A 69,098-nucleotide genomic window follows, 5' to 3' on the forward strand; every position below is an offset into this window, starting at 1 on the left:
ATCAATCCTTGAGTTCCAAGCTCGTGGTGCTTGCTTGAGGCCATACAAAGCCTTCTTCAAACGATACATCTTTTCTTATTCTCCTTGTACTTGGAAGCCTTCTGGTTGTTCCACGTACACTTCTTCCTCAAGAACTCCATTAAGGAAGGCTGACTTGACATCTAATTGATAAATTTTCCATTTATGCTGAGCGGCAAGAGAGATTAGTAATCTTACCGTGTCAAGTCTTGCAACTGGAGCATAGACTTCATCATAGTCTATTCCATACTTCTGTTTGTAGCCCTTTGCTACAAGCCTTGATTTGTATCAATCCACACTTCCATCTGCAATGCGTTTGATCTTGTAAACCCACTTGACACCAATAGCCTTCTGATTTGGTGGGAGCTTTGTTAACTCCCAAATGTCATTCTTCTCGATGGCATGGATTTCTTCTTCCATGGCTTTCTTCCAACAATCTTCTTCCACAGCTTCATTGAATGAGAGAGGCTCATGGTCTGCATAGAAGCAGAAAAAATTGGTTTCTTCTTCTTCTTGTTCATAAATCTCTGTGAGACTCCTTAACCTCACTGGAGTTGAGGAGCTGCTTTCCTCACTAGATGTCGGACCACTCCTTGCAGTTCTGTGCAATGGAGTTGTTGTGGTTGTTTGAGCAGGTTGTTGCTTAACAGGTGGTACAACTTCTGGTTCTTCAAAATCAGTGGAGACGATCTTCTCTTTACTGACTTCTTTGTTGTTCCACTTCCATGTCTCTTCCTCACTGAAGATGACATCTCTACTAACCACTAGTTTGCCAGTTAGTGGGTTGTAGAGCTTGTATGCCTTGGACTCTTCATTATATCCCACAAACACACACTTTTCACCTCGATCATCGAGCTTTCTCCTCTTGGCTTCTGGAACCTGAGCATATGCAACACACCCAAAAACTCTTAGGTGTGCAACATTCGTCTTGTACCCACTCCAAGCCTCTTGTGGTGTCATCCTCTTGACACTCTTTGTTGGACATCGATTCAACAAATAAATCGAACAGGCTACAGCTTCTGCCCATAACTCTTTTGGCAAATTCTTCTCCTTAAGCATGAACCTTGTCATGTCAAGGATGGTTCGATTCTTTCTTTCGGCTATCCCATTTTGCTGTGGGGTATAGGCAGCAGTAAGTTGATGCCTAATTCCTTGCTCCTTGCAGTATGCTTGGAAAGCATTGGAGGTGTATTCTCCACCTCTATCTGATCTCACAGCCACAAGCTTGTGGTTACTTTCAGCCTCTGTGAGTGCCTTGAACTCCTTGAAAATTTTTAGGGCAGCTGACTTCTCCTTGAGAAAATAGACCTAAGTCTTTCTACTGAAATCATCAATGAAGGTAATAAAATACCTATTACCTCCATAAGACATGAGATCCAATGGACCACATATATCTGTGTGCACCAACTGCAGTGGTGCCTTTGCTCTCCATGTATCACCAACAGGGAACAATAGTCGTGCTTGCTTGCCAAGCACACAACCTTCACATACTTGGCGTGTGGCTTCAATTTGGGGTAGACCACGAACCATTCCTCCACTTGACAACAACTTTAGGCCATTTAAATGAAGATGGCCAAATCGAAGATACCATTTCCATGACTCATCTTCCATTACACCGATGTTGCAGCTTCCAATCTTTGTGTTCAAATTCAACGGAAACATCCGGTTCTTTGACATTCGAACACGTGCAATAAGCTTTCTCCTTGCATTCCTGAGAGTGAGAAGCATGTTCTCCATATGTATAATGTACCCTTTCTGGAGCAGTTGACCAATGCTCAGAATGTTGCTCTTCATACCTGGTATGTAGTAGGTATCGGAGATGTATTCTTCTCTACCATCCTTCTGGATGATCTTGATCTTCCCTTTGCCTTCAACTGGCAACTTTGAGGAGTCACCAAGACTTACAGATCCACAGGCCCCATCTTTGAGTTCGGCAAAAAACTCATTCTTTCCACACATGTGATTGCTTGCACCAGAGTCCAAATACCAAACATCTTGTTGGCTACTGGAATCATGGTGTGCTAGCAAGACTGTAAGTTCTTCATCAGTATTTCCACTTGATTCTGCCATGTTAACATGCTCACCATTTTTATGTGAACATTCATTGGCATAATGTCCATATTGCTTACAGTTGTGACACTGGATATGCGCCTTTCCTCGAGTAGATCTCCACTCCTGAGACTGACCTTGATTTTGTGCATAGCCTCGACCTCTTCCTCGGGCTCGTCCTCTGCTACGGTTGGATGAACTCCCACGACGTGAGTTCCACTGCCCACGACCTCCATTTGGTTTGTCAATATTCAACTTTGACTCCAAAGCTTGCTCTAGCGTTGTGGGGCTTGCATTCTTCTGAATGCGTTGCTCGTGAACTAGGAAGGATCCTAGCAATTCCTCTGTGCTCATTGTCTCCAAATCCTTGGATTCCTCAATGGCAGTCACCACATGCTTAAACTTAGATGTGAGTAACCGGAGTATCTTCTCCACAACTCGTACTTCATCGAGTCTCTCGCCATTTCTCCTCATCTGATTTACTATCGCAATGAGCCTTGTGTGATAGTCGGAGATGCTCTCTCTTTCATTCATGTGAGCAGTTTCAAAATCTGCTCGAAGTGACTGTAATCTCACTTTCTTGACTCGATCTACTCCTTTGTAGATTGTACTGAGTGTATCCCATACTTGCTTGCTCGTTGTTGCTTCTGCAACCTTCTCGAACATTGAATCTTCCAAACCCTGGTATAGAAGATACAACGCCTTTTGGTCCTTCTTTCGTAAGTCCTTGAGAGTGTTCCTTTGATCCACAGTATATACGGCTTCTTGCTCGGCAGTGGGTACAACATACCCACTACTAACAACTTCCCATAGCTCCTGTGATCCAAACAATGCTTTGAATTGGATGCACCATCTTTCATAATTTTCTTTCTTCAATGTAGGAACTTGGAGTTACACTAAGTTGGACGCCATAACTGCTGCACCTGCCAGAATGGTATTCTGGCTCTGATACCAATTGTTGGTATTCTAAAGTTTACTAACTCAATACCAAAATATGTGGGTGATAAGTTTACAAACTCTATCACACCTCTCACTTTCACTCTCAATAAAATTGGACAAAGAAATAGAGAAAGGAGGGAAGCAACAAGCTTTGAAAAAAAAACACTTGGACTTTGATATATGAAAAGAAAAGAGAGTTTACAACTCTTAAAGCTTACAAGCTGAAAAATGAGAATGGGAAATGGGATTCGGATGATATGCTCTAAGGCTTAGCAAGATAGCCTATTTATACAAAACTGAAAAAATAAACAATCCAACAATACATATAATGAATGATGGTGTTCCACATCTTTACACCCTTTCAAACACATGCAGCAACTTTGATAGTTGGCATACACATGCATTGCATCATGGCAGGTTGTAATAACCACCTTTCGGCTTGCACACAGCAGCACACTGCTGTCTTCCTGCTAGCACATCACATGGCAGCACACTTGCTGTCTTTCATCACCATTCGGCTGAACATGGAAGGAGCAATGATGATTATATTTTGCTGGAAACAATCTGTAAAGAAAGGTTAGCATCACATGGACAGATCACATGACTTTTAATTTGAATTTCCAACACTAGTCTAGTTGTTAGGGAGAAATGTTCTCAGTTTTGCGATGCATGGATGAGGAGCACAGTTAAATCACAAATCCATACACCACAAAACAGCGTACAGTTATTATTACCAAAACTACAATAACTTAACTTGCAGGGATATGAAAGCTTACCTCCCAGATGCACCGATCTGGGCTCTTGGAAGCTTTTGCTGTTTTTGTCCATTAAAGCTGGTATAGGCCTCTTCTTTCCCTTGGGTTTCACATAGGTCCGAGTGACCTGCACAAGTAACACATCAATAAGACTACATGCCGAAAAAAATGAAGTAACTTTCTCACATATTGGGGTCCCTCATTAGCCGAGAACAAGATTTTACCTTTGTAGGGTTCGGATCTGCAATGTAACTGGTGCTCCTTTCCCTTGTCATTGTTCCGCTTCCCAATCGTCTACCTTTGCACACAAACGAGATGCACAGATTATACACTTGTAGGGTGAAGTTTATATGAGACATACAGTGAGAGATCAGTTATAGAAGCTAGGGATTTTACTTTTTTTTGTTTCGGATCTGAACTGTTCGAGTGTTTTCAGCCTTCTTCCATTATTTCTTCCGCGAATCCACATTCTCGTACATACAACAGACAAGCATGCGTTAGTCTTCTCATTTTTCTGTCTCAAATCATCAAATGGACAGATACTTCAACCATGGAACATGATAATAGTCACAGAGGCAACAACACAGACAATTTAGATGCATTCCACCGTCTAGGTCTTGTAAGAGTATGAGTATGAGACAAACATTTAGAGCCAGATTGTATAACTCTTTGATTGGAAAAGTCCTGTTGATAAGCTTTTGGTAAATCCTATTTGTTATAGAATTATGAGAGAGTATACCAATTCTATATGGGATTTGACTCAATATCAGGAATCTAGTCGATTCATATTGTGATATGGTTTAGCTGTTTGAGTTCCATACGAATTCTAATAGGAGAATACTTGGAACACTGCTATATATATGTTTAGCCACTGCTCTTGCAAAGGTTAGCTCAATTTTGATTATTGATCCGAATACCTATTGTTCGGTGAGTACTTGTGCTTTGTTAAAGAGGAGAAGGTTAAGCCTATTCGAAGTGCTGCAATGGCACTGTCTTCGATCTCGGGTTCTGCAGGTTAGTTATCATGCAAACTTTTAGTGTTTTCTCATGAGCATGTTTGGTCTAGATGTACATCTTGTTCTTAGTTCTTGATAATTCAATTGGTTAACTTATGATTTATGGTATTAAGACATACATGTGTTTATATATGTCTTACATGTGGTATCAGAGCCAAAGTATTTCGACCATTGAATTAAGAAAATCCAAGTTGAAGAACAAAAGCTTAAATCTGCCATATTTTCAAAGTCTTGCGAGCCCAGAATATTTTTTTTTTTTTTTTTTAGGGGACACTTAAACGACGACGTATTTCGGTTTTAAAAAAAAAAAAATATGGCTTTTCGGATTCTTCTTTTTCTGGGTTATCACTTCTGGGTTTTCGGGTTTTTCCTTCTTTCAAAGAATGGTGATGACAAAGGAATATTGTTTCCTTTCTTTCTTCATCTTTGCCATCTTGATTTTGTTCATTCATGCATTCATATATGAATCTTGGAAGGTATGAATGATTATTTTCCTACTCGTCTACGTTCTTACTGATCAATTGAATATGTTTAAATATAGATAAAATAAATTCTTGTCTTGTTGTAAGTAATTCCGTAAGTAAATATTGCAGTATGTTTAAAGTGCTTCCGTTGCTATAGAAATTGATAACTGCAAATGTCTTACCAAACATTAAAATTGCTAAATACATCTGCAGAGTGATATTTGATTTTCACTCTCTTAAACATGAATCTGTATTGAAATTCCTTGTGAATTGTTTATTCTATATGTGTCATTTCTTGGGAGATTGAGAATACATATATGATTAAATTGATTCATATTTGGATTAAGGTGAAAGAATTGATGGAAATCAGGAATCTTATTGGATTCATAGAGTTGATTTCATTGTTGTCATTCTGCAGCTTCACTCAAAACAATTAATTTGGCTGCTGTGCCTATACTCACTGGTGGAAGCAATTATAGAAAGTGGAGAAGAGAAATTAAATTGCTCTTGACACTAAATGAGTATGACATAGCACTTGACATGCCACAGCCTGCAGCTCTTAATGATAAGAGTACTAAATCTGAAAAAATGGAATTTGAAAGATGGACAAGAGCAAATAAGGTTGCATTGTCTATATTGGAAAGTGGTATGACAGATACTGTGCGAGGAGGAATAAAGAAGTGTTGTCTGGCAAAAGACTATCTCATTGCTATTGAGAACAAGTTTAAAGAATCACAGAAGGCTAAAATCGCTCAGTATATGACACTTCTCACAACCTACAAGTTTGAGGGAGGCGGCTCAATTAGAGACCATATCATGAAGATGACTGATGCAGCTGAGAAGTTGAATTCATTAGACATTAATATATGTGAAAAACAACTTGTTTTCATGATTTTACAAGCCTTGCCTTTGAAGTTCAGTCAACTGAAGGTTTCTTATAACACTCAAGACAAAACCTGGACAGTGGATGAATTGATTGCACAGTGTGTGCAAGAAGAAAATAGACAGAAGCATGACAAAGGAAAGGAAGTGGAGATTGTCAACTTTGTACAAACATCCAAGGGGAAGAAGGAGTTCAATGCCAATTCTGGAAGTTCGAATGCTGGTAAAACTTCTAAATCCAATTACTCTGATAAATCTGCCTTATCTGCTAAAATATCCAATTCCTCTAAATCTAACAATTTTAAAAGGAAAGCTAAGAATATTGAGAAAATAAGATGCCATCACTGTAAAACAAAAGGTCACTATAGAAAAGATTGTGAAATATTCAAGGATTGGCTTAGGGCAAAAGGTAGAACTGATATTTATGTCTGTGAAGAGTCAAATCTCATTGAAATTCCTGCAAACTCTTGGTGGTTTGATACTGGTGCGTCTGTTCACATAACTAACTCGTTACAAGGTTTTAAACAACAAAAACAATCAAATTCTTATAATGTCTTTGTTGGTGAAGGAACCAAAGTTTTAGTTGAAGCTGTTGGCATTGTTAAACTCAAGTTTGAAACTGGTTTTGTGTTGCAATTAGAAAATGTCCTCTATGTTCCTTTAATGAGGAGAAGCTTACTTTCTGCATCAAAACTAGTCCAGCAAGGCATCGTTTTCATTGGGGATGTTGAATGCACAAAATTTTTCAAAAGAGGGTCCTTGATTGGAAAAGCCTTTTTGCACGACAATTTGTGGAAGTTGCATTGTTCAATAGTTAATGATAATCAGCATGTTTTGAACACTACGACCAAAAGAATGCATATTGATGACACTTACATGTTGTGGCATAAAAGGTTAGGACATATTTCAAAAGAAAGAGTTATGCAGCTATCAAAGTTAAATTTTATACCCGTCATTGATTTCAAAAATACATCTGATTGTATTAATTGCATGAAGGGTAAAACAACCAATGTTAGGAAGTTAGATGCTAAGAGGAGCCAAGCTTTACTTGAACTCATACATACAGATGTTTGTGGACCTTTTTCAATTAAAACTATTTGTGGGAATTCATATTTTGTGAGCTTTATTGATGACTTTTCCAGACACAGTTACATCTTCCTTATAAAAGAAAAGTCTGCAGTCCTTGAATGTTTCAAAATCTTTAAAAGTGAAGTGGAAAAACAGTTGAACTTAGTAATTAAAATTGTTAGATCAGATAGGGGAGGGGAATATTTTGGCAGGTATACAGAAGCTGGGCAACAGAAGGGCCCTTTTGCTTATTATCTTGAGCAACAAGGGATTATGGCTCAGTACACTACTCCGGGAACACCTCAACAGAATGGGGTTGCAGAGAGAAGAAACAGGACATTGATGGGCATGGTCAGAAGTTTAATTTCAAGATCTAAGCTACCTGGTTTTCTTTGGGGAGAAGCCTTGAAGACTGCCAATTACATCTTAAATAGGGTACCTACAAAGTCAGTATCAAAGACGCCATTTGAATTGTGGACTAGTAGAGCACCAACCTTCAATCACTTTCATGTGTGGGGGTGTAAAGCAGAAGCAAGGTTCTATAACCCTCATGAAAGAAAACTCGATCCAAGAACCAGTTCATGTTATTTCATTGGATACCCTGAGAAATCAAAAGGGTTTAAATTTTATTGTCCTCAATCACATACAAGAATACAAGAGACTCACAATGCAATTTTTCTAGAAGATGAAGATGTATCAGACTTGGTCCTAGACAATTTCGAATTTGAAGAATTGGAACAACAGTTTAATAGTTCATCTTGCATGGATTATAATCATGTTTCTGTGTTACCAAGACCTCCTGCATCAATCACTGATTTAGATGAAGAAATGCCTGGAACTGAAACTACTGAAGTGATAGGAGCATATTTAGGCGACTTACTTAGCTTGTTTTCGTGCATCTATGTTGTTAATTCATAGTTGTTTTAGTAGTTTAAGCCATTTTCGTGTGTTTTTAGGTTCATATGGCTAAGGAAGCAAAAAGATGCATTTTGGAGCATTTTGGAGCAAAATTGGGCTTGGAATGGATAGCATATGCTTGGAGCCAAAGTGTTGGACGAATTTGAAAGCCTTGTATGCACTTTGGACATAAAACAAAGGGCCTAGCCCAATCAAACAATCCTTTGAGCCATGCAAAACCTCTAGCCCAATCAACAACCCTTAGCCACATGCATTCACATGCATCACAACCCCAAAACCATCAAGAAACACCATTCACACACCAATTCAACACATGCATTCACACACCAACAACCTAGCTCTTTTTCCATCATTATTTCATCCACATGCACTCTCAATCATAACATCCACATTCACTCTTAAACAATCACCCACATATTCTCCCATTCCCCCTATAAATACCCTTGCATTCATTCATTTAAGATCATCTCATTTTCATACACAACACACCACAAACACTTCCATTCCTTCTTTTTGCCGTGAGTTCCCTTATAATCCAAACACCATTTTTCCATTCCCCTTCCACTTCTACACCACTCCTCATCCATTTCCATAATCCCCCAAACCTCACCTTAGACCTTGTGCTACAACAACGAGGAAGATAAGAGGGCCTAAACGTTCATACAATTCAAGTTTGAGTTGTTGGAATGTTTAGGTGTTTCTTTGATTTCAAAGTTTAAATTCAATTCTCTTTGTTTTGTGCGTATGAGGAATGGAAGAGAAGAGTGCCTAAACGTTCATACAATTCAAGTTTGAGTTGTTGGAATGTTTAGGTGTTTCTTTGATTTCAAAGTTTAAATTCAATTCTCTTTGTTTTGTGCGTATGAGGAATGGAAGAGAAGAGTGCCTAAACGTTCATACAATTCAAGTTTGAGTTGTTGGAATGTTTAGGTGTTTCTTTGATTTCAAAGTTATGAGGAACTAAAAACCCCCTTTAGCTAGGGGGTGATTCGAAACTATGTTTATATTTGCAATATGAATTGATTAACTTTCGTTGGAATTTCATAAGTTGTGAATTCAATTTGTTTAACCGTTTGATTGATAACTTATTTATGAATGTTTATTAAGAATGCGCGCTTAATTTTCATGCATAAATATGACGCTAGAATATAAGTGAATTTCACCTAATCGTTATGAACTTATATTCACAAGTAGTGGAGGTTGCTTATAAACAATCGTGTTAAACGAATTCTTGGCATAAGTTTCATGCGTATTCCATAGTAACGAATGCCTCGTCAATACTTATAGTTTTCATATTGCTTAATGATCTTTGATTGTATCTTTATTGTGCTTTTCACGTAAAGGACTTTTGGAGAATGTGGTGAATTGCGTTGCGCTAACCCATCCAATTCATTAACTTAAGGAGAACTTGACGGTTAATTTAAGCGGACCTAATTAACCCGGGGTGTTAAGTTTCATAATTTATCGAAAGACCAACTGAGATTCAATCTTGTATGCAAGTGTAACATGTGTGGAGAAGAACCCCTTGGCTATTCCATCATCCATATTTTCATCACATTCATATTTACGTTGTGCCTTAAATTACAATTTGTGCAGTTTAGTTAATTTCGTCAAATCAAACCCCCCCTTTACTTTCTTGTTCTTTAGTGCTTAGAATCTGTTTAGTTTATGTTTTAAAGTATTTTTGAATTCTTTGAGTCTAGTATAGTGTTTTAAACTTTATTTTACGTTTTTGAATCAGTTCCAAGTGATTAACAATCCCTCCTAATCCCCGGTCCAGAACGATCCCTACTTATACTTATACTACAATTGTCAAAAAGAGGGTTTAATTTGTGTGCGTATAAATCACGCATCAAATTTTGGCGCCGTTGCCGGGGATTAGCAAATTTGCTAATCTCTTGGATTGTTCGTTTCTGTTATGTATTTTAGTTTTAGTTTTTGATTTGTGTTTTGTTTGATTTTAGGTACTAGAGAAGTAAGATATGGATTTTGCTAGCATTCAAGCTCAATTGGCAAATCTTACTTCTCAATTGTCGCCGTATGCCGAAAGGACCACAATGCAGAGTGTCCCTACATTTGGTGCTTCATATAGGCAAGGATTTCAAGCCAATCAATGTCCACAAAGAGATTGGAGGGATCATTCAAACTTTATGTGGTGGGAAGATCAACAAGTTCAACGTGAAGCATATTGGCAACCATATGAGGAGTTCTATTCAAGACCTATGCAGCCACCACAACTTCATATGCAATATGCTCAATTAAATTCAAGTTCGCCAATAGATTATAATCAAATTCTTAATGAATTAAATTCTTTGGCGCAGGGGTCACAAAATCAAGCCAAGGAGGCTCAACAAGAAGGATATTGGCAGCCATATGAGGAGTTCTATTCAAGACCTATGCACCCACCACAACCTCATATTCAATATGCCCAACCAAATTTAAGTTCGTCAATAGATTATAATCAAAAGCTTAACGAATTAATTTGTTTGGTGCAGGGCTCACAAAATCAAGACAATGAGGCTCGACAAGAAGACAAAAGGTTGGACCACATGGAAAAGCAAATTGGGCAGATAGCGGAGTTCGTAGGACAATTTTGCGACCAAGGCAAACTCCCTAGTTCAACCATTGTAAATCCGAAGGGAGGATTTGAAGCACCTTTGTCGGAAGCACTTATTGCTCCTACGCCATCTAATTCCAGTAAGGTTGTTCCAATTTGTTCTAACCCCATTCCACCTAATATCCCTATTCCTTGCAGGTTCATGAATTCCAAGGAAGAAGAAAGTGAAAAAGACATCTTGGAAGACCTTCCAAAGGTGCAAAGTAGGGAATTTCATGAATTCATCAAAGAGGATATACTTGAGACAACAATGCCCAAAGAAGTTGAATTTGATGACATTGGACAAGTCATAACCATCACATGCAATCTGGCCAAGTCCAATGTCCCTGAAACTTTCAAAGGAGTGGTGTTTGTCATTGAGTTCTTGTCAGACAAAACAAGTAAGTCATTTTTTCCAAATTCCATTACATTTTATACTAACTTGTTGTTTTTTATGAATCAGGCACCTACATTAGAATTCAAACCAATGCCGGTTCACTTCAAGTATCACCTTCCATTCAAGGACCAATTCCATGCCGTTTGATTTTATCGTTGAAAAAAAAAAATAAAAAAATAAAAAAAATAAATAAAAAAAAAAAAGATACTAAACATGGAGAAAGGTGGAGCTTCACAAAGGATGTTTGCGTGAAGCCCCACTACGAGGCGTCGGAGCAGATGGCGTCGGAGCGGAAGGCATCGGAGCGGAAGGCATCGGAGCGGAAGGCATCGGAGTGGAAGGCATCGAAGCAGGAGGCATCGGAGCGGAAGGCATCGGAGCTAGAGCATTCCAGGCCTCAATACTTGGCCAAGCGCTGGATGACCCAGGAAAAAGGTGCTTCTGGAGATAAGTCGCAAGCCTTTGACGGTCACTGTGAATTCGACCCTCAGATTCTTGCAGCTCATCAAGCTTCCTCTTCATGCCCGACGAATAGTTATTTGCAAGCACATGCAAACTTCTATTCTCGTACTTAAGCTGCTGGATCTCTTGCTTAAGACTCTCCACCTCTGCCATCAATGATTCCACCTGACGGGAGCGGGCAAGCAGGCGTTGGCCCATGTTGGACACAGAACTCGCACACTGAACACTAAGTGCGAGGGACTCTTGAACGGCCAACTCATCGGACCGTCTTGACAGCAGCCTACTATCTTTCGGAGTGAGGAGGTTCCTAGCTACTATTGTAGCTGTTGTGGCGTCCTGCATCACGGAGTCTTCACCTGTGAGAGGACCGTTAGAAGAAAAGAAAGAAGGGTGCCATACGTTACCTTGACGCGGCGCGCCCGTATCACTGCTAAGGCTCAATTCCAAGCTAAGGTTCGATGAGTTTGCCATTTTTCAAAAGTGTTCAAAGAGAAGGGATGGAGTTAAATTTCAAAGGGCCGGAGTCGATTTTCAAGAATGGGAATTCTTCAGAGTGTGTTTGTTGTGGTGATCGATAGCTCTATAAAAAGCCAAGGCGACGCGTCCACCGATTCAAGAAGCCGGAATTTTCGGCGTAATTTAGGCGACGCTCGGCTTTTCAGAAGGTGCGTTCAACTTTGTCAAAAGATTTCTTCTTTTCAGACAACACGTGGAGGCCATCATCGCAACTACACATCTTTAGCCGACAAGCGCAAAGTTCGGCGACGCTTTCTCTGCTTTTCAGAAAACGCGTGCAGCTTTGTCAAAAGGAGCCGCATCCGCACTACTACGTGTCGTTCAGAAAGCAAAGGGGCGTCGTTCAGAAATCGAAAGGGCGCCTGCTCAGAAATCGAAGAGGCGTCGTTCTGATATCGAAGAGACATTTGTCGACAAGGGTAAAAGAATAGTACCACCACTTGATATTATCTCTATATATGTCGACCTTCGTCTTTTATGGCAAGGCAAACCTGAAGAAAATGCCCAACTCTCCCTCACCTCTGAGGGCGCACTCCCAGCAAAGCCTCTTGAAATACTCAATTTTTTCTCCCCCAAAGAAGATACCAGAAACCTGGAGTACAAATGAGGCAGAAGGAAACGGTCGATCGAAGCATGTGGAGACAACCACAACAAATACATGTGCTGCTTCATTCGCCGTTTCTTCAAAAGCAAAGGTATCTCATATCATCAAGGTCTAAAGCAAAAGTATCTCATATCATGCTCTTTCCCTGTCCTTTTCTTTGTCCTTGTTCTTACTCGCATGGCAAAGTAAAAGAAGCAATCAGCCGGCACTTGGAGTCAGTCTTCCGATCTGGAGCCAACTGCCTGGAATCTGTTCCTGATTGCTTACCTAGCGTTGCTCTCGAGTAGTCATCTTCAACGGTTGATACACTTCCAGAGAAGGGACCACTTCTGCAAAGGGGAGCGAGTAAGGCAAGTGAAAATGATACATTGAAGCATGTGGAGACAAACTTAGGCTGAGTTATCCTCCAACCCTTTTCAATACGAATTGGAAAGATTGAACAAAGAAACAGACCAAAGGAGGAAGCTCAGACCTTCGGGGGAGACCAAAAGAATCCTGCTGCCCAGATCAAGAGTAGCACAAAGGAAAATCAACGATGGGCGGCAACCAGTTCGAGAGTAAGCCTGTGGAATCACAAAGATCAATGCCTCAATGCAATTACCAAGGAGAAGATGGAATTTACACTCTATAACCAGATTTGCGTCCCTAAACTCTTCTCTTTGTTAGTTACATTCTGCCATGTTTAGTATGTTTAAGTGCTTTTTGTGTGTTTACTTATGTTTTGTGTGAATCTATGCTTAAAACATTGAGGACAATGTTTGATTTAAGTGTGGGGGGGGTAACTAATGTTGTTAATGCAAATTCGTGGGATTTTATCACCCATAACTTCAAATGTTGTTCCTTGCTGTTTTAAGGTGTTTTTAAATTGTTTTAGAGTGTTTTAGTGTGTGTTGTTTTATAACTCCGAAAAACACATAAAAATTTGAAAAAAAAATGTTTTGAAAAGCCTAAAAAGAGTGTTTTGAGTCGTTTTTGTGTCGTAGGTCACCTTCCAACACAATGATAAGGATTTGGTTTCTAATTGCATGACTGTTAAAAAGAGTTATTAACATAGAGAAAAGTTTGATTTACTCTTGGTATATGCTTGGTTATGGTTATAATGTATGACTTCACATGCAATCATAAAAGAAAAAAATTCGTTTTTGTAACATGCTTGAAGGAAGGAACTCAAACAAACGCTACAACCCTGAGAGACTTGAGCCTATAACGTTCTTTGGAGAGTATAATCTGTGATTTCTTGTTTTCTAAAGTCGTTGGATGATCTCATTATTCTTTGTTTGGTTACTACTTAGAAGGCGTTTCATCATATAGTTCCAAATGCTAGAACTCATGCCCATTTCATTCAAAGCATGTTATTGATTTGCATAACACATATTCAAGAAGAAGTTGTGTAGTGACCACCACCATAGCCAAATAGCCTTACTTCCCATACTTCGTATATGTTGTAAGTTTTAACCCCGTTGAGCCTTGTTTAGCCTTTATTCTTTGTTTACCCACATTTTCCTCACCTAGCCTAGTTTAGGACAATCCCAACCCTTATTCTTAAAAGATAGTGAGCATGACTTAATTGAATTCCTTTTGAGTTACATTATGAAAGAAAATAAGTGTGGGGGAGAGAATGTTTAAGTGTTTATGTTTTGAGATTCAAAAGAAAAAAAAAAAAAAAAAAAATGAAAGAATAAGTGATTGAAGAAAGGTTCCAAAACACCAATTCTGGGCGTAAATTGTCTAAATTCTTCCTTTTTGTTCAAAAGTTGAGTTTTCATTCAAAAGTGAATTCTAAGTTGATTCAAATGCTTTGCTCACTATTTCTTTAAGAACCTTTGTTTTCCATATCCCTTCTTTGTTATCCACATACCCCAAGCCCCGTTACAACCCTTGACTTCTATCTTGAGTGTTATGTGTTTCAATTTGTGGAGTTTGAACTTGGTATGAGCATATGGTGTCACTGGTTCTCGCATCTAAGTAGTAGCATTCCATTCATGAGATCATACCTAAACATGCTTATTAACTCCAGAAATTGCTTTCTTTATGATACATATATGTGAGTATTCGTTTTCATGTTTACATCAATCTTCTCACATGTAACTAGTTTAGGGTGTGTAGTCAGAAAGTTTGAGTGAAAATTGAGTGCATATCTTGTAAGGAATTGAGCAAATTCTCTAAGGCATGTTACTACATTCAAATCATGGTTTTAAATGCTTAATTGTGAACTAGTATGTGGTGACTATAAGTAAGAATGTACTTAAGTGTAAAGATGGCTAAAATCCTTGGAAATAATGATTTTTAACTTGTCATGTGCATTGGAAATCCCTGAGACGATTGTTGGAAGGTTTAGGTTGTGTTTTACTTGTTCAGTGTCGTTTTGTTTTTGGTTTCTTTTGTTTTGTTTTGCTCGAGGACTAGCAAAAGCTAAGTGTGGGGGAATTTGATAGGAGCATATTTAGGCGACTTACTTAGCTTGTTTTCGTGCATCTATGTTGTTAATTCATAGTTGTTTTAGTAGTTTAAGCCATTTTCGTGTGTTTTTAGGTTCATATGGCTAAGGAAGCAAAAAGATGCATTTTGGAGCAAAATTGGGCTTGGAATGGATAGCATATGCTTGGAGCCAAAGTGTTGGACGAATTTGAAAGCCTTGTATGCACTTTGGACATAAAACAAAGGGCCTAGCCCAATCAAACAATCCTTTGAGCCATGCAAAACCTCTAGCCCAATCAACAACCCTTAGCCACATGCATTCACATGCATCACAACCCCAAAACCATCAAGAAACACCATTCACACACCAATTCAACACATGCATTCACACACCAACAACCTAGCTCTTTTTCCATCATTATTTCATCCACATGCACTCTCAATCATAACATCCACATTCACTCTTAAACAATCACCCACATATTCTCCCATTCCCCCTATAAATACCCTTGCATTCATTCATTTAAGATCATCTCATTTTCATACACAACACACCACAAACACTTCCATTCCTTCTTTTTGCCGTGAGTTCCCTTATAATCCAAACACCATTTTTCCATTCCCCTTCCACTTCTACACCACTCCTCATCCATTTCCATAATCCCCCAAACCTCACCTTAGACCTTGTGCTACAACAACGAGGAAGATAAGAGGGCCTAAACGTTCATACAATTCAAGTTTGAGTTGTTGGAATGTTTAGGTGTTTCTTTGATTTCAAAGTTTAAATTCAATTCTCTTTGTTTTGTGCGTATGAGGAATGGAAGAGAAGAGTGCCTAAACGTTCATACAATTCAAGTTTGAGTTGTTGGAATGTTTAGGTGTTTCTTTGATTTCAAAGTTTAAATTCAATTCTCTTTGTTTTGTGCGTATGAGGAATGGAAGAGAAGAGTGCCTAAACGTTCATACAATTCAAGTTTGAGTTGTTGGAATGTTTAGGTGTTTCTTTGATTTCAAAGTTATGAGGAACTAAAAACCCCCTTTAGCTAGGGGGTGATTCGAAACTATGTTTATATTTGCAATATGAATTGATTAACTTTCGTTGGAATTTCATAAGTTGTGAATTCAATTTGTTTAACCGTTTGATTGATAACTTATTTATGAATGTTTATTAAGAATGCGCGCTTAATTTTCATGCATAAATATGACGCTAGAATATAAGTGAATTTCACCTAATCGTTATGAACTTATATTCACAAGTAGTGGAGGTTGCTTATAAACAATCGTGTTAAACGAATTCTTGGCATAAGTTTCATGCGTATTCCATAGTAACGAATGCCTCGTCAATACTTATAGTTTTCATATTGCTTAATGATCTTTGATTGTATCTTTATTGTGCTTTTCACGTAAAGGACTTTTGGAGAATGTGGTGAATTGCGTTGCGCTAACCCATCCAATTCATTAACTTAAGGAGAACTTGACGGTTAATTTAAGCGGACCTAATTAACCCGGGGTGTTAAGTTTCATAATTTATCGAAAGACCAACTGAGATTCAATCTTGTATGCAAGTGTAACATGTGTGGAGAAGAACCCCTTGGCTATTCCATCATCCATATTTTCATCACATTCATATTTACGTTGTGCCTTAAATTACAATTTGTGCAGTTTAGTTAATTTCGTCAAATCAAACCCCCCCTTTACTTTCTTGTTCTTTAGTGCTTAGAATCTGTTTAGTTTATGTTTTAAAGTATTTTTGAATTCTTTGAGTCTAGTATAGTGTTTTAAACTTTATTTTACGTTTTTGAATCAGTTCCAAGTGATTAACAATCCCTCCTAATCCCCGGTCCAGAACGATCCCTACTTATACTTATACTACAATTGTCAAAAAGAGGGTTTAATTTGTGTGCGTATAAATCACGCATCATGAAGTTGCTGATCAAGATCAAGTTTTGGATCAATCTCCAACAGTGGTAGACCCATCAAATGTTCAAAGCACAGATTCATTGGTTGATCAACAGCCGTTAAGGAAATCTACAAGAATTAAAAAACCGGCTATTTCTGCAGATTTTGTCTATCTCCAAGAATCTGAGTTTGATATTGGGGATATTGATGATCCTGTGACTTATCAACAAGCTGTTCAAAGTTCTCAAGTCACCCTATGGCAGAAAGCTATGGAAGAGGAGTTAGAATCGATGACCAAGAATAATGTGTGGACACTGGTGAATTCCTCGTCCAATATCAAGCCGATTGGGTGTAAATGGGTATACAAGACAAAAAGAGATGCTGCTGGCAGAGTTGAAAGATATAAGGCACGTCTAGTAGCAAAGGGGTTTAATCAAAGAGAGGGTGTGGACTATAATGACACATTCTCACCAGTCTCTTCCAAAGACTCGTTGAGGGTTATTATGGCTTTAACATCACATTTTGATTTGGAACTACACCAGATGGACGTAAAAACTGCTTTCTTGAATGGCGACTTGCAAGAAGATATTCACATGATTCAACCTATTGGATTTGTTGAAAAGGGGAAAGAAAAGATGGTCTGCAAGCTTAATAAGTCAATTTATGGACTTAAGCAGGCTTCAAGACAATGGTTTCTTAAGTTTGATCAAGTAATCACATCTCATGGCTTTACTGAAAATAAGATGGATGACTGCATCTATCTTAAGTTTAAAGGATCGAACTTTATCTTCCTAATCCTATATGTTGATGATATTTTGCTTGCAAGCTTAGATTTGCAGTTACTTGTGGAAACCAAGAAAATTCTGAGCACAAATTTTGAGATGAAAGATTTGGGAGAAGCTCATTATGTGCTTGGAATCGAAATAGTGAGGGATAGACAGAACAAATTGCTTGGCTTGTCTCAGAAGGGCTACATTGAAAGGGTCCTTAGCAGGTTTAATATGGAAAGTTGTAATAAGGCCGATGTCCCAGTAAACAAAGGTGATAAGTTCTCTCGAGATCAATGTCCCAAATCTGAGCATGAGATTGAATTGATGAAGATGAGGCCCTATGCTTCATTGGTTGGAAGTCTTATGTATGCAAACATATGTACTAGGCCTGACTTGGCATTCATAGTTGGTTTGCTGGGGAGATTTCAATCAAATCCAGGTGAATCTCATTGGATAGCAGCAAAGAAAGTGCTGAGATATTTGCAGAGAACAAAAGACTTCATGCTGATATATGGTAGAGAGGATTCTCTGGAGATCACTGGCTATACTGATTCAGATCTTGCTGGAGATTTGGATGAACGGAAGTCAACTGGAGGATATATTTTCATGATGAAAGGGGGTGCTGTTTCATGGAAAAGTGCTAAACAGACAATTGTTTCAACTTCTACAATGGAAGCTGAGTTTGTAGCATGTTTTGAGGGAATGAAACAAGCAGTTTGGCTTAGAAATTTTGTTGCTGATATGAAGATTGTTGATTCTGTGAAGAGGCCTTTAAAAATGTTCTGTGACAATTCCGCAGCAGTGTTTTTCTCAAAGAATAACAAAAGAACTTCAGCTTCAAGATTGATGGATGTGAAGTTCTTTAAAGTTAGAGAAATGGTAAAGAAAGGGGAAATCGAAATTCAGTTTTTGTCAACCAACTTGATGATTGCGGATCCTCTGACTAAAGCACTGCCCAACAATGTTTTTAAAGGACATGTTGTTCGAATGAGAGTGTTAGAGTCTCTTGACAAGTGGGAGTGAATCAAGAAGGTTGCAGTTTAAACGGTTCATCGATGTGCATTGGTATTGAAGTTACAGTTCTACAAAACTGAGTTAGTTTTATTTTGGTTGAGTTTAATCTTCTCAGGTAGTTTAATGTTAGCTATTATTGTTAGTTGTTTTTGAAGGGTTTTTCAGTTTTTCCATATGGAATTAACTTGTGCTGGAAAACAAGTTTCATATATATAAGATAGTTTCGTTTGCTAAGAAATCATTTTGTGATTTTGTTGAAGCATACTTTCGGGACTATTGATCATACTATTGGCATTGATAAAATTTTGGTTATCGATTGTGATCATGGTCCTGTTGTGCTAAGATTGGCTTATATGAGTGGGAGTAATGTGTTTTAACATTACTGAAAATTTTAGTTCACATGCTTACAAATTGCAGATTGGGTGTGTAGTGATTGCTGGGTTAATTCTGTAATGAACAGAAGAAACTGGGCAGTTCCATGCTTTAAAATGCTTAGGTAAGGTTGTATGTGATAATGAGCTTTTGGTTAACTTGGACTCGGTGATCACTTCCATAATTTATAAAGGCTGTTAGTCATATTTCATACTCAAGTGGGAGAATGTAAGAGTATGAGTATGAGACAAACATTTAGAGCCAGATTGTATAACTCTTTGATTGGAAAAGTCCTGTTGATAAGCTTTTGGTAAATCCTATTTGTTATAGAATTATGAGAGAGTATACCAATTCTATATGGGATTTGACTCAATATCAGGAATCTAGTCGATTCATATTGTGATATGGTTTAGCTGTTTGAGTTCCATACGAATTCTAATAGGAGAATACTTGGAACACTGCTATATATATGTTTAGCCACTGCTCTTGCAAAGGTTAGCTCAATTTTGCTTATTGATCCGAATACCTATTGTTCGGTGAGTACTTGTGCTTTGTTAAAGAGGAGAAGGTTAAGCCTATTCGAAGTGCTGCAATGGCACTGTCTTCGATCTCGGGTTCTGCAGGTTAGTTATCATGCAAACTTTCAGTGTTTTCTCATGAGCATGTTTGGTCTAGATGTACATCTTGTTCTTAGTTCTTGATAATTCAATTGGTTAACTTATGATTTATGGTATTAAGACATACATGTGTTTATATATGTCTTACAGGTCTTTCACAAGCGACAACATAACCCAGACTTTTAAACTATTGAAGAAATGAAAGTTATTCCTTTTCAGTTGCAGATCTGATGATTTGATGCTCTCGTCACGCTTTTGACTGACGACTCTCCGTTCTGCTTCAATTCCATCGTTCGGGTCGCCTTGGTTTCACTTGAGATTCCTGCAGACAGAAATAAGCATGCATGAGATCGTTCGCATTTGTTTTCCCTTGAGCTAATAACGGAGACGAGATTGAAGGAGGAGAGTGAGACATTTTTTACCTTCCATGTTTGACTCTGAGGGATTTGGGTTTAGATGATGAAGTGGAGGCGTGGCTCTCTGAAATTCGAAGCGAGAGGGCTGAGAAAATGGGTTTAGAGAAAGAGAGCTTTTTCAGTTTCTAGAGAGGATGATATGGAGGTGCCGCTTGGGTTTAGAAAGAGAGGCCTACGGTTTGTAAAAACCTCTCAGAAATGAGAGATATGGGGGCATAGTTTAAATTTTATTTTGGAATCCTAAGGCGTTGTGACACGGATGTGTGCCACGTGCACAAATCTGGTGCTTTCCGTGTGCCCGAAGAGGTAGACAGTAAGTTTGGCAATTCCTGACACGATTTGATAATCCGACACGATCTGATAACTCGACACGATAACGAATCGGATAGTGATCAGGTAAACCGATAAGAACCTGTTAAAATAACGGATTGGTTCGGATATACACGTGAATAACACGATATACGATAAGCAAAATATTAATTTTATAATTTTATAATCCTAAAAAAATACTATAATAATTATATATATTAATTTAACAATTTATACTCCTAAAAACTATAATGATATATATATATATAATTAAATTTAAAAAATTGGTGACCATTGGAAATCTCAGCCGTTCATTGTGCATTAGGTTGGAGGCTAATATATTTTTATATGGTATAGTATTATTGTTTTATTTATTTTCATAATTATTTTAGTAAACTTCTCATAATTTGAATGATTTTTAATGTTTGATTTTTCTATACTTAGTTTATACGGAAGAAAGTTCAGAGAAAAACCTTGGAAGTATAAATTGGTTTCTTAGAGCTATCTAGTGCTCTATTAAACATGAATGAATATATTGCATCAAATTAAAATCATGTCATATTAGAATCTTAGGAAACAACCAACAAACGAGCATACCCATAAGGAAAGTCTTGATGAGTTCCTCTTGTTTTGGTGCGAGGCTTTTGTCACCTTCAGATAGTAACACTTGATGAAGTTTTCATTTACATCTTCGAAATTAATCCTTAAAACTCTTTCCAACCCTGCTTGTTCTTGAATGCCACCTCTTTGTGCCTTTGGTTCAGAAAGTGGTATTTTTGCCTTTGGTTCAGAGTCTTATTGTTTGAAATCCCTTATCGACTCCCTTGTTTTAAGTCCGTTTCTCAGTGCAAGCTCGTTTTCAAGCATTGGTACAGTCTCCATCATCATTTTATCCGCCGTTTTCTATGCGTCCGAATGAGTCGTGAGAAAAAACCAATAGGTATTGCCATAAGCATGAATGCGGAGGAATTCCTTAATAGAGTTTTGCCATCCTCTAGGCCCCTAGCTCAGTTGTTCAAAAGGCTTGCTAGTATCCATGGTTTGAAACAATAGCCAATTGTGGAAGGTGCCTACAACGACGGCTTTGTGCTGCACAAGCGAGTATAGTCAGGAGTGTAGAACTTTCAATATGGATTGTTCCAATTTCTTTTATAGTCGTTTCTCATATTGATATGCTCTTGGACAAACCATGAAAAATATTCCCTTTCGGGATGCTGCAAAATATCATGGGTCTTCAAGCAGCAAAGTGCACAAATTGTAGGTTTAAATCCATAAAAACCCCATTCTGCAGATTTGACCCATAAAGGCGATCCTCAGGGTTGTATATTGAATTCAGGAGGAGGTACAAATTCCATTGTTGCACAAATTGTAACCTAAAAAGAAAAAAAAATAAAATCAAGTAAATAAAAAGATATATACAAAAATATTAATTAAGAATGTGATAAACACAAATTATTTAAAACAATTCCCGGTAGCGGTACCAATTTCTTGATAGGTATTTTTATAACCTGCAAAAGTAAGGATAAAAACACTTTAAATACTTGCAAGGGTACAAGGTAATTGTAGTATAAATGGCTCTAGCAAGGTCGTTCTCCACAAGGATTGAATGAATAATTTGTGTCAAACCAAATCTTAATTAATTACTTAAAACAAAGTTGTGAAAAAGGTGATTTTGTGATTTAAAATAATAAAAATTAATGTAATAGAAAATAATTACATAAAGTTTCAAAATAAAATAAACTAAAAGAAAACGGTTTTTGAAATTAAAATGTAAAAGCCTAGGGTTCCGCCGTCATCTTAATAATCCTATATAGTTCTTCCAATAACTTAATTATTACACATGCATATTTTGAAGGTTAGGTTTTCCTAATATATGCCTACTTGGACCCCCAACATAGAGCGTATATCAAACATGCAATCCATTTGTGGTAGTCAGATCAAATTTAAACATGCCTGACTCATTAAGTTTTGTAAAACTTTTTGAAAAACCATACAACCCTTAAGACGTGGTAGTCATCCTAAGTGAACTTGCATATACTAACCACAAGAAGTCTTCGTCAATTTCAGGGACCGACCTCCGACCAAAATTGCATCAAATTACTTTCCTAAAAATCCTAATGGTAGCGAAGCATTAAGACAATTAGATAGTTTAAACCAGTGATTAATAATTCAAAATTTGCATGCATAATATCATAAGCAAATTGAAAAGAAACTGCATATTTTCAAGATCACATCATTGAAGAGATTGGCTATGATTATCAATCCGTTTCGTCGATTGGAATTCTCCACCAATTGACGACAAATCTGATGACGAAGACGAGTATACCGTTGATGTGGCTCATCAAAAAGTTTATCTGCTGCCAGGAGAAGAAGGCTTTGTGGATAACATGAGTACAATGGTTGAAACGTTTTATGTGCAGCTTCATAAAGAGGTAAAAACATTGATTGTGCATAATGATTACATTTGGGAAGATTTCATTACTCACAATCTAGAGAGGAAATTATTGAAGAAAATAATTGATGAATTTGATTGTGGTTTCTCAATATCCCTCCAACGCTACTCATCACAAGAAACAATAATTTGGAAAACGTATGTGCTTGATTTGAAGTCAATTTCTGTTAACAAGGAACTAAGGTGTCCTTGCTTTGGAATAACATGGAAGTGGAGTTCAAAGGAATCTTTTGTGGGACAGACCAACTTGACACCTCTGAATTTTCTTTTGCTATTGTGGTTGTTGTGGAAAATTTTGAAAGGTCATCCAAAAGATCGAGGAAAAAAAATCAAAGGAAACTCGAGGACGAGTTTTTTTTCGAGAATAGAAGAATGAAATAGTGCAGAACAATTAATATGGTTTCTACATTAAATATGTTGTTGGAGACCTTTCATCTTTCAAAGCCTTGTTTTAATTAGATGCCTAGTAACTATAAACTTTAGTATTAAGTTATTTATCCTATCAATGTAAGGTAGCCTCCTATTTAAAGGGTTCTATATGTAAGATTAAGAAGTGAAATTAGTAAATTGAAATTAATCCAAAAAGTGTCTCCTTCCTTAAATCAAGTGTGAGTCTTGGTCGTGTTGAGCGAATCCGCAATTAGCAATGTAAGTGATTATGTTGCCCCAAGTTGAGTGATTCCCAGGTTCTATCCCCGTAGAGACGTGGGTGATTCCGTCCCCTTCTTTTCGAGACCCTTGGTCTTTTCTGCGTCAGGGGTATACATGTTTGGATGAGGGATTACCAGTTCATAGAATTGAGGCGAAATTAGTAACGACAAGATGGCAAAATGTTGGATAGTTGTAGGGATTACGAACTGCCTTCGTGGGGCATTATTAAGCGTGTTTTAACTTAAATCAACCCTAGTTGCAATAAAGAAACTAAACAGATACCATATCCTGCAGATGCTACATATAAAAACCTATCTTAGTTTTTCAGTGGTTTGGTGTTGGATTTGGGGCAAAATATGATCAGTATGAAGGTGTACGATTACTACATATACATGTGTTTCTTTTCTAGCGTAACCCAGAGTCATACAGCTTTACCTTCGGGTGATGGGGCATACCATGTCTCTTAACCGGCGTAACCCAGTATTGTACAGCTCACCTTCGAGTGATGGTTATGCCTTCGAGCCACTATGATACCCCTAGTTGAGTACGTCACGAATGTGATATACAGAGGTTTTATGGATTTGAATTCATGCGACTATATTACCATTTCTGAGCATTGGTTTATACGTACTGGTTTTATGAATGTTTTTCATGGCATACTAGAGTTTTCAGAAAACCTACTATGTAGTACTATTACATATTTTATTTGTATGCATGTTTAAAATGGCTTTGTTACCTTCGAGTGTCGGCCAGCACGCGCCTATCCCGATATATGAGGATATCGGGGTCGGAGCGTGTCATGTATACAATTGGTGAACGAGCATGTGCACAAGAAATGACCACTTATTTGTATAAACATTATTAAACTAAGAAAAAATACATTAACACAAACGGCATACTCACTGCATCAATACTTAGGCCATCTCCAATGGAGAGGGCTAAATCCAAAAGCCTAAAATGACCTAATTTGCCCAAAAATCCATATCCAATCGATGGCTAGGCTATATTTCTATAGAGCCTACCAAGCCATTTTTTGGCCAAATGGCACCCGGCTGGCCAAACGAAGCCTTCCTCTTAGCCATTTTTTTTAGTACGTCGATATTTTTACATTAAGGTGAAGGGGAGTTCGGCTAAGCCACACAATGGGCAGCCTAATTAGGTATCAAATTTGCTCTTCATGAGATTCGAACCTAAAACCTCTCACTTCCAAATGAAAAGGAATACCACCAGACCGTAGTAATGAATGACCTCATTTGCATTAATTGAATTAAAAGTTCAACGACTAAATTTGAAAACATTCAACGGTAGTTTACTTCAATTGGCCAATAAATTTAAAGTAAAAACTTAAAACTAATAAATTATTGAAGGGTTATGTTTAGCCATTTCGGTTGGAGATGGTATATGAGTATAGCTTGACACTCTTTATTTAATAATAATTTCTTACAGAGTTATAACTCTGGATGGGGCTATGTTTATTCATTTCGGTTGGAGATGGCCTTAGATGCTATGAGAAAATACAAGCAGAGGTTAGGTTTTGGGAGGGTGTAAATTGAGAAATATTAACAAATTTAAGTAGTGTGGTGAACTTGTCAGTTACCAGTTAATACTATGATTTTTATTCGTAAGTAAGAAATCTTAGGTTCGATGCTAGTTTGTACCATCTCTTTAGTAGAGGTAGGGCTCACCAACAAGTGAGTCCCATCTTTATTTGAACGATGATACAAATGTGATATAAAAAATTATTATAAGGTGGGATTTTCTGCCAAATACTTCTTTTGCCCATAGTTTGCGGTAGATTGCTTTCGGGGTTTGCAAATGTAATAGAGGTTTAGGGTGGTTAATTTGGGTTTAGAGTTTTAGTGGAGTTGTGGTTTAGGAGAGATTTTTCCATGTGATTGGAATACAGGGTGGTACACCACATGTCACTATACAAATAAAGTGATATGTGGGTTAAAAAGTTAATAATTTAAAAAAAAAAATTTACCATTACTTATATAGAAACACGTACTGTATCACTCGTGTTCCGATCAAAATGAAAAATTTCTCGTGGTTTAGGTCTTAGGTTTTGGGCAACTATAAGCCATGAAAATTAACCTAAATCAAGGAAAACACGAATCAAAACCAATATTATAAGTTTTGATATAATGGCATAAAACGTAATTTTTGGTTTATTTGAGAGCATTTGTGTACTTTAAAGATCAATTTATCTTATCTAAGCCCTAAAATCTAAAAAATCCCTTATTAATTATCTGTCGGTTCCTATATATTTTCGTTAGGGTTAGGATTGCTAATCCTAGAAGGATTAGGACTACTACTTTTCCCAGCTCCTATATATTTTCGTTAGGGTTAGCGTTGCTAATCCTAGAAGGATTAGGACTACCACTTTTCCTATTCCTATTCCTATTCCTACGAGGTTAAGGAATATTGATGGTGTATTGTGTGCCAATAAAATAGCATGCCCTGTGGCTGTGATTCAATTGCGGTAAGCAGCCCTGCTTGTATTTCTCTCGCGATCGCATCCTAATTTTGAAGTCTCTCAGTTCGATTCCCTTTTCCCTTTTCAGAATAAAAAGTTGTAATTAAATCAGATTCATGCCGGTCGCCATGAAAAGACCCCGCGGTAGCTGTACAATAACCCAGTCATCCCCAGTAGCACCACCACCACCTCCACCGGCTTTGGCCTCTAATGATCATGTTCATCACTCTAAAAGACAAAAAATATTCTCAACACCAGCAGCAACCAGGTCATCATCAAAAAGTCTTGATCATCTGCCAGAGTCTTTATTGGTTGAAATCCTTTGTCGACTCCCTTGTTTTAAGTCCGTTTCTCAATGCAAGCTCGTTTCCAGGCATTGGTGCACTCTCCTGTCAGATCATCATTTTATCCGCCGTTTTCTATGCGTCCAAAGGAGTCTTGAGAAAAAACCAATAGGTACTGCCATAAGCATGAAAGGGGAGGAATTCCTTAATAGAGTTTCGCCATCCTCTAGGCCCCTAGCTCAGTTGTTCAATAGGCTTATGAGTATCCACGGTCTGAAACAAGAGCCAATTGTGGTAGGTGCCTACAACGACTTAGTTTTGTGCTGCGCAAGCGAGTATAGTCAGCGCGACTACTACATCTGCAATCCACATACAGTCCAGTGGGTTCCTCTTCCTCCCCCACCTCAAGTCTACAATTATGTAACGGTGGGGTTCACCTGCGATCTTCCCTACTATGACTATAAGAAAGATGATCAGCAAGGGGATATCATCCAGCTTAATGCGGAGTATAAGTACAGGATTGTGAGATTAATTGATCCTCGTGTAGATGACGATGACGATGATGATGATGATGATGTAGTTTCCTGCGAAATCGAAGCGCAGGTCTTCTTTTCTGAGACCGGTGAATGGAGGGAGTTTGTTTTATCATCCCCATCAGCCTTTGCAGTAGGAGGACTGTGTAGAGAGAGTACTGGCGTTGCTTCCAACAGAATGCTGTATTGGCTAGGCGGTGGAGGAGAGTATCTTATTGGGTTGGATCCGTTCATGATCGACAACAGTGATAGTACTAGAACTCATTATAAATGCTTTTTCAGTGAGTGTGGCGAGTGGGATTCCGGTTCAATGGATTGCCTAGTTACGTTTGACGGGCGTCCGCGGATGTGCGTGTACTACTCTCCTACTCGCACTCTGTCTATTTGGGAGGTGAATGAAGCAAAGGAAGGTGATCAGACGGTCATGATCCACGGGGGAGCAGGCAGTTTGTGTGTGAAACCTTATAAGAGCGTATACTTGGGGGATGAAGAAATGGTTGTGATTAGTCCAAGTATAGATCATATTGGAGCGGTTGTTTTCGACCCGAATAATGAGGATTTGGTGTATCTGGTTATAGATAATACCAGAGACTGGAACAAGAAAGACGTTATCAGGTGCAATACTCGTACAAGAGAGATGTCAAAGGTGTCTACAAATCAGACAATCTGTTGTTGGCACCTCTTTCCATTTGTGCTTCCGTGGTGGCCGACTCCAGTCCGTCAACTACCACAACGTGGCGAGCCCAGGCCAAACCTCTCAGCCTGATTTGGTAAAATAAAGAGATGAATGTTTGTATCATGTTTCTATCCAAGACTGATGAATAATAGGGTGGGATGTCTTCTATGTTTAGCTTTGCTCACGGTATGTTACCTGTTTGCTATCATTCTGTATAATTTAGTGTTTTTGGTTAAGTATGTGTACGTGTGGATAAAGTTTTAAGAGTTTTCGGCACCTCTCAATTTCTTTTCAAGTTGGATGATCGGAAATGTTCCCTTCGCATTATGTAGGCCGAGCATTCTTTTAGTGGAACATCTAGCTAGGTTCAACTCTCACGACCTTGGAAGATTGCGCACGGATATGTATTCACAAATATTATAGTGCACTGACAAAAACAAGTAAACAAATTATTTGTATTGCACTCACAAATATTACAACACAAAAACTCTTAAAGACGCAATATTAAAGACAATTTTAAAATGTACGACACTCTCTTATTTTCTAGAGACAAACTCTAGATGACTCACTACCATCACTTCTTGCTTCTCACTTCTTGGTTATTTGCTTGCTTGCTTATTTATACAAATGGGTTGGATGCTTTCTCCTTTTATAGGGCCTAGTTGGAACTTTGGAGAAGCATGGGAACATCATGCTAGATTATTTCACTAACTTCCTTTGCTAAAGTTGTTTAGAATTAATTGCACTAATCTTGCATGTTGGTACGTAGAAACCTCACCATTCTTCTAGACTTTTTCTAGCCCAAGTGCTAATTAATTTTCATGCTCTGAGCCCTTATTCTTTGGGCTGGTGTTGATCTTTCAACATGGTAGTCATCCCTCAAACGTAAATCATTAGTTTTTTCGTTCTTCGGTTCTTCCATTGAATAAAGGAAAATGTGAGCATTCTTTTTGTTAGTATTTGTTTTGGGTATACATGTTAGGACTGAACCAGCTACAGATGTCTATGTTTTTAATAGCCTTTTTTTCCCCCTTGAAAATACACACATGAATAAAGCCTTGGAAGTATAAATTGGTTTCTTAGAGCTATCTAGTGCTCTATTAAACATGAATGAATATATTGTGTCAAATTAAAATCATGTCATATTAGAATCTTAGGAAACAACCAACAAACGAGCATTCCCATAAGAAAAGTCTTGATGAGTTCCTCTTGTTTTGGTGCGAGGCTTTTGTCACCTTCAGATAGTAACACTTGATGAAGTTTTCATTTACATCTTCGAAATTAATCCTTGAAACTCTTTCCAACCCTGCTTGTTCTTGAATGCCACCTCTTTGTGCCTTTGGTTCAGAAAGTGATATTTTTGCCTTTGGTTCAGAGTCTTATTGTTTGAAATCTCTTATCGACTCCCTTGTTTTAAGTTCGTTTCTCAGTGCAAGCTCGTTTCCAAGCATTGGTACAGTCTCCTGTCAGATCATCATTTTATCCGCCGTTTTCTATGCGTCCGAAGGAGTCGTGAGAAAAAACCAATACGTACTGCCATAAGCATGAATGGGGAGGAATTCCTTAATAGAGTTTCGCCATCCTCTAGGCCCCTAGCTCAGTTGTTCAAAAGGCTTGCGAGTATCCATGGTTTGAAACAATAGCCAATTGTGGAAGGTGCCTACAACGACGGCTTTGTGCTGCACAAGCGAGTATAGTCAGGGGTGTAGAACTTTGAATATGGATTGTTCCAATTTCTTTTTTAGTTGTTTCTCATATTGATATGCTCTTGGACAAACCTTGAAAAATATTCCCTTTCGGGATGCTGCAAAATATCATGGGCCTTCAAGCAGCAAAGTGCACAAATTGTAGGTTTAAATCCAGAAAAACCCCATTCTGCAGATTTGACCCATAAAGGCGGTCCTCGGGGTTGTATATTGAATTCAGGAGGAGGTACAAATTCCATTGTTGCACAAATTGTAACCTAAAAAGAAAAAAATAAAATCTAGTAAATAAAAAGATATATACAAAAATAATTAACTAAGAATATGATAAACACAAATTATTTAAAACAATCCCCAGTAGCAGCACTAATTTCTTGATAGGTATTTTTATAACATGCAAAAGTAAGGATAATAACACTTTAAATACTTGTAAGAGTACAAGGTAATTGTAGTATAGATGGTTCTAGCAAGATCATTTTCCACATGGATTGAATGAATAATTTGTATCAAACCAAATCTTAATTAATTACTTAAAAAAAAGTTTTGAAAAAAAGGTGATTTTGTGATTTAAAATAATAAAAATTAATGTAATAGAAAATAATTACATAAAGTGACAAAATAAAATAAACTAAAAGAAAACAGTTTTTGAAATTAAAATGTAAAAGCCTAGGGTTCCGCTGTCACCTTAATAATCCTATATAGTTCTTCCAATAACTTAATTATTACACATGCATATTTTGAAGGTTAGGTTTTCCATAAAAACCCCATTCTGCAGATTTGACCCATAAAGGCGATCCTCAGGGTTGTATATTGAATTCAGGAGGAGGTACAAATTCCATTGTTGCACAAATTGTAACCTAAAAAGAAAAAAATAAAATCAAGTAAATAAAAAGATATATACAAAAATATTAACTAAGAATGTGATGAACACAAATTATTTAAAACAATTCCCGGTAGCGGTACCAATTTCTTGATAGGTATTTTTATAACCTGCAAAAGTAAGGATAAAAACACTTTAAATACTTGCAAGGGTACAAGGTAATTGCAGTATAAATGGCTCTAGCAATGTCGTTCTCCACAGGGATTGAATGAATAATTTGTGTCAAACCAAATCTTACTTAATTACTTAAAACAAAGTTTTGAAAAAAACTGATTTTGTGATTTAAAATAATAAAAATTAATGTAATAGAAAATAATTACATAAAGTTTCAAAATAAAATAAACTAAAAGAAAACAGTTTTACAAATTAAAATGTAAAAGTCTAGGGTTCCGCCGTCATCTTAATAATCCTATATAGTTCTTCCAATAACTTAATTATTACACATGCATATTTTGAAGGTTAGGTTTTCCTAATATATGCCTACTTGGACCCCCAACATAGAGCGTATATCAAACATGTAATCTGTTTGTGGTAGTCAGATCAAATTTAAACATGCCTGACTCATTAAGTTTTGTAAAACTTTTTGAAAAACCATACAACCCTTAAGACGTGGTATTCATCCTAAGTGAACTTGCATATATTAACCACAAGAAGTCTTCGTCAATTTCAGGGACCGACCTCCGATCAAAATTGCATCAAATTACTTTTCTAAAAATCCTAATGGTAGCGAAGCATTAAGACAATTAGATAGTTTAAACCAGTGATTAATAATTCAAAATTTGCATGCATAATATCATAAGCAAATTGAAAAGAAACTGCATATTTTCAAGATCACATCATTGAAGAGATTGGCTATGATTATCAATCCGTTTCGTCGATTGGAATTCTCCACCAATTGACGACAAATCTGATGACGAAGACGAGTATACCGTTGATGTGGCTCATCAAAAAGTTTATCTGCTACCAGGAGAAGAAGGCTTTGTGGATAACATGAGTACAATGGTTGAAACGTTTTATGTGCAACTTCATAAAGAGGTAAAAACATTGATTGTGCATAATGATTACATTTGGGAAGATTTCATTACTCACAATCTAGAGAGGAAATTATTGAAGAAAATAATTGATGAATTTGATTGTGGTTTCTCAATATCCCTCCAACGCTACTCATCACAAGAAACAATAATTTGGAAACCGTATATGCTTGATTTGAAGTCAATTTCTGTTAACAAGGAACTAAGGTGTCCTTGCTTTAGAATAACATGGAAGTGGAGTTCAAAGGAATCTTTTGTGGGACGGAACAACTTGACAGCTCTGAATTTGCTTTTGCTATTGTGGCTGTTGTGGAAAATTTTGAAAGGTCATGCAAAAGATCGAGGAAAAAAAAATCAAAGGAAACTCGAGGACGAGTTTTTTTTCGAGAATAGGAGAATGAAATAGTGCAGAACAATTAATATGGTTTCTACATTAAATATGTTGTTGGAGACTTTTCATCTTTCAAAGCCCTGTTTTAATTAGATGCCTAGTAACTATAAACTTTAGTATTAAGTTATTTATCCTATCAATGTAAGGTAGCCTCCTATTTAAAGGGTTTTATATGTAAGATTAAGAAGTGAAATTAGTAAATTGAAATTAATCCAAAAAGTGTCTCCTTCCTTAAATCAAGTGTGAGTCTTGGTCGTGTTGAGCGAATCTGCGATTAGCAATGTAAGTGATTATGTTGCCCCAAGTTGAGTGATTCCCAGGTTCTATCCCCATAGAGACGTGGGTGATTCCGTCCCCTTCTTTTCGAGACCCTTGGTCTTTTCTGCGTCAGGGGTATACATGTTTGGATGAGGGATTACCAGTTCATAGGATTGAGGCGAAATTAGTAACGACAAGATGGCAAAATGTTGGATAGTTGTAGGGATTACGAACTGCCTTCGTGGGGCATTATTAAGCGTGTTTTAACTTAAATCAACCCTAGTCGCAATAAAGAAACTAAACAGATACCATATCCTGCAGATGCTACATATAAAAACCTATCTTAGTTTTTCAGTGGTTTGGTGTTGGATTTGGGGCAAAATATGATCAGTATGAAGGTGTACGATTACTACATATACATGTGTTTCTTTTTTAGCGTAACCCAGAGTCATACAGCTTTACCTTCGGGTGATGGGGCATACCATGTCTCTTCACCGGCGTAACCCAGTATTGTACAGCTCACCTTCGAGTGATGGTTATGCCTTCGGGCCACTATGATACCCCTAGTTGAGTACGTCACGAATGTGATATACAGAGGTTTTATGGATTTGCCTTCAGGTGACTATATTACCATTTCTGAGCATTGGTTTATACGTACTGGTTTTACGAATGTTTTTCATGGCATACTAGAGTTTTCAGAAAACCTACTATGTAGTACTATTACATATTTTATTTGTATGCATGTTTAAAATGGCTTTGTTAGCTTCGAGTGTCGGCCAGCACGCGCCTATCCCGATATATGAGGATATCGGGGTCGGGGCGTGTCATGTATACTATCGGTGAACGAGCATGTGCGCAAGAAATGACCACTTATTTGTATAAACAATATTAAACTAAGAAAAAATACATTAACACAAACGGCATACTCACTGCATCAATACTTAGGCCATCTCCAATGGAGAGGGCTAAATCCAAAAGCCTAAAATGACCTAATTTGCCCAAAAATTCATATCCAATCGATGGCTAGGCTATATTTCTATAAAGCCTACCAAGCCATTTTTTGGCCAAATGGCACCCGGCTGGCCAAACGAAGCCTTCCTCTTAGCCATTTTTTTTAGTACGTCGATATTTTTACATTAAGGTGAAGGGGAGTTCGGCTAAGCTACACAATGGGCAGCCTAATTAGGTATCAAATTTGCTCTTCATGAGATTCGAACCTAAAACCTCTCACTTCCAAATGAAAAGGAATACCACCAGACCGTAGCAATGAATGACCTCGTTTGCATTAATTGAATTAAAAGTTCAACGACTAAATTTGAAAACATTCAACGGTAGTTTACTTCAATTGGCCAATAAATTTAAAGTAAAAACTTAAAACTAATAAATTATTGAAGGGTTATGTTTAGCCATTTCGGTTGGAGATGGTATATGAGTATAGCTTGACACTCTTTATTTAATAATAATTTCTTACAGAGTTATAACTCTGGATGGGGCTATGTTTATTCATTTCGGTTGGAGATGGCCTTAGATGCTATGAGAAAATACAAGCAGAGGTTAGGTTTTGGGAGGGTGTAAATTGAGAAATATTAACAAATTTAAGTAGTGTGGTGAACTTGTCAGTTACCAGTTAACACTACGATTTTTATTCGTAAGTAAGAAATCTTAGGTTCGATGCTAGTTTGTACCATCTCTTTAGTAGAGGTAGGGCTCACCAACAAGTGAGTCCCATCTTTATTTGAACGATGATACAAATGTGATATAAAAAATTATTATAAGGTGGCATTTTCTGCCAAATACTTCTTTTGCCCATAGTTTGCGCTAGATTGCTTTAGGGGTTTGCAAATGTAATAGAGGTTTAGGGTGGTTAATTTGGGTTTAGAGTTTTAGTGGAGTTGTGGTTTAGGAGAGATTTTTCCGTGTGACTGGAATACAGGGTGGTACACCACATGTCACTATACAAATAAAGTGATATGTGGGTTAAAAAGTTAATAATTTAAAAAATAAAATTTACCATTACTTACATAGAAACACGTACTGTATCACTCGTGTTCCGATCAAAATGAAATATTTCTCGTGGTTTAGGTCTTAGGTTTTGGGCAACTATAAGCCATGAAAATTAACCTAAATCAAGGAAAACACGAATCAAAACCAATATTATAAGTTTTGATATAATGGCATAAAACGTAATTTTTGGTTTATTTGAGAGCATTAGTGTACTTTAAAGATCAATTTATCTTATCTAAGCCCTAAAATCTAATAATCCCTTATTAATTATCTGTCGGTTCCTATATATTTTCGTTAGGGTTAGGAGTGCTAATCCTAGAAGGATTAGGACTATTACTTTTCCCAGCTCCTACATATTTTCGTTAGGGTTAGGATTGCTAATCCTAGAAGGATTAGGACTATTACTTTTCCCAGCTCCTATATATTTTCGTTAGGGTTAGGGTTGCTAATCCTAGAAGGATTAGGACTACCACTTTTCCTATTCCTATTCCTATTCCTACGAGGTTAAGGAATATTGATGGTGTATTGTGTGCCTATAAAATAGCATGCCCTGTGGCTGTGATTCAATTGCGGTAAGCAGCCCTGCTTGTATTTCTCTCGCGATCGCATCCTAATTTTGAAGTCTCTCAGTTCGATTCCCTTTTCCCTTTTCAGAATAAAAAGTTGTAATTAAATCAGATTCATGCCGGTCGCCATGAAAAGACCCCGCGGTAGCAGTACAATAACCCAGTCATCCCCAGTAGCACCACCACCACCACCTCCACCGGCTTTGGCCTCTAATGATCATGTTCATCACTCTAAAAGACAAAAAATATTCTCAACACCAGCAGCAACCAGGTCATCATCAAAAAATCTTGATCATCTGCCAGAGTCTTTATTGGTTGAAATCCTTTGTCGACTCCCTTGTTTTAAGTCCGTTTCTCAATGCAAGCTCGTTTCCAGGCATTGGTGCACTCTCCTGTCAGATCATCATTTTATCCGCCGTTTTCTATGCGTCCAAAGGAGTCTTGAGAAAAAACCAATAGGTACTGCCATAAGCATGAAAGGGGAGGAATTCCTTAATAGAGTTTCGCCATCCTCTAGGCCCCTAGCTCAGTTGTTCAATAGGCTTATGAGTATCCACGGTTTGAAACAAGAGCCAATTGTGGTAGGTGCCTACAACGACTTAGTTTTGTGCTGCGCAAGCGAGTATAGTCAGCGCGACTACTACATCTGCAATCCACATACAGTCCAGTGGGTTCCTCTTCCTCCCCCACCTCAAGTCTACAATTATGTAACGGTGGGGTTCACCTGCGATCTTCCCTACTATGACTATAAGAAAGATGATCAGCAAGGGGACATCATCCAGCTTAATGCGGAGTATAAGTACAGGGTTGTGAGATTAATTGATCCTCGTGTTGATGACGATGACGATGACGATGACGATGATGATTTACTTTCCTGCGAAATCGAAGCGCAGGTCTTCTTTTCTGAGACCGGTGAATGGAGGGAGTTTGTTTTATCATCCCCATCAGCCTTTGCAGTAGGAGGACTGTGTAGAGAGAGTACTGGCGTTGCTTCCAACAGAATGCTGTATTGGCTAGGCGGTGGAGGAGATTATCTTATTGGGTTGGATCCGTTCATGATCGACAACAGTGATAGTACTAGAACTCATTATAAATGCTTTTTCAGTGAGTGTGGCGAGTGGGATTCCGGTTCAATGGATTGCCTAGTTACGTTTGACGGGCGTCCGCGGATGTGCGTGTACTACTCTCCTACTCGCACTCTGTCTATTTGGGAGGTCAATGAAGCAAAGGAAGGTGATCAGACGGTCATGATCCACGGGGGAGCAGGCAGTTTGTGTGTGAAACCTTATAAGAGCGTATACTTGGGGGATGAAGAAATGGTTGTGATTAGTCCAAATATAGATCATATTGTTGCGGTTGTTTTCGACCCGAATAACGAGGATTTGGTGTATCTGGTTATAGATAATACCAGAGACTGGAGCAAGAGAGACGTTATCAGGTGCAATACTCGTACAAGAGAGATGTCAAAGGTGTCTACAAATCCGACAATCTGTTGTTGGCACCTCTTTCCATTTGTGCTTCCGTGGTGGCCGACTCCAGTCCGTCAACTACCACAACGTGGCGAGCCCAGGCCAGACCTCTCAGCCTGATTTGATAAAATAAAGAGATGAATGTTTGTATCATGTTTCTATCCAAGACTGATGAATAATAGGGTGGGATGTCTTCTATGTTTAGCTTTGCTCACGGTATGTTACCTGTTTGCTATCATTCTGTATAATTTAGTGTTTTTGGTTAAGTATGTGTACGTGTGGATAAAGTTTTAAGAGTTTTCGGCACCTCTCAATTTCTTTTCAAGTTGGATGATCGGAAATGTTCCCTTCGCATTATGTAGGCCGAGCATTCTTTTAGTGGAACATCTAGCTAGGTTCAACTCTCACGACCTTGGAAGATTGCGCACGGATATGTATTCACAAATATTATAGTGCACTGACAAAAACAAGTAAACAAATTATTTGTATTGCACTCACAAATATTACAACACAAAAACTCTCAAAGACGCAATATTAAAGACAATTTTAAAATGTACGACACTCTCTTATTTTCTAGAGACAAACTCTAGATGACTCACTACCATCACTTCTTGCTTCTCACTTCTTGGTTATTTGCTTGCTTGCTTATTTGATACAAATGGGTTGGATGCTTTCTCCTTTTATAGGGCCTAGTTGGAACTTTGGAGAAGCATGGGAACATCATGCTAGATTATTTCACTAACTTCCTTTGCTAAAGTTGTTTAGAATTAATTGCACTAATCTTGCATGTTGGTACGTAGAAACCTCACCATTCTTCTAGACTTTTTCTAGCCCAAGTGCTAATTAATTTTCATGCTCTGAGCCCTTATTCTTTGGGCTGGTGTTGATCTTTCAACGTGGTAGTCATCCCTCAAACGTAAATCATTAGTTTTTTCGTTCTTCGGTTCTTCCATTGAATAAAGGAAAATGTGAGCATTCTTTTTGTTAGTATTTGTTTTGGGTATACATGTTAGGACTGAACCAGCTACAGATGTCTATGTTTTTAATAGCCTTTTTTTTCCCCCTTGAAAATACACACATGAATAAAGCCTTGGAAGTATAAATTGGTTTCTTAGAGCTATCTAGTGCTCTATTAAACATGAATGAATATATTGCGTCAAATTAAAATCATGTCATATTAGAATCTTAGGAAACAACCAACAAACGAGCATTCCCATAAGAAAAGTCTTGATGAGTTCCTCTTGTTTTGGTGCGAGGCTTTTGTCACCTTCAGATAGTAACACTTGATGACGTTTTCATTTACATCTTCGAAATTAATCCTTGAAACTCTTTCCAACCCTGCTTGTTCTTGAATGCCACCTCTTTGTGCCTTTGGTTCAGAAAGTGATATTTTTGCCTTTGGTTCAGAGTCTTATTGTTTGAAATCCCTTATCGACTCCCTTGTTTTAAGTCCGTTTCTCAGTGCAAGCTCGTTTCCAAGCATTGGTACAGTCTCCTGTTAGATCATCATTTTATCCGCCGTTTTTTATGCGTCCGAAGGAGTCGTGAGAAAAAACCAATACGTACTGCCATAAGCATGAATGGGGAGGAATTCCTTAATAGAGTTTCGCCATCCTCTAGGCCCCTAGCTCAGTTGTTCAAAAGGCTTGCGAGTATCCATGGTTTGAAACAAGAGCCAATTGTGGTAGGTGCCTACGACGACGGATTTGTGCTGCACAAGCGAGTATAGTCAGGGGTGTAGAACTTTGAATATGGATTGTTCCAATTTCTTTTTTAGTCGTTTCTCATATTGATATGCTCTTGGATAAATCCTGAGAAATATTCCCTTTCGGGATACTACAAAATATCATGGGTCTTCAAGCAGCAAAGTGCACAAATTGTAGGTTTAAATCCATAAAAACCCCATTCTGCAGATTTGACCCATAAAGGCAGTCCTCGGGGTTGTATATTGAATTCAGGAGGAGGTACAAATCCCATTGTTGCACAAATTGTAACCTAAAAAGAAAAAAAATAAAATCAAGTAAATAACAAGATATATACAAAAATAATTAACTAAGAATATGATAAAACACAAATTATTTAAAACAATCCCCAGTAGCAGCACTAATTTCTTGATAGGTATTTTTATAACATGCAGAAGTAAGGATAATAACACTTTAAATACTTGTAAGAGTACAAGGTAATTGTAATATAGATGGCTCTAGCAAGATCATTTTCCACAGGGATTGAATGAATAATTTGTATCAAACCAAATCTTAATTAATTACTTAAAAAAAAGTTTTGAAAAAAAGGTGATTTTGTGATTTAAAATAATAAAAATTAATGTAATAGAAAATAATTACATAAAGTGACAAAATAAAATAAACTAAAAGAAAACAGTTTTTGAAATTAAAATGTAAAAGCCTAGGGTTCCGCCGTCACCTTAATAATCCTATATAGTTCTTCCAATAACTTAATTATTACACATGCATATTTTGAAGGTTATGTTTTCCTAATATATGCCTACTTGGACCCCCAACATAGAGCGTATATTAAACATGCAATTCATCTGTGGTATTCAGATCAAATCTAAACATGCTTGACTCATTAAGTTTTGTAAAACCTTTTGAAAAACCATACAATCCTTAAGACGTGGTATTCATGTTAAGTGAACTTGCATATATTAACCACAAGAAGCCTTCGTCAATTTCAAGGACCGACCTCCGACCAAAATTGTATCAAATTACTTTTTCTAAAGATCCTAACTGTTGCTAAGCATTAAGACAATTAGATAGTTTAAACCAGTAATTAATAATTCAAAACTTGCATGCATAATATCATAAGCAAATTGAAAAAAACCTACATATTCTTGCTAAGACTCATGCCTTCACCCTAGCAAATGGAAATTAAGTACGAACTATCATAAACAAAATATTATTAAAAACATGGATAGAAAACATCTTGAAAATAAACTTGAATCTTCTAAATTAATGCGTCCCTAAATTTTATGTGTTCTTCGCCTCTCCAAAATCCCTAATAGCTAAAAAACCTTATTTATATTACTAAAAAATAAAGCCTTAAAAGGTCTTAGAATAAAACTAGGAAATATAATAAAATAATAAAATAGAAAATAAAAGGTTTCCTATTTGAACAAAAATTCGTTCTCAGAAAATGAGACTTTTGAGCGATCAAATCAACTCTGATTTGGTCCCAAAATGTCTCTTTTGAAAGCTGAAGATGTCCCCTACAAATCATGAGAATGAATTTTCCTCAAAATATGTCATATTGACCTCCAAATTACCCAAAATGTCTAGAAATGTCAATCTAGAAAAGCTGAGCGCTGGGGCATAATTTCATTGCCACGGTCAAACCCAGCACCCTTTTGGCATTATGATTTGGGGTCTTTAGCCATCTGGGTCGACCCGAACAATGGCAAAGATGGATCTTTTGCTCCCTCTGCTCCACTTTGCCCCTCCCATCTCCTTCTTCCTTGCTTCTCATAACCTGAAAACCCATAAAACCTAGAAGACCAAACCCAGAAAACATAAAACACGTTGATCGCAAACCTTCCATATCTTTCACCTTCAAGCAAATTGCACATACACCCCACCGCAACTCCTTAATTTTAACTCTATTTTAGCTCTGTGGTTTGATTTTGAAGATATATAGTAGAAGGAGTTGGACGGGAAAGGAAAATGGAAGATATGGAGAAAAAGGAGGAGAGATCATGCGAGCAAAGAAAAGGGGAGAGACAGAGAATTCTAGAAAATAAAAAAGAATACCAAAAAAAAAAAATTATTATCTTGCTTTTTAGTCCGAAACTACGTCAAATACTTTACTAAGTTAGTCTATTCTAAATCAACCCAAATTAATCGCTGAAGTTAATCAAATTCGAAATAGTACGGTGCAACAAATGCACCGATAAGGTCTTAGGTTTTGGGCAACTATGGCTTATAAGAATTAACCCAAATAAAGTCAGACATGAGTTGAAACTAATATTATAAGTTTAAATAAATGGCTAAAATGTAATTTTAGTTTCAGAGCATTAGGGTTAGGTAGGGATGGGCAAAATATCCATGGTTACCCGTCCATTTAAACTTCATAGTTACGGTTATGGGTAACCGTTTAGATAAATAAATGGTTATGGGGATAACCGTTTACCCGTGAAATTTAAATGGGTAGTTATGGGTATTAACCGCGATTATAAATGGGTAACCGTTTACCCATTTATTTTATATATGTAAAATTAACAAAAATCATGTTCTCTATCAGACAAAACTTAGATCAATGCTATTGACTATAGTGTGGTTTATATAGCGGTGTTTTAATTAATTAAAAAATAATAAACAATAATCCATGCAGTATTTTTATCCTTAAATTGAATAAATCAAAAGAAATTTAAGTGACAAAAAATAAACAGGAGCGCGCTGAAATCATTTCCATTGCAGTATGCATGCATTAGATTTAGTTAAGATGTTAGTCAACTTACCAGTGGAATTGCAGGGTAGAGCCTCTGTGTCTTAGTCAAAGCTGCTAAGAGATATTGCATTTTATTAAGGGCATCTTCATTAAGACTGTCTGTAAGTTCAACAATGCTTGAATCATCTTTCAGATTTGGTGCTTCTCGAACTTCCGTTGCAACCTTTTCTTGCATATGAGGGCGCTTGCAGAGCATATAAATAACCCACGTAAGAGTGCACGCCGTTGTGTCTTTGTCGGCAATTATTTTAATTATTGAAATGGTATAAGGATTTAAAAAAAATTAAAATATGGAAATGTACGATGAATGTACCTATAATAGTGTTTAATTGTCAAAAAATATGTAGACAGATAAAAAATGGGTAATGGTTTAAAAAAAAAAAAAAAAAAAAAAAAAAAAAGATAAATGGGTGTTAAACAGTTATGATTAAATAGGTATGGTTAACCGTTCATAAATGGTTATGGGTATGGGGTATAACCATTGAAGCAATTACCCAACGGGTAAACGGTTATGAGTAAATAACCGCGGTTACCCGTCCGCCATAATCGTTGCCCATCCCTAGGGTTAGGATTCTAATCCTGCTACTTTTCCTATTCCTAATCCTAGGAGGTTAAGGAATATAGACGCTCCGATGCGTGCGTGTAGCTGTGATCATCAATTGCGGCAACCATACTTGTACTTAATTTTCAACTCCCTCAGTTCCTTTCGATTCTCTATTTTTGCAGTCTCGAAAATGTTGTAATTAAATCTTCAAGTCCATTTGCAGAATCATGCCGGTCGCCATTTGCAGAATCATGCCGTCGCCATGAAAACACCCCGCAGTAGCAGTACAATAACCCAGCCGTCCTCAGCAGCAGCAGCACCACCGGCCTCAGCCTCGGCCTCTGATGATCATATTCATCACTCTAAAGGACAAAAAAATATCTCAACGCTAGCGGCAAACAGGCTATCAACCAAAAATATTGATGATCTGCCTGACTCTCTTTTGGTTGAAATCCTTTGTGGACTTCCTTGTTTAATTCTGTTTCTCAATGCAAGCTCGTTTCCAAGCGTTGGTGCACGCTCATGTCAGATCATCACTCTATCTCCCGTTTTCTATGCGTCCAGAGGAATCGTAAGAATAAACCGATAGGTACCTCCATAAGCATGAATGGGTGTTAGTGTTACTGGAATCAATGAGTGTTTAGATGGAGCTGAACAGAAAGAACAAACGATGAACAAGTGAATACACATGGCACTCATGGCCCTTTTACAAAACTAGACATTTACACTTTGCCTCATTCTGCACAAGTGAATACACCAATTTAAAACAAAACTTATTCTAAAACCTATTCAGCTCAAATACTTATAATTCAACAATGGGGGGAGGGGGGGGGGGGAATTCTTTTATAGAATTTCACCATCCTCTACTTCGCTAGCTCAGTTGTTCAAAAGGCTTGTGAGTATCCACAGTTTGAAACAAGAGCCAGTCGTGGTAGGTACCTACAACGACTCCAGTTGTGGTAGGTACCTACAACGACTCCAGTTGTGGTAGGTACCTACAACGACTTAGTTTTGTGCTGCGCAAGCATGTGTAGTCAGCGTGATTACTACATCTGCAATCATCACATGATAATTATGAAACAGTTTCCTGCGAATTTAAAGCGCAGATCTTTTTCTCTGAGCCCGGTGAATGGAGGGAGTTCATTCTATCATCCCCATCAGCCTTTCGGGCAGCACTGTTGGGTCGGTGTATTGGCGTTGCTTCCAACAGAATGCTGTATTGGCTGAGCCATGGAGGAGACTTTATTGTTGGGCTGGATCCTTTCATGATCGATAACAATGATAATACTAGTTCATCTACTACAAGAAGTACTGTTTTTTTCAGTGAAGGTGACGAGGGGGATTGTGTCCCAATAGAGTGCCTAGATACGCTTGACGGGTGTCCGCGGCTGTGCGAGTAAGACCCTCCCACTCGCACTCCCTCTATTTGGGAGTTGAATGAAGAAAATGAAGGTGATCAGACGGTCACGATGCATGGAGGAGATGACAATTTGTGTGCGAGACTTAATAAGAGGGTATATTTGGCTGATAAGGCAAACACACCCGTGTGAAGTGAATGATCACATGCTCATCTTTTCGATCACAACTTCCCTTCGGATCTGAATCGGATGGAGATCGGTCGGATGGAGATCGAGTACAACGAGTATTCGGGTGGGTTTAGGAAGAAAGAGGAAGTACTTAGTCATTAAGGGTATCTCAGTAGTTTCATATCAACTTTTGGTTATAATTATTATAAAATTAAAATTGTGACTATAATTTTATATAGGGTCAAAATTTTAGTTATTTTTCTAAATTTCCCCAATATAATTGCAAATTGATTAGTTTAATTACCTCTACTATTGTCTCGAAGAATGATTAGTTTTTCTTCATAGTTTTTCTGTTAAACATGATTTATATTTTATACTACTACATAATTCCTGGTAGTTGGGAGATATTATGAGTTATTCTTCCAACAATTTATGTACAGCTAGTATTTTATATATTTTTAAGGCAAATGAATTTTATGAGATTTTATTTTTAGATTATATAGCAACTTCCCTCGTGAACCCTAAAAACCATGTGCCTTGTATGGACAAAATATGTCTGACAATTTCTTGAATGACTTGTTAATCCGACAAGAAATAACATGAAAATAACAAATTAAATGTTCAATCTGTTGATGAGTCGAGTCGTTATCAAGTTACTGTTAAGAACCCGATAACAAATCGGGTCATTATTGGGTCATTCGATTAAGAACCGATAAGATATTGTTTACCAAATCTAGATGTTAGACATGGCAATTTCTTGCATAACCCATTATAACCCATCACAACTTGTAAACGAATAAGGTCGTTATTGGTTTATCTGTTAAGAACCCCTTAAGATAACGGATTTGACACGACAATCCATCAAGTTAACGAGCATGAGACAAAAACGACACGAACATGACAAAGACAACTCGTTTGGTAAGCCTACTGGACAAAAAGACAAATTTCCCCAAAAAAAAAAAAAAAAAAACAAGGGTTGTTTTTCTGTGAATAAAAACTAATTAGCCCACGTATTAGGATTGTGATGCTGATATGACAGAAGGCAACATTCCGAATAATATAATCTTGCGTCCCCAAACAGATGGAAGCATAGACACACTGCCATGTATCTGAATGACAAAATCCTGAGTCCTATTATTTTGATTAACCTTGATCCATGGTCATGATATTGATATAATAACAACTAGGGTATATGAAGTGATATATGTTGTCATTTCATACCAACATTAACATTGACACATCGATGGATGATGTACCTAATTAACGGCCAACCTAGCTCAAGATCATGTGCTAAGCTTTCCAGTGCGGAACAATTGGGCCGTGACATTCCACCGCGCTTCTGAGGAGTCTAGGCTCAGTTTCATGATGAAACTAGGGTTTGATACCAGTTCTTAATACAAACTACATCAACAACAATCAGTCTTTTTCCACTAAATATGGTCGGCTATATGAATTTTAGAACGTAACTGTCTCGGTTTTGCCAATAGCATGACTAAACGAGTAAAACTTGCCCCTTCAACAGTCTGTAAGAGAAGCGTCCTCAATAGCTCTTAACCAATCTAATAAACCCTAGCTTGATACTGAGGTGATTCTGAAAAAAGTGGCTATCAAAAAAAGCAGAGAGCTTTTTTCTGTTTGGTAAACATTCAGCTTTAGCTTTTTTTCACAGTTTTGGGTGAAAAAAAGCCAAATACACAAAGCTGCAAAACCTAGCTTTGAAAAACCAGCTTTTACACATATGTTTTACATAAAAGTTTATCAAACACTATAATACTGTTTTTTTTTTTTTTTTCAAAAGCACTTTTACAAAAAGTTTACCAAACACTCTGCTGCTTTATTTCATAGCTGCTTATTCTCACAGCATAACAGAAGCGGTTTTTTTTCAAAACATAGTAATACCAAACCAGCCCTAAATGTTTTTCTTCTGGTGGGAGATAAAGAACTGGTTGGGTTCTCTAACAATAGACGAACTACATTGGTCCATAGTTGGAGACAATTGGATCCTCTAACTAAATCACCTAACGTATTATATTAACCTAGTTCAAGATAGATTAAGTTTCCAATGTGGAACAATTGGATCTTACTATTCCACCACGTTTCCTTGGAGCCTAGTCACAGTTATGTGGTGAAACTAATGTTTGCTAGCAATTGTTAAAAACACATCGGTAGAATTTACACCTAAAACAGTTTGTAAGAAATTAAAGGGTGTCCAAAAGCTCTTAAACCAACATAAGAAATGTTAACTTTTTCCACTGCGAGACACCAAGGTCCTTCAAAATGGATCGAGATCCTATTCGGATCTCATATTCCGAAATTGACCGACCGAATAATCTGGATTGTTGATGAGAGAGAGAGATATGGGATTTGGAGAGAGAGCTTATATGAAGTGGGCTAGAAGAATAACCTAATAAGGACTGCATAATTTAAATTGAATGGTCTGAATTACTGAGTTAGTGGGCTATGGAGCATGAGATCTGAAGAGGATCTCAGTTGCTCCAAAATAATAGATATCAACCTAAGCTATAGCACTACTTCTTAGGACAATGACAACTCTGTCTAAGCAAACCAACCAAGGAAGTAGGATTCTCTCCCCTCCTCTCACATTCTTTATTTTGTCTTTCTCTTTCTATAAAAAAATTAATATAAGATATTGATGTGACTTAACCGTGACCATTCATACAGGATGGGAGGGAAGGGGAGGGAAAAAAAGAGGGAGAGAGAATCCTACTCCAAAGGAAAGAGGGTAGGCTTAGCCTGACAATGCGCTAGTAATAATTTAGTTCAAATTCGCCTTTGGCGAGAATCGAACCTAAAACTTCGCACTTACAAGTGAAAAGAAATACTATTAGGCCGTATTATTAAGTGGCATTATTAACTGGCAGAAAGATAAATTATTCCACTCATACGATTTCAACGTCACAGCAAGGGCAGTAACCTAATTTGTCTCTAATACATAGACTAATTAATGAGTTATTATAATTAATCATGAACCAGTGCCTTGTGTATTATGAACACTAATCAAACAACGTTGCTTTCGTAATGAGTTATTATAATTAATCATGAACCAGTGCCTTGTGTATTATGAACACTAATCAAGCAACGTTGCTTTCGTAATTAGTCGTAATCAAACAGGGGCCCCCATCTGTTTAAGTATTATAAATCTTGCTTAACTTGTAGTGTGCATTGGTAGATTAAAACATGTGTTGTACCACTTGTATTCCTATTACCATTAAAAATTTCTCGTGAAGAAGAAGGATATTCTCCTTGATTTTCGAATTTAATATCAAAGAAACATGATTACGAGCTGAATGTGGTACGCTTATATAATTCGCATGGGACGGTGCATGTTTGATTAGAGTCAATCATTCATTATTATTATAATTAAACTTGAGTTAACAAGGTACCAATTGGCACTCAAATCAGAGGAGAAATTTTTAGTGTTGAGAATATGCCCGGTACATTAAGTATCATAATACAAGTAGTTAGGTATTTAAAAAAAAAAAACAATTCTAACCACTTGTGTTATAACACTTGATGTATCGGTTAGTTCCCCACACATTGAAAAATATTTCCAATCAGTGATGGGTGATGGTTTGAGTGAACAAAAGAATGATGGCAGAAGTCACCAGAGAGTCGCATACTATATGTGACAGAAGAAGCCTTAAACTCGAGAATATTTTTGGATACAGCGATATTGGAGGTGAAGACCTGGCCACACAAAGGATCAACTACATAATAAGATAGCGAAATTGTTATTTATAAGAATCGAATTTAAGATTTCTCATTTATAAATAAAGTTAAATACCACCAAAATATAATATTAGTAGATGAATCCAAGAATGTTATATTTTCTGAGGCTTGCTCATTTCTTTACCCTTTTAGTATAGATAATATTATTTATTCTTAAAATATATTCTAATTATTGCACAACAAGAAGAAAAAATAATGCAAATAATGCTGGGTGGAAGATGGACGGGGCAAATCTAGAGAATGGGATGTTAACCCATGCGGTTGCTGCCTCTTTGAATCTTGTGAATCCAAATTGGCTACTCTCTACTCTTTGTCTTACTAATTAAGCTAGATAGTCCCACTAGCTGCCCGACAATGCGAGGGCCTAGCGTTAATACCAATAGCATTCCAATGGGTAAGTTTCGAGACTCAACCATTTAGTTGACAGGTTTTTTTTGCACGGTAAGGACAAATCAAGGCCACACAAAAGCTTAAGAACCTCTCGTTGTTTCATGCATGGAGATAGCATAGCATATGGGACAGTTGTTATATCAAATGCCAAGTTGTGTACGACAATCAATCAATTTTAGCTCCTAATATGAGCAGCCTTGCATCCATAATTGAATGGACCACAAAATGAAACAAGGCAAGTGTCAAGGATAACGTTATATCATATTTTAAGAATAACAATCAGGCATTAATAATGGGCAAGCGAGAAATGAGTTCCGCACACTCATTTTTCTCATTCTACACTCTTATTTATGATTTTTGTTTCTAAATTTAATTTGAATTTGTTCAATCTAAATGCTCAAAATAAACAGGGGAGTGTAGTGCATAAAATGGGAGGTGCAAAAAACATCGTCTTTTTATATTTTAGTCCAACAGTGATGGTAGGTTTGAGTTGTCTTATATTATTTTCAAATACGGATACCAAGAGTCTTGAGAAGAAAACATTGGAACCAAAACTCAAATATGAGTTTTAACAATTCAGCTCGCTCATGGTGTCAAAATTTCAAATACTATAACGAAACCTAAATATAAATTTCTATTTGACACAAAACTTGTAAATGGATTGATGTCTTATAAAGGAGAGATTTCTCAATGTGTCCAGAACACATTAAATATGTCACATGTTATTATACAAATTGAGAAAAGATTTTTTTTTTTTTTTTTTTTTTTTTTTACAAATATTTTTTCACTTGTATAATAACATATGACATACATACCCGTATTTCGAATATACTAAAAAATCTCTCACTAAAAAGGACGAACGGTAATATTTAAAACTAAGATTTTCCGGTGCATTAGAGATGAGCAAGGCACAAGAATTTGCAACTTGCAAGTGTTAAGTAAAAAAATCGGGGACAATAATTGAGCACATGGTTGATGAGGAAAAGATAATGATGGAAAAACCAATCATACAATCACCAAGCCCCACCTCACTTATCGTCCAAATTTTACTATATTAAAAATTAAATGGGATTTCATGACTCATCATCCATCTCACGTACCCGAATTTGCCACCAAGGGGAGGGAAAAGTAATGCCTGCTGGCGTGTAAAGCAAATAACACGTCTAGCAACTTTAATTCACCCAACATTTGAGATAAGATAAGGGGAAAATAATGACCAAGATTTCAAGTTATCACTGTACTTGGCCAATTATCGCTCTTTCTTATACAAATAAGATAAGCACATGACCAATTGGTCTCGCGGTGATATGTTTACGTTTACTTTTTGTTTGACAAGTTCTACTCATCCAAATACAAAAACGACGTATATTTTGAAGTGTTTAAAACTAAATGCTTGTTTGAGACTGCTTTGTAAAAGTAAATTAGTAAGTAACATCAAATGCTTCCTCACAAATTCAAACGTTTTTTGACGATCTAGAAAGCGCCGGTTCTACATCGAGAACGAAAAGAACAGTAAATTTTTATAAATTCTGTATCATCTCATAATTTAACGCAACTTTTGGGAGTTTCATTGATATTTCTCTTATATTGTAACGAAAAATTAAAAAGGGTCTCAAACAAATCCTAAACTAAGATTAGGATTAATTGAGTCATGATGTAAATAGGTTAGCAAACCATTGTGAAATCACTTTGTAAATATTCACATTTCTAAGAAAATAAATAAAAGGAAAAGCTTATGTGAAATTAACCTGCACATATTCACATAAATTCACAGTTTCACCTTTCACAGCACACACACAAAGAGCATCATGAAAAACAGATTAAAACGACAGAGAGGGACGTCACGGGACAGCCCGGCCGGTTCCGATTCCAACTTAATTAATCGAAACAACACCAACAATTAACCACACACTAATCACAATCTTAAAATCTTAATCAATCAAGCCGCCGTCGACGGGGGATGTCCACACGATGTCCTTGAGTGCCGGCCGCAGCTCCTCACTGCAGAACTGGTTGTACTCCAACGTATCGCCATTGTCCTTCTTCACCTCCACCACCAAAAACGACGGCGTCACGGCGAATATCTCCGCCGCTATCGCCAGCTTCCCCTTCCGCCCGGTCTCCTGCCCCTGCAGCCTCACCATCGAGTCGCTCTTCTTTATCCTGAACTTCCCCGCCGCCGCCACCTCCTCCAGCTTCGAAATCACGCTGCTCGCCGACCGCGTTGTCACGAACCGCAGCTCCTCCCTCTCCTCCCGCTTCTTCTCCTCGAAGAGCGGCGACAGATCAAACCCCTCCGACAGCGATATTATGTGAAACGCGTTCAGCGTCTCCGTCTGCGTCGACGTGATCTTCTCGCTCGGCTCGTCGAACTCCTGCTCCTGTTTCGTCAGTACGACTTTGGGAATCGATTTCTTGAACCAGGAGGAGTCCATGACCTTGGAAATGGTGATTCGGGTACTCGGGTTCGGGTCGAGAAGCTTCGTCACGAGTCTCCGGGCCTCAGACGAGAACCACGGTGGGCATTTGAAATCTCCTCTGTAAATCTTCCGGTACATGGCCACGAGATTGTCGTCTTGAAACGGCAAAAACCCGGCGAGAAGCACGTAGAGGATGACGCCGCAGGACCAGAGATCCGCCTTGGCTCCGTCGTATCCTTTTTTTCCGATGACCTCCGGAGCCACATACGCCGGCGTGCCGCATGTGGTATGGAGAAGCCCGTCCTGCTTCAAGTGCTCGGTAAAAGCGCTAAGCCCGAAGTCGGTGACCTTCAAGTTGCCGTCCTGGTCTAGGAGGAGGTTCTCCGGCTTCAGATCCCGGTGGTAAACGCCGCGGCTGTGGCAGAAATCTATGGCGGAGATGAGCTGCTGGAAGTAGACTCTGGCAACGTCCTCCCTGAGCCGGCCCTTGGCGATTTTGGCGAAGAGCTCACCGCCGCGGACCAGATCCATGGCGAAGTAGATCTTGGACTTACTCGCCATGACCTCGTGGAGCTCGACGATGTTGGGGTGCTTCACCATCCTCATGACGGAGATCTCCCTTTTGATCTGCTCCATCATCCCCACTTTAATCACCTTCTCCTTCCCCACAACCTTCATCGCCACGTTCTTCCCGCTCTGCAGGTGGCGGGCGTGGTAGACCTTGGCGAAGGTGCCGTGACCCAGAAGACGGCCCAGCTCGTACTTGCCATGCAGCAACGAGCTGCCGCCGCTTTCTTTCTGCTCGGCCATTGGTAACTAAAACAAACTTTTAAAAAAATACACGAAAGGTGTGGCCTCTGAGAAAAAAACGTAACCGCTGCGGAAAACAAGAAAAGAGGCGAATGGATCACCCGTCCTCTACGTGTTTCCGGTGACAATTCCTGCCGCCGATGCAGCGTTTGGCACGTACTGAAAGCTCAGGCTTGGGCAGCGAAGCTTCTCTCATCTCTCTGCATTCCCTAACCAGCTTCAGTTTGCTAAGACGATTTAAATATTTAGGGTTTCCGAAAGCACCACCGTTCGCGGCGGCTGAGCTCTTTTAGGTTTTGGCCTCTCTTTCTTTTTCTCTTTCTCTTCGTTTCATGGCCTCTGCATATATATAGCGCTCTTGGTGTCCGAATTACGATTTTACCCCCGTGTCGGCTTTCCGCTGTGTCAGCGGTGTCCACTGTCGAGCCACTTCATGTAGGTTACGTGTCAAAGCTGGCTTGGTTGTTATTTGGTTACTGACACGTGTTAGGCTTTCTCTAGCGTTTCGGTCACCGCCTAGTAAAATTTTTAGTTGTGACAGGAACACAAATGATACATCATGTGTTTTAATAAAAGTGGTAGGAAATCTTATTTTTTAAGTTATTAACTTTTTAGCACACATATCCCATCATTTGCGTAGTGACACATGGTGTACCACTCCGTGTACCGATGACATTGGAAAATCTCTCCACAATATGACTGGTACATGAAGTGGTACACCACATGTCACTATGCAAATGGTGAGATATGTGTGCTAAAAAGTTAATAACTTAAAAAATAAAAGTTTTCATCATTTTTATTAAAACACATGATGTAGCACTTGGGTTCCGGTCACAACGAAAAATTTCTCCACAGCCTGGGGATGAAGAGCTTTAGGTTTCTAGTTTCGGATTTCAAGAGAATTTTAGAAATCATAATACAAAATGAGAAAATAATATATTTTTACGTTTTTTTATTTATAATTTTGTGGGCGATAAGGTTTCTCCGAATAATGTGAGGGATGATATGGGGCGTGTAACTACTATATGTGATAAGAGGTGTGATTTCATTTTTATCAAAATATGATTTTGGTCCTCGTATTGTTTGGAAAGTATCATTCTGTTAATTTTGCATTTTATATTGCCTAAGATGGTAATAAAGTAAAGTTAAAAGAACGAGTGGTGATTGCGTATATCCTTCTTTTATTCCTTAAATAGCTAGGGTTGGTTTCATGTATGTATAAGTGTATTCAAAGGTCAAATGCATTTCTAGAACCTACCCATTTATTGAGAGACACGTGTTCCCATAATTGGTGGTGGACCCCACTCGATTCTTACTTTGCCAGTTGGTGTGTTATTTGGTAAGTGAAAACTCAGAAAACAACCTCATGCATACATGAGTCTGACAATCGTTTACACGATGCACATACGAAACGACATTAAAATAACGAATTTTGAGTTAATATAGTAACTAATAAGGTTATTTTCGGGTAACTCGTTAAGGATTCGTTAACGTTTCGAGTTATTATTGTGTCACTTGTTAATAATCCGATAAAATATCGTTTGCAAGACCTAGACAGCAGACATGATAATTTCTTGCATGATGTGTTAACCCAATACGAAACGACACAATCCGTTAACGAATTGAGTCTTTATTGGGTCACCTGTCAAAAACTCATTTAGATAACGGGTTTGATATTACATGTTAAGATAACGGATATGACACAAAAACAACACGAGTACGACAAAACAGGACCCGTTTGCCTAGTTTCGACTCTATATGATGGACTGTGCCCCGACATACACCTAACCTTTCATTTCATAATCAGCTTGTGGTAAACTTCATGAGCAAATACTGACATGTTTACGTAGGTGTTCATATTACTTCGGTTTGTGATGTTTTATTATTAATTTCATGAATAAAAAATTGTATAAAGTTAACATCTATTGGATTCCACATGAGATCATATTATGGATACTAGCATATGGGCACACATGTGAGAAAATTTTTTATTTTTGTTTTTGAAATAGAAGAAGAGAGGAGGAGAGTGATAGAGAATGTGGGAGCAAGAAGTTTTATTTTTTTATTTTTTATTTTTTTAACTAGAGATATGTTAGAATTACACGTAGGTGAGGCTTTGAAAAAAAACAGCAAAATTTGATTGTATGAAATTACATTTCTGCCCCATATTTCATATTCATGTTCTGTTTTAATTAGAGGATTAAACAGGTAATTTCACAAGATTTTGGTTGACAATGAATGTTTTATTAATTAATAGAGATTAATAAAGATTACAAAATGAGAAAACAATATATTTACGTTTTTTTTTAATAATTTTGTGGGCCAAATGCGTTTGATAAGGTTTCTCCGAATAATGTGAGTGATGATATGGGATGTGGAACTACCGTATGAGATAAGAGCTGTAATTTCATTTTTTTCAAAATATGATTTTGGTCCTCGCATTGTTTGGAAGTTTCGTTCTGTTAATTTTATTGCCTAAGATGGTAATAAAGTAAAGTTAAAAGAACGAGTGGTGATTGCGTATATCCTTCTTTTATTCCTTAAATAGCCAGGGTTGGTTTCATGTATGTATAAGTGTATTCAAAGGTCAAATGCATTTCTAGAAACTACCCATTTATTGAGAGACACGTGTTCCCATAATTGGTGGTGGACCCCACTCGATTCTTATGTTGCCAGTTGGTGTGTTATTTGGTAAGTGAAAACTCAGAAAACAACCTATGCATGCATTATTTTGACAATCTTTTTCACGATGCACTAACTCGGTACAAAACGACATTAAAATAAAAAATTTTGAGTTAATATGTTAACTAGTCGAGTTACTTTCGGGTAACTCGTCAAGGACTCGTTAACGTTTCAAGTCGTTATCGAATCACCTGTTAAGAATCCGATAAGATATTGTTTGCAAGATCTAGTTATTATGCATGACAATTTCTTGCATGATACATTAATCCAGCACGAAACAACACGATCCGTTAACAAATCGAGTCTTTATTGAGTCACCTGTCAAAAACTCATTAAGATAACAAGTTTGATACGACACATTAAGATAACAGGTATAACACGAAAACAACACAAACTAAGACAAAACAAAACACGTTTGCCAGGCCTAGATTCGAGTACTCTATATGATGGACTGTACGCCGACATACACCTAACCTTTCATTTCATAATCAGGTTGTGGTAAACTTCATGAGCAAATACCGACATGTTTACTTAGGTGTTCATATTACTTCGGTTTGTGATGTTTTATTATTAATTTCATAAACAAATAAAGTTAACATCTATTGGATTCCACATGAGATTATATTATAGATATTATTGATGCGGATTTATAATGGATTGTTGGACTTCTAAAACTTTAGCATGCTACTCGAGCATAATAAAATGAAAATTCAACTTGAAAAACTTGAATCAAATCCCGACACGCAAATAAAAATGTGTTACGTACGGACTCACAGTTATCTTTAAGTGTAACTCGCTAAAAAGATAATTTGACATGAGTACGTGTTAAAGCATGTCCCGTTCCCGCATCGGAAAACCATCTCTTTCATGTTAGAGTGATTTTCTAAAGCGGTGCAACAAGAGAAAACGAAATTGTATAAATCACTAGTATTAAGTGAATATGTGGCATAAACTATTTTCTGTATTTGGAATTTGAAGTTTGCTTAGCGTCGATTAATTCTATCTTTAACTTGAGCCGGACTTCATAATATATCATCATGGATTATCAGGCGTCACACGAGGTGCTACATCACGTGTTCATATATAAATGGTGGATTATGTGTGTTAAAAGATTAATAACTTAAAAATTAAAATTTTCCATCACTTACATAAAAACACGTGATGTATCATCTGTGTTTCCGTCACAATTAAACATTTATCGATCATCAGAGTCACAAAGACTGAGAGAGGTGGTTGTATTGGTGGTGGTGACTTGTAGCCGCAGTTTGAATCCATAAAAAACATGAGCGGACCGAGGACTAGAGAAAGCTTATGCTTGAAGTTAAACCACTCGATATTTATGGATTGGATTGCTAAAAACCAAGACAGCTTATGCATGTAACAGTGGATCCATCTGTTATTGTTTCTTTGTCACTAATTTCTAACAAATATCTTCGATTAATGTAGTAATTTTTAACTTGAAGACCCACCGATATATCGTACGTCACTATTATCTCCACTTATAAACTTTTCATAAACTTTGTTGGTTTTCCAACTCTAATTGAGTTGTAATACACTTTTTGTTGTTTCAAAGAAGGACGATGATGTGATATTATTTTACTATATGTGTGTTATAATTAAAATTTTTTACTTTTTATTATATAGATATCTCTTTTAAAAATTTTATTTAATTTAATAATTTTTTTGTTATTTATAAATTAAACAAATTAACGGTTTCATCGTGCTTGCTTCAAATAAAATAAGTAGAAGTATTTATTACCTTCCAAGCACAAGCACTGCTATTATTGTTAAAGAATAAAATTTCACATCAATCACATAATAAAATAAACAATTAATATATAAGAGTTTACACTCCTGCTATTACTGAGATATCTTTATAATAAAATACCTAATAATTAATAAATGAGTTACTCATAATAGTATCGATAATGTTGGTAGCAGATTGTGGTATAAAGTATCAATGCGGACATGAAATTCATATGCAGCTTGTGTGCAAAGAGTGTCAGTCAATTAAGTTTCTGTTTCTGTTGAGTCTTGTGTGGCGTGCAAATAGCAGACCGCAGGCTTAGCTAAGAGAAATTGCCAGAACCGCAAATTTTTGGGCGGCTGCATGCATGCATGCTCTGGTTTGAACAAAAAATAAGTGAGGAAGGGCGGAAGTAGATGTGACCGAGAAACATCTGATCAGTTGTGCCCATCTTCTTGCTTATGGCGGCCATGCTATTCGACACACACTGTACCCGCCCACCAACACTTATGATTATTTTCTCTCTTTTTTATTTTTCCTTTTAATTATTAAATTTTTTGACACCCCATAATTTGAAAAGTTATCTCTTAAAAATTATAGTAAATTTTTTGTAATTGTTATTTTTTGCCACTTAGTACTACGATTTAGTGATATTTTCTTTACTTATAAATGAGAGATCTTAGATTCGATTTTCGTCAAAGACGAACTTGAACCACATTATTGTTAGTTTATTGTGAGGCTATACTCATCCCTTTAATGTAGATAATATCATTTATTAAAAAAAAAAAAAATAATATCAATTATTCTTAAATTGTCATACGCACACTCACTCATCATGGCCTTGATTAATTCGGTCTCGTGATTAATGTTAATAATACAGCTTACGTATGGAATGGAGCGAACATAAACATTAAAAAAAGAAAAGGGAGGATTTTTTTTTTGGGGGGGGGGGGGCTTTTTTTTTTCTGGTTCAGGTCACTCAACACAAAAACATACATGCTTTGTGCAGCTGTGCTTGTTTTTCTGTCCTTCTGTTTATCAATTTGAGCCCACATGCCCTTCCTTCATGCCAGCTTTCTTAGTTCTTGGAAGAGACGCATAAACCCTAAATATTGTTAGAAATATATAAATTGATGTGAAAGTTTTGGTATTTATGGTTGTTATGCCTAAAAATTTTAAAATTTTAAAAAGGTCCCCAACAATAGGGGTAGGTTTGAAAAACTAAAAACCAAAAAAAATGAAGCGAAACCAAAAAAATCGAACATAATTTGACAAAGCGAATCAAACCGAAAACTATTTGTTCGGTTTTCAATTTGGTGATTCAGCAATGCTATTTATTGGGTTATCTATTGCAAATTTACAATTATCATGGTTTCAGCTACTATAGTTATACAAACTATGCATGAACACCACCGTTGCTTAGAAGTTTGGAATTTCCATTTCATTGTGTCGCTGTTCAATCGTGATCCTCTCTACTTGATCGGTCAAAATAACATAATGACATCGCCACAACATTATTTCTCATTGTATGAGCTTGACTTAATCTGCATACTTCATGGATCTCGGTAATTCAATGAATAGTATATTCTGCGCTGGTAAGCAAAATTTTCTCTTTCAGAATTTAAGTGTGTATACATAGCTAGGAAATGCTCATATGCAGGTCCATTGAAACAGATTCTTAGAGACAATTTCACATGATATTGGTGCACTCATTATTGACAAGATTCCTTTCGTTATGTTTGTTTGCAGGTGCATGTAATATAATATATATATATATGTATGTATATATGAATTGATTTATCTGATCTCATGAATACTGAATAGCTATAAAGCATCTACATCCGCATGCAGATGCAGGTGCTTCAGGCCGATTCTTGGCACAATTTAGTGAATACAGAGGTATACATGCTAATGTCGAATTCACCTTTAATAAAAAAATTTAAAATCTCTTAGAAGAGAGAAATACTATTGACAAAATATCACATATATTAAATAATTACATAAGATAAGATATAACTGCAAAGATAATAAAGAAAATATAATATTGTTATTTGCAAGATCATGACGTATAATTCCTCTTCTTATTTTTTCCAGATTTTTTTGTAAGGTTTAAAAGAGTAATTTACGTACGAAAAAATAGATTTCAGATTCTTATTTTAATTTATCAAAGGAGTGTAACCATTCGTATGGTTTTTTTTTTTTAAAGAAGAGTACGATATTCATTGAAGATTGAAATACGTACAAATTGAGAATAGGATGCTTACAATAGGCCTTGATAAAAACCTTGCCGGGGCTTTCAACCAGATTAAAGGGAAAATGAGCATCCCGCACCAAATTAACTACTAGTACTATCCTTTAATAATAAATGAGAAATTACATCAGGAGGTTCTTCAAACCAAGAAACCGGGTGATCAACAATAAGACTAAACCTTGCAAGGCGATGAGCCACCTTATTCGTCTCTCTTCGACCAAAGGTGATTTTCCCTTGTTTGAAGTCCTGCAGAAGTCGCCTCGTATCGTCGAACATATAACCATAATGACCACTAAATGTTGCAACTACATTTTGAATGGCATAAATCACCAACAATGCATCCTATGTTTTAAACTATTAATCTATGAGTGAGCCATAATAATCATCATCTATATTATTAGGCCGGCTGAAAACGATGGACCACTTAAAGGGGACAAACAAACAAAATTTACTGAGCCACAAATTTGCGATCCAAAAGATGAAAGAGGTTATAAATACCAAACTGCAGATATAGATCACAACAACCACCTCTTTTTTCCATCAAAATAACATAAAATACAAAATGTCACCCTCTTTTGCCATTTTTTTAGTGGACCAGACAAATATAATTCTAATTAGCTATAGTCTGGGAACTTTTTCTATTTTATTTTTATTTTTTATATCTTGTAAATAATTAGTCTTTTTTTTTTTTTTTGTCGAAGTAAATAATTAGTTTGGAATATATAGCTTCGATAAGATCGATAGGAAATTTGGAATTTGCTTCTTAACTTTTTACTTTTAATTTCAAAACGAAATGTTTTATGTTCAAATTGCATTCTCTCTTGTGTTGATATCTCGAGTTCGAATTCTCTACTTAATATTATCTTTATTAATTAATGAACCATCTTTGTTAACTAAAAGAGGGTGAAAAGACTACTTAGTCTTCTATCATACAAAAAAAAAATGATGGGCAATAATGTAATTTCACAGGTTCAAATTTTGCTATTTTTTATTGAAGCCTCACCTAATGTTAAAATACCTTCAATATTTATAAATTAAAAAAAATTAAAAAAATCAAAAGCAAAAACTTCCCATTCCTCCCACGTTCTCTCTCTCCCTCTCTCTCCCTCTCTCCTTCTCATTTTCTAAAAAAATATGTTCATACATATAAAGTGTGTAAGCAAATGCTAGTTTGTATTAAAGAAATCGATCCTTTACTTCACGGAAAACTCATGTCAAAGTATGACCAAGTATTTGCAAAGTCGTGCATCCGATCATATTTTAATGTGCTAGATTGGATCATTGCAACTTATTAATTAATTAAGACTACAATTTGTTGCCCATGCTTAGCTTTGTCGACAAATAAACCGCTTTGATTATTTTTAAGTGTAATGCTAGGGAGACCAAATTTGTAGACAATTTTGTAAATTAAATAACATGAAAGTTGATGAGGAGTGAAGGTCGACATGTTGTACGTCACCTAATTAACTATTGTCCACATTTTTACTTAAGTGTCACCACTTGTGAGTGAGTAGTGTTGTTTTATATTTAATAGTTGAAAAAATTATATGTGCTTCTATAAGAAGTTAGACCACTCTCCTACCTTTAAAATTTTTTAAATTCACAAGTCATTGCTTAGTGAAATTAACATTGAGAGAATGATTATCAATAACGCGTAGAGTTTATAAATTATTATATTAATTAAAGTCATGTGATAAATTGGGATTTGATCCATGACCCTACTTAAAATTAAAGAGCAAATTAAGGATCATAAAATGTGCTAGTCGACAAATTAGTCAGCAGCCAGCTACATACTTTGCTGCAACTCTGCGTCCAAGTTGCAATATGTTAATTATAAGATCTTTTGAATCTTTAAGCTGTATGTATGCCAATTACCCAGAAATATAATGCCTTTTTGTATGATTAATTAATTGCTGCTTGTCTTCTTTGATCCATGGTTCGATCTGGAATCTTTGATCATAAGCCAAATTTATTTAATTAATTGCTTCTTGCTTTCTTCCAAATTGTACGGCTGAAGGACATCCAAGTTTTGGCGTTTCAGTAGTTTTTTATTCTTTTATTTGAAATATAAGAAGGAAGATTCGAACCCAGATGAAAGAGTGTTCATTTATTCGGAACTCAGAAAATAACGAGCAATATATGTATGTGTATATAAAACCCTAATATGTTTATATCTATATATCGAAATAAACTTTAAAACTAACTAACCATCTGTTTCTAAATATTATTAAATGTAAAGAAAGCTACGAAGTAACCACAGTACTAATAACTAACAATAGCTCCTTTTTAAGATTGAGTCAAATGTTCAACTTTTCTTTTTCTTTGACGCTTCAAGTAGTCAAATGAATATTTTCTAATAGGTGCCATCTTTTATATCTCAAACATGATAGTCCGTAAAATTATATCACAATAAAATTATAGTAAGTATGAACAATGAAACATGATAGTCCGTAATACGTGTGCGTCTAGTAATTTTTTGTGACTGCTATTCTTTTGATTTTGCCCTGAAAAGTACAAAAGAAAGAAAAAAATCATTATAGATGAGAAATACCCAAATCTTCAAATTTCAAGTCAATATACTTAAATTAGTAAATATCTTACTTTGATCAAAGTCTACATCACTCTAATCAGTTGAATTGCCTTCATGATTCGGAAGTCTCTCTTCAATTTCATAGATTTATAAATTAGGGTTTAATAATTTGTGGGAGATATAACAATTGGACGAAGAGAGAAGGGAAGACTGGGACACTGGCGACATGTGTGGGATGCTGACTTCTGGTAATTTGGTGTGAAAGAAGAAAAGTGGGAAGCAGCGATGAGACTTTGGCGTGAGAGAAGAAGTCAGAGTCTCTGAATTGTTTGCCTCGATCAATGGGGTTCTCCATCTTTGATTGATTAGCTTTGCCCCTTGTTATTATTATTTTATACAATTTCGTAAAGATTTTAGGTAGTAGTCTGATGACTTTTGGGCCCATCAAATTTTTATATATATATATTTTTATTTGATTAGTATTTCTATATATTATTTTATATATTATTATATTCAATAAAAAATATTTTTGGGGGCTCCCAAAATTTGGGAGCCCTGTGCAATAGAACCGATCGCATCAGTGTACACACACACACCCATTATATACACAAATTATATGATTTGATGAAGTTAGCATTATTGCAATATCATCAAAGGATACATGCAATATTGCCTTCATCTTATTATTGTTGGACAATCGAAGTCACAAGATGTGACACTCCTAGCACGAGAGAAAGATATATGCAATATTTCAAAAATTATTGCTACTATTATTTTTAATTTCATATTGACCCCAGATTTGCAGGATTGATGCAACTGGCTACATGTCTGAAGCTCTCACTGTTTCGTTGCAGTTTTATTCCACGCATTCTTTCTGTACACATGTAATATTGAAGATCTGATCTGAAGACAAACTACAATAATCACATCAATTGTTATATGTTATCTTTTCACCAAGCATCTCCAGAAGATTAGCTACATTTATTCAGTTTTGAAGTCATCTTTTTCCCAAGCTCTCTTAAAAATAAGTACATCTCGAACACACTAGCTATTTAAATTGATTTAAACTACGGAAAAGAAAGATTCGAATTTGAATACAAAAAGAGTACCACACACACCACTTTAGCCAACTTAATTAAGTCAAGAACTCCAAGTTCATTGACTTTAGATATATAGCAATGCTCGATATGCTAACATGTAAAGTAAGAAATAAATCTAAGTCCAAGGAAATAGCCAATGGCTTTGGTGATCCATTTGATCATGGACGGAGTCAATGAAGGCTCACTGGGGGCATATGCCCCCACTCAAGTGATTCGTTTGTTAAGTTGTAGATTACAATTATGTAATACACATGCGTTATATTTGAAGAAAATATATGTATCTAATATCCAACATACCTTCATATTGCATATACTTCATATTAAATATTATATGAACAAAAGTGCTCTTATTATGTCATTCAAATCGAAAAACCTCTCCCACGTAATTATGTATTAATATCATATTAGGTATAAGTCATAATATAATAAAGTTTTCTTAATTGATTTTCGGGTTGCCCCCACTAGAAGAAATTTCTAACTCCGTCCCTGATTTGATGTATTTTATCGATCGGCCGGCCAGTTGTTTTAACTGTCACATGCAACAAAATTATAAATTAAACTGATATTGCTGGAAATTTCTTTAGTTTTCTACTGTATAGAGCCTGATTAATTAGAATTAGAAGAAGAAATATAATTAAGTAGTTTCTTCTGATTTGTTTATTTTTCCTGGCAATTTTTAAACAGAAGTTGCATCACGTACGAACTAACACTTATGGATTTGAATGTCTTACCGGAATATAAATAACTAGTAACAGTCTTGGTATATCAAGTGTCACATCCCGGCCCGGGGGGGGGGGGACCACTTCCCGGGCCCGCTCCACCACCGTAGCACGATATTGTCCGCTTTGGGCCCCGACCACGCCCTCACGGTTTTGTTTCTGGGAACTCCAAAGTTAAGCGAGTAGCGCGCGAGAGCATTCCCAGGATGGGTGACCCATCGGGAAGTTCTCGCAAATTGTCACATCCCCGCCCGGGGCGGGTCACTTCCCGGGCCCGTTCCACCACCGTAGCACGATATTGTCCGCTTTGGGCTTACCATTCCCTCGCGGTTTTGTTTTTGGGAACTCACGAGCAACTTCCCAGTGGGTCACCCATCATGGGATTGCTCGCGCGTGCTACTCGCTTAACTTCGGAGTTCCTACGGAACCCGAAGCCAGTGAGCTCCCAAAAGACCTCGTGCTAGGTAAGGATGGGAATATACATTTAAGGATCACTCCCCTGGGCGATGTGGGATGTCACAATCCACCCCCCTTAGGGGCCCTACGTCCTCGTCGTCACTTCCGCGTGACGGCCAGCACGCTCTGATCTCGGTCGGGGTGTGTCATCAAGTGTCATAATATAATTGGTTAAATTTTTTTTTACATTATTTAGTATACAACAAGTAGTATTCCCGACATACTAACTCATGTGAGAAGAAAGATATGTAACCAACCACTTTGTTTGAGAAGGAATAAGAGAATAATTAATTACCCTGCATTATCATGATGATTAAGGATAATGAACAAAGCCATATGGATCTACTTCCTATTCATCGATGATAACCATGAGTTTTTATCACACTACAATTGACATTTTTCTTTAATCTAATTGGCAAACAAAGGTGTAAGTAAGTTGGCATGACAAGGCAAAACGCTAGGTGCTAGTCAAGTTGGCGGGTTAGGGTTTAAGGCTTAGGGTTTAGGTGGACTAGACGGATTTAAGTAAATTTATTATATATTGTATAAATAAGTGCCTATTTATACTTAAAAAAAAAACATAATTGTATTGGATGCATAAATTGCAAAATAAAATGACATATAAATTATCAAAGTATTAGGACATATTGAAAACATGGGAAACAAGCATATAATGAGTGTTCATCCAAGTATTCAACAAGTCTCTTACATTTTATTGACAAAAATAAAATGCAAAATAAAAGTTATTGATTTTCTGTCTAGGTATGAGAGTCGCAACTTAGGCGGTGCATAGGCAAGTTTAGGCAGGCTAAGCGGGCATTTAGGCGGGTCAGGCAGATGCCTAAGCGGGTTTAGGTGCACTTTCATATTTTGAAATGCCTAGGGACTAGTCGGAGAGGTGGCCAGCCGGCTAACGCCTAGGCGAAGGCCTAGACGGCGCTAGGCGAGATTTTTAGAACAGTGGGCTTGATTAATGTGCTCCTTCCTCTGCACCTAAATTTGAATCTCATTCCTCGCAATTGAAGATAGATTTAAATTAATACAATAAAACACTGTAAACTTTGTGCCACTTGGTAAATACAGTGACATTACAGTGTGAACAAATTTTTAAAATTATGTAATAGATCGATTAGGGTGCGTAATATCATTTACAAAGCAAATAAGTGGTTTACGATCTTAGGGTGTTATCATTAATCTACATAATCAAAACTTATAATAATTTAAACCATTGTTTAACACAAACGTTGGCCCTCATTGGAAAATAAGAGAGTATGATCCACAATTCGATCGATATATATATAAAACGTCACCCTCATTATCTTTTGTTGGTTAAGAATCAACAATCAATCACAAAACTATATATATATATATATATGTATTGTGCAGGAATAAAACAAAATATATATACAAGATCATATGTTAATAAACAAATAAATGGTGTATAATGACAGAATTCGAATAAACAAATGTCCTATAAGCATAAATCTACCATTACTTTGTGCTTGTAGTTCTATAAGCTTCTGTGTCAACAGGATTCAATAATGCAAACTAAGATTTCAGCACTGAAAAACTTAGTGTCTAGTGAAATTATTTGTGATTCTCTCAGTATGGTTGGTATTGGTGAGAATTGTAGTGAAGAATTGTAGGCGTAATGATTTTCTGTGATCTTGAATGAGATGCATATACATGTATTTACACTATGCATATAACTGTTCTCTACAGGCATGAAGTTGGGAATTGATTGTTCAAACAAGGGGGTGTGTGTCTTCATCGTTTCCTCAGACTTCATCCGATCATTTCAGTTGTGAATAAAACTCTGATCCGACAACGAATTTTCCGTTGCTTCAGGAAATTTTTTTCTTGAAGACTTCCATGCATGTTATATAATTCGGAGGTCGAGATTGAAAAAACACTGTTCGTCACTCATCAGAGAGCATGCATGAAGCAATTAGGGTTTGGTGGTCCAAATAATTATTATTTTTCCTAAAACAAATTAAGGTTTTGCATGTTATATCAATTAGGGAAAACTGAAAGATAAAATAATTACAAATCATCCATCGATGTGTACTATTTTTATTGTAAACGAAATTAAATCACTTGGTCATGAAAATTCTGCATCACAATGAAAGAGAAAGTTTGTCTGTCATATGCATGCATGGTGTTATTACGACCTTATCCTCCTCATTGTTCACTCTTTTGAAGATAAGCTATCAAAAGAAATTGGCCACTCAATTTTCCAACTAGGAATTTCTCAACCAAGAGAAAAAAAGGAAGGACCAATAATTCAACTCAGGCTCTCATACATTGTATTGAATATTGATGATTAAACAATACACTTATTACCACCTCAATCAACTGATCCAAAAGTTGAAACAATCCGCTTAGTATACATTGAGTGATTTTTCGGTGTACTGGAAAAACTGCTCGATACATTAAGTATCATAATACAAGTGGTCGGATCTATGTATTTAGGTACCTATTTCTAAATACAAGATCGTTGCCACCATTTTGTGAGTTGGTTGAACATTTCATCTAAGCAGACTATCAAACACATGAATTTTTCTTACATCTTGATGCAAGGATGATAGTATTCTAAATCAATCATGCACATATTGTGGTACGGTCACCTTGCACAAAATTGTAGATCCAATCCAACGGAAGGTGGGCTCAGACTCGTAGTTAACCCAATTCTTTCTACTGAGTTCAGCCTCTCTTATGACATGTTTGACAGGCTGACTTGAATTAGCTTAGATTGGGGTTTTGGGAGTGACATGGCCCGGTTGGAGTTGCTTGAACACCCATGTCCAAAGTTGGTTTTTTCCATGTCCTTTGGTTTTTTATATGAATACGAGATTCATATTTGATTTGTGATACACTTAACTTCACCAAACAACGAACAAAATTTATATTCAATTTAATTGGACTTATCCTATTCAATTAGGCCCGCCGAAACAAGAGCTTACGACGTAACACAAATTAAGGTAGGGTTTGATGTTGGATAAGACTTGGAACTTGCCTGAGTTGTAAAATGATTATCAACAACTAAAGGTACATCTAGCTACATCGGACTATCAATTTTAGTAATAGCGTAATTATCTCAATCCTAGCTAGTAACTTTACAAGGGCATTTTTAGTAAATTACATTATTTAAGTACATTATCATGAATTTAGAAAGCTTTTCATTTTATATCGAATTATGATTAATTTGAAATATCGTGATAATCACAATCCACATATCATAACTTTAAAGTAGGAGATGCCAAAATGGCTTATGAACAAGGTATTAATGCAGAACCCAAAAGAGAATAAAATATTGTCGTCAAACCTTGATTAGTAATTTCATCAAGCAATTTCCAATTAGGTATTTTCCTTGTTTTGTATGTGTCCTCATCTAATGAAATAGATCATTTTCGAATCTCTTCAACTAAATTCATCAAATCAATCAATCTGGACTTTTGAAAGTTAATCCAACGACTAAAAATAGGATTCATTTTAAAAGTTATAATAACTTTAATCGCTGGATCAAATTTCAAAATTTTAAATTAGTTGATTGGATGAATTTAGTGGAAAAGGTATAGACAGGATCCCTTCCCCTCATCCAATTGTCATACTTAAACATGATCACGACACGAGGACATAATCACCTATATCACCCCCACGGTTGTTCGGTGTAGGCGGCGGCCACCTGGTGCCAAAAATCTTGGGGGGTCTGTGTAGGGTTTAATACTGCCTCCATCGCCTCCGTTGCCTCTTCTCTTTCGCAGAAGCCTTCAAAAAGCTCTCTGCTTCTCCAAATCCCCAAAAACAATTCCGCCATTAAAACCTTGAGTCCCAATTCTAGTGAGAGAGAAATTCAAAACGCATTGAAGAAAAATCGAAACTTTCTCTGCAAGATCTCAACTTTTTGGGCTCCGGAAATGGCCGACGTTATGGTGCAAACGGCGAAGCTCCAAAGACAATCGGATGGGTTTGCGGATCTAATGCCCGAATCGGAAACTGGGTCAAATCCGCTTCAGAGGCGTATTGAGTTCCACCGAGCAAGGAAGCCCTTCAATGGGCTTAACACTGGCAGTGGTGACTTCCGGCTCGAGACCTTGAATCCCGGAAGTAGCGGCGGCAGCAGCTCTAATCAGGCTCAGTCGGGTTTGAGTGCCAAAAAAAGGGATGGGTCCGAGTTTTTGGAGAACGGGTTCGATCCGGAGCTCAGCTTTGGCATCACCTTCCGGAGAATTGTGAGTCAAAGTGTTGCCTTTGATCGCTTTCTTCTCTAACTCCCCATCCAATATTGTTGAATTGAATCATTTCGCATTTGCATTATTTTGATTCGGGCTTGTTATATGTTCTGTTTAGCTGAATTCAGAGTTTGTTGCTTGGCTTCTTGTGTCGAATCAATTTTCGGTTGATATAGTTTTTCCAATTTCAATTATTTCATAGTCGATACTCTGTTATGTGATGTTTTGGTGGTAATGCTATTGCTGCATTTGATTGTTCTACGATTATTGTTTCGATTCCTAATTGCTTGACAGTGAAAATGGTTTGTGTAATTTTCAGGGTGCCGGTTTGTGGAATATGGGAAACACTTGTTATCTCAATTCAGTATTGCAGTGTCTGACATATACTGAGCCTTTAGCTGCATACTTGCAAAGTGGAAAGCATCGAAATTCATGTAAGGACTCCTCCGACAACCCTCCACTTCCCCTTTGTTAGGATGTGCTTACAACAAGTTAATATAGACAAATAAATATGACATTTTTGTGTCCGTGTGTTCGCATGGAAGGAATTAACATGAACAAAAAAACTTTCATAATGTACCATTTGTAAAGTGGGGTAAGCGTGCACTCATATATGCTTACATGTGCATGTATGAAATGTTGAATTTATGTGCATAGCTAATTTGATTGATTTTGTTCTTTTTACAGGCCATATTGCTGGGTTTTGTGCTTTATGTGCCATCCAGAAGCATGTTAGTCTTGCTCTACAATCAACTGGGAGAATTTTGGTGCCAAAGGATCTAGTCATTAACTTACGATGTATCCTTGAATTGTTTGCTGGTGATATACTTCTGGCATACATAGATGGGCGTACTCATTGGACTCCACGTTTGTCCATAGAACTTTTTCTTTGTTGATCGAGTTCTTATTTATTCAACAAGCTAGACTACCAAGTGTGGCAAAAGAGAAGAAAAATCAAAATCAAAATCAATTAAAAAAAAATTCTTCTATGAATATTTTTTATAGTTTACAGTCAAAATTGTTCTTTTATAAGCAAGAAAACAAATTTCTTAGGGATAACTATACTCAAATAATCTGATTGGAGTAATTCCGTTACTACAGATTCATAACTAGTGTCTTTGCTATTATTCATTTTAACTTCCTATTTCTTTTCTTCTGTTAATTTTTGTGTAGTAACTAGTAACAAGTTTAAGGGAGGGCTTATAAAGAAGTTTCTTGTGTTCACCATTCCAATTTTGCATTTTCATAAGGTTAAGATTAGTGGTCAGTTTTTAAGTGTGGTACCGGGTCTATTTTATTGCTTCTATGCTTTGGAAGTTGGAATCCTTGACACATGATAAGGCATATCTCGAACTTTCACCAAGTCTAGACAGGAGGATGCACATGAATACATGGTAAACTTGCTGGAATCCATGCATAAATGCTGTTTACCGTCTGGTGTGCCAAGTGAATCCCCAAGTGCCTATGAGAAGAGCTTGGTACACAAGATCTTTGGCGGTCGACTTCGAAGCCAGGTAAGACTTTGTGGTTTTTGAGATACTGTAGTGTGTGGGAGTTTATGTTTTTGTAAACAGGTAAAGATTTTAAATATTTGCTGATGTTTTGTGACCCTTTTTAATATTATTATTCAGGTCAAGTGTATGCAGTGCTCCTATTGCTCCAACAAGTTTGACCCATTCTTAGATTTAAGTCTTGAAATATTCAACGCAGATTCCTTGCAAAAAGCACTTGGAAACTTTACTGCAGCAGAACAATTAGATGGAGGGGAAAGGCAATATCAGTGCCAACGATGCAACCAGAAAGTTCAGGCTCTCAAACAAATGACTGTTCAAAAGCCTCCTTATGTACTTGCCATCCATTTGAAACGATTTCGTGCACATGATCCTGGACGAAAAATTGACAGACATGTAAAATTTGGCCCTACATTGGATTTGAAGCCATTTGTTAGTGGTTCCTATGTAAGTGTACAACCTTTTTAGCCATGCAAACTTTTCTTCTAAATTTCTTTATTTTACAAATGAAGCAATCCAAAAGAAGCACAGATTGTGGTATTAGATTGTTCAAGTCACTCATTCTGTTTACTTATTATTTTATTTCATATTTCATAATCTTGCCCAATGCTTGTTGAAAACTGTATCTTAATTTTGGTTTTTTTCTTCTGAAAAAATGTTAAATTAGGAATTAGAATCTGGACCATTAGGTTTATGATCGGGATAACGCATTAGAGGGAGCCAAAAGTCATATGTTGCTGATTTGATTATGTTTTGTGCCTTTCACTTCGTGGTTTTGCATTTTAACTTAATTTTACGTACTACTTGGCAGGAAGGAGAATTGAAATATACTCTTTATGGGGTTCTTGTTCATTGTGGCGCTACCACCTATTCTGGCCATTATTATTGCTATGTTCGCACATCAAGTGGCATGTGGTACTCCCTTGACGACAACCAGGTGCGTTGATAACTTGAGATTTCACTAGCAAGTAGCTGGCCTTGATGTATAGTGCTTCCAGATTTGCACTGGTTGCCTCATAATGCTTCACAATTTGGATTTTCTACAGTTGGTGTAGCCAAACTTTATGGATCTTAGATGTGCCATGTTAAGCAAACAGATTATGATCATTTTCTGCCAAAAGTTTTCCTTTGGATGAGGTATTTAGAAGTAACAAAGAAAAAAAATGGTGGAATTTGAAAAGATGAGATTGAGCCCTGAAATTTACTTGTTTGGTTAATCTATCCAGTGTGGTGGGATTCATTTAAGGAACCTATACAACATGTTTAGCCTGTGCCCTCGGCCAGGGTCTTGGGTCCTGAACCTTGGTCCGGTGTTCTGACTACTTGGTCTGGGTCTTGGATCTGTGGTCCTGGTTTTCAGGTTTGTTCCCAGGTCCTACGTCTCAGGTCGCGAGTCTCACATTTCAGTCACTAGGTTCGGAATCCTGGGTCTTCAGTGTCCAGGGTCTTGGATCCTGAATTATGGGTCCATGGTTCAGTGTTGGAGTAAGTTCTCTTCTAATGAATTTTTGAAGCCACTCACATTTTTGTCTACCTTGAAGTGGGGTTCCGGGCTTTAAAATCTCATTCAAATCCCACCCAAGATTGACAAATTCGTTTTCTATGGTTCCAACCACTTTTGACTGTTCAAAATGGGAATGCAAATCCCTCTTATAAGTCCCTCATCCAAAAATGTGCTGTGTTTTTATCTTTGAATAACCCCACTTGGATGGGTATACTTGCTATATGATAAAGAAAAGCCACTACCATTGATAGGATGCCACTTGGCATCACCAGATTGTGATACTTGTTTGTGATGAGTGGTATTACTTTGTAACTAATTGTGGTTTAGTATGTATTTGAGGGATAGAGCAGGAGTAAATCTACCATCTTTAAATTGCATATGAAATGAAAAAAAAAAAAAAAAAACAATCAAGGTTTCTTACAAGTTTGCACAACTATGATGCAACAGGTATACCAAGTTAGTGAGAGGACTGTTTTGGAACAGAAGGCTTACATGTTGTTTTATGTCCGCGATAGAAGAAATATAATACCGAGGAAGCCTGTTGAAGTGGCTCGAAAGGAGAATTTCAATGCAAATGGTGCTGGATTAAAAACTC

The 69,098-nt window shown here is 37.0% G+C and overlaps 3 protein-coding genes, 2 long non-coding RNA genes and 2 pseudogenes across 5 annotated transcripts in view; 5 read left to right on the plus strand and 2 right to left on the minus strand.

Annotated features, from left to right (window-relative positions):
* Nucleotides 1–3,156: 3,156 nt before the first annotated feature.
* On the minus strand, nucleotides 3,157–20,390 carry LOC148698886 (uncharacterized). Its single transcript, XM_088677981.1, has 6 exons — nucleotides 20,197–20,390; nucleotides 19,923–20,096; nucleotides 4,158–4,371; nucleotides 3,986–4,059; nucleotides 3,783–3,888; nucleotides 3,157–3,570 (listed from the first exon to the last, which is right to left on the minus strand). The coding sequence occupies exons 3-6, from the start codon at nucleotides 4,228–4,230 to the stop codon at nucleotides 3,485–3,487; spliced, it is 339 nt and encodes a 112-aa protein (XP_088534107.1). The 5' UTR covers nucleotides 4,231–4,371; nucleotides 19,923–20,096; nucleotides 20,197–20,390; the 3' UTR covers nucleotides 3,157–3,484.
* A 5,713-nt stretch (nucleotides 20,391–26,103) lies between these two features.
* LOC148698887 (uncharacterized) lies at nucleotides 26,104–27,839 on the plus strand (annotated as a pseudogene).
* Nucleotides 27,840–33,535: 5,696 nt separating this feature from the next.
* On the plus strand, nucleotides 33,536–36,187 carry LOC148698888 (uncharacterized; annotated as a pseudogene).
* Nucleotides 36,188–38,434: 2,247 nt separating this feature from the next.
* LOC137746629 (uncharacterized) lies at nucleotides 38,435–41,398 on the plus strand. The gene is made up of 3 exons (XR_011069885.2): nucleotides 38,435–40,540; nucleotides 40,939–41,007; nucleotides 41,099–41,398. It is a non-coding gene; the product is annotated as an uncharacterized LOC137746629 (long non-coding RNA).
* A 301-nt stretch (nucleotides 41,399–41,699) lies between these two features.
* On the plus strand, nucleotides 41,700–42,704 carry LOC148698889 (uncharacterized). Its single transcript, XR_015952403.1, has 2 exons — nucleotides 41,700–41,810; nucleotides 41,867–42,704. It is a non-coding gene; the product is annotated as an uncharacterized LOC148698889 (long non-coding RNA).
* Nucleotides 42,705–48,274: 5,570 nt separating this feature from the next.
* LOC137746612 (CBL-interacting serine/threonine-protein kinase 6) lies at nucleotides 48,275–50,097 on the minus strand. The gene has a single exon (XM_068486621.2). The coding sequence runs from the start codon at nucleotides 49,769–49,771 to the stop codon at nucleotides 48,473–48,475; it is 1,299 nt and encodes a 432-aa protein (XP_068342722.2). The 5' UTR covers nucleotides 49,772–50,097; the 3' UTR covers nucleotides 48,275–48,472.
* A 14,801-nt stretch (nucleotides 50,098–64,898) lies between these two features.
* Nucleotides 64,899–69,098, plus strand: part of LOC137747307 (ubiquitin carboxyl-terminal hydrolase 23) — a 6,818-nt gene continuing 2,618 nt past the window's right edge. The window contains exons 1-7 of the mRNA XM_068487397.2: nucleotides 64,899–65,488; nucleotides 65,808–65,922; nucleotides 66,176–66,286; nucleotides 66,830–67,002; nucleotides 67,120–67,446; nucleotides 67,811–67,936; nucleotides 68,951–69,098. The exon at nucleotides 68,951–69,098 is cut by the window's right edge and continues 566 nt beyond it. Of these exons, the coding sequence (XP_068343498.2) occupies nucleotides 65,174–65,488; nucleotides 65,808–65,922; nucleotides 66,176–66,286; nucleotides 66,830–67,002; nucleotides 67,120–67,446; nucleotides 67,811–67,936; nucleotides 68,951–69,098 (1,315 nt within the window). The 5' untranslated portion in view covers nucleotides 64,899–65,173. The remainder of the gene's footprint in view (nucleotides 65,489–65,807; nucleotides 65,923–66,175; nucleotides 66,287–66,829; nucleotides 67,003–67,119; nucleotides 67,447–67,810; nucleotides 67,937–68,950) is intronic.

Source organism: Pyrus communis, chromosome 2, assembly GCF_041283825.1.
Source record: "Pyrus communis isolate YQ-2024b chromosome 2, ASM4128382v1, whole genome shotgun sequence".
In the NCBI taxonomy this organism is placed as follows: Eukaryota; Viridiplantae; Streptophyta; class Magnoliopsida; order Rosales; family Rosaceae; genus Pyrus; species Pyrus communis.

What these genes read in the sequence shown, in the direction of transcription:
- LOC137746612 (XM_068486621.2), bottom strand. Translation starts at nt 49,771, where the DNA reads ATGGCCGAGCAGAAAGAAAGCGGCGGCAGCTCGTTGCTGCATGGCAAG.
- LOC148698886 (XM_088677981.1), bottom strand. Translation starts at nt 4,230, where the DNA reads ATGTGGATTCGCGGAAGAAATAATGGAAGAAGGCTGAAAACACTCGAA. An exon ending in CAGATCCGAAACAAAAAAAA is followed by an intron (nt 4,060 to 4,157) that starts GTAAAATCCCTA and finishes TTGTGTGCAAAG; the next exon opens with GTAGACGATTGGGAAGCGGA. An exon ending in CAGATCCGAACCCTACAAAG is followed by an intron (nt 3,889 to 3,985) that starts GTAAAATCTTGT and finishes TTACTTGTGCAG; the next exon opens with GTCACTCGGACCTATGTGAA.